Genomic DNA, 72089 nt, shown 5'->3' with positions numbered 1-72089 from the left:
AAGCAACCTTTAATCTGATGTAATAGTGATGGCCCTCTCTACCTGGTTCTTCCTGCAACACCTCAAGTTTACGTTTCCACAACCCGCTCTCTTTGGCACCAACGCCATAACCACACCGGCAATAAAGCTTTGCAATCTTTAATTTCCGATAAATCTATTTCATGTAATAAGACAATTTTTGATGGTATTTGTCATTCATGCTAACATGGTAAATAGGAACTTCCTTTTAATGCATTAGAAAATATAGTTTCTAATATGTTTGATATTGTTCATGTTTGGTTGAACCTCTCCCATTTCTAGCATTAGTGGTTTGCGATATTATGTTATAATTCTTTACCATTACTCCTATTATCTTTGGGTCTTCCCTCTAAAACAAAAATTTAAAGTGTTTGCTAAATTTCTTGTATTTTTAAAACATATCAAAAATCAATTTGGTAAAACCATAAAAGCATTCCAATGTGATAATTGTGATGAATATCATAACAAACAATTTCTTGACCATTTTACTAATCAAGGAATCCAATTTCGATTCTCATGCCCACGCACATCTCAACAAAATGGCTAATTCAAACGTATATTATGCACTATAAATTACTCGATTCGTTCTCTCTTTTTCTATGCTCACATTCCTCCCACCTATTGGGAAGAAGCTCTTCACATGGCCACCCACCTTCTAAACACCCTTCTATCCACCTCAATCCACAATGACACACCACACTTCCTCCTTTTCCAAACTCACCCCACATATAATCCTCGTCATGTTTTTGGTTCCTTATGTTATCTCCATCTCACCACCGCTAAAAAACGTTCTCCTCACACCTCTCCTTGTGTTTTCCTCAATTATCCATCAAATCACCATGCCTACCGATGTCTTGACCCGTCTTCCCGTAAAATCATCATTTTTCATCACGTCACCTTTGACGTAACCACATTTCCATTCAAATTTGTAACACCCAACGAACCACCATCCTATGATTTTCTTGATGAAATCTCTACTCCACCTTCCTTCAACTCTCACTCATAAAGTCACTTTTGACCGATTCCTTCAACCTCCCTAACCTCACTCATTCATCCTCCCTTTCCTCCATGGTTTCCTCTCGCATATCACCTTCCTCATCCTTTTTTGATGAATCATCGGCCCCTTCTTCCTCATCTCCACCCTCCAATAACATGGTTCCTCACAAAACTTGTTCATCCTCCACCCACTCATCACATCAACACTCGTGCCAAAATCGGTATTCACAAAACCATTCAACGTCTTAATCTTCATGCCACCTCTATCTCTCATGTTCCCAAGTCTTACTTGCAAGCTTTATAGGACCCTAACTGCTAAAAAGTTATAAATGATAAATATAATGCTCTTATGACTGGCGATACCTGGTAGCATGTACCACGACCTCAAAGAGTCAATATTATCAGGTCTATGTGGCTTTTCACTACAAATTTCATGTGGATGGTACTCTTTATGAAGCCAAACTTGTAGCAAATGGACGCAATCAACTACCAGGAATGGATTGTGATGAGACTTTCAACCCAACTATTAAATTGGAAATGATTCATACTATTATTAGCCTGGAGACATCTCGATAGTGGCCCATTCACTAGCTTGATGCGAAAAAAAATGCCTTCCTTTATGGCCATCTTCAGTAAATTGTCTACATGCACCAGCCTCCTAGTTTCTGTGTTCCTTCACTGGCTAGTTACGTTTGCCTTATTCAGAAATCAATTTATGGTCTCAAAAAGGCTCCCAGAACATGGTATCATCGCTTTTCTCAACATGCCACCCACATCATTTTTCATCAAAGTCGTAAAGACCCATCTATTTTCATCATGCATTCTGCCTTAGCCACATCATATCTTCTTTTTATTTATGGATGACATCATCCTGACAGCTTTTACCATATCTCTACTTTAGCAGATCATCACGCAGCTCAGTCATGAGTTCTCAAGACCGACCTCGGGCCACTTAAATATTTATTTGGCATATATACAGTCCCATCAGGCACGAGTCTCTTTTGTCTAAATAGAAGTATGCTCTCGACTTATTGGAATGGGAAAAATGTATTGGTCCCCATTCTATTGTTGGGTTTTTATTCAAAAATCCGGTTTCACAACCGGTAAAAATGACAACAGAAGCTTTAAAATTTTTGAATAAAAACCCACCAAGGATCATTTTGCAAGAGTTAGAAAGATTAAAACAACCATAGAAGGGAAAGCATAACAACCTTTGAAAACTTTGATCCTTATGGGAGGATGGAAGTTGATGAAGTGTGGCATGAAACTCTAAAGCAATAGTTCTCTACAAGTATCCACCAAGCAAGAGTAGAACCATCAAAACATGCTAGTATTCACTTGTAATTTGTTGTTCATAAGCCTTTGAAATATATAGCAAATATATGTTCAAAGGTGAAGCAACAAAAGGGATTTATCTAGCTTCAAAATGCGAGACAATGGAGAAGAAGAAGAGCCTTCAAATTCCGAAATTTGGCAATCCTCTAGAGAGCATGGAACTCTCAGATTTGGCTCTAAGAAAAGGAAGAAAAAGACTTTCAAGAAGTGTTTTTCAAAACCCTTCCATGCCCTTCCTTATATAATGCCCAAAAAGCAAAGGGAGACCATAAAGTAAAAGGAGAGACAACTTTATCTCAAGCATGGCAAAAGAATAGACAAGGCATGCATACCTTGTCTCCTCCCATTTTTCGAGAAAGGCATGTCCAAAAGAAGACAAAAATTGTCTCATGGCTTGTTTTTATACACATACATGTTATCTTTATAAAAATCAATCATTTTTATAAAGAATTCCCAATATATATATATATATATATATATATATATATATATATATATATATATATATAATTAGTCATATATAAATATCTTATTTTATATAAAACTATCTTTTATATAAATTGTAATTAGCTTATTAAGATATAAATATGAATATATAAATATCTTATTTTATATAAAACTACATTTTATATAAATTGAACTAGTTTATTAAAATATATAAATATAACTTATAAATAATCATACTTTATGATATATTTCATAATTTGTTATTTCTCTAATAAATATTATTTCGACAAAATAATAAATTCTCAATTAGTAAAATATTATTTCCATGAAATAATAATTTTCCAATTAAATACAAGTGTTGATATATTTATTAATAGTCAAATTATACTAATAAATAATCAATTAACGGTAACTTGCAATATGGTGTGACTCTATAGGATCATATATTATTAGCAACATCATTCTATAATGACTCTTGGGCATACTAGATCTTTCATCTATATCGCTGACTTGCAGGTGCTCTTCGGTACTTGACATTCAGCAGACCTGACATTGCCTTTCTTGTTCAACAGATATGTATATATACACATGACCCTCAAGTGCAAAACCTTCATTCTCTCAGGTGTATCCTTCGGTATATTCGTGGAATCATTGATCATTGTCTCCAAATTCATAAATCCCCCACGATCGACCTTGTTGCCTATTCTAATGCAGATTCGGGGATTCCCATCTGCACGTCACTCCACCTCTGGGTAGTGTGTATTTCTTGGCGAAAACCTTATCTCTTGTTCCTCCAAACACCAATAAGTTATTTTGTTGGTTTAGGTATCTAAGCTCATAATTATAATTGGTATATACTTGAATTGATAGTAGCATAGTCCTTTTGGGTTGCCCTCAAATCTAGCAATTGGATAGGATGACTTTTAGAGAGAGAGGTTGAATTTATTATTCAATTAATAAATTGAAATAAATGATTTATTAATATATTGTAAGAATAATATATCAATTAGAAATAGCAATATTGAATTAATATTTAATCAGAAATTAATTTGAATTAATTTTGGTATTAAAAGAATTAATTAAACGTGCAGGGGCTAAAGTACAATTGTTCAATAGTTGAGCAAGAGGTTTCCAAACCTTCCTTGGGAAGGAGGTGGATGGTTTTCATATGGATAATCTACGATTTCTTGATTATCCCATGTGGATGAATAAGGAGTTGGATAATTACCAATTTGAAATATTAATATTATATTCAGATTAGGGTTATCTAGGGCATCCTTGTTGCACTATAAATAGGCCTCTAACCCTTATGATTTTCGGCCATTCTATTCCCTCAAGAGATAGCTGAAATTCTAAGATCCCTTCTCCTCTCTCCTCTCTCATCTTCTTGTTAGTGTTGGGTGTGAACCATTAGCTTCAACAACACAAGTGTTTCATGTTATTCATCAAGAACAACCAAAGGTATGTTTTCTTAACCCTAGTAATGATTTCGAAAATATTCTAGTAAGATTAGGGTTTCCTATTTGATGTTCAAATGGTGTATGTTCAATTAGAGAAAACATAGATCTTCAATTAAGGTTGAATGTACACATAGGTTTTTGTTTGTTATGCTCAAAACCCATCAGTGGTATCAGAGCCTTGGCTTGTTTTTTTATTGAATTGATTACAACTGTTGAATTTGATCAATTAGGTTTTATGGAATTTAAACCCTTTTGGACTTAGGGATTTTCGAAATTAGGGTTTCTTTAAGCCCTAAGTTTCGAAAATTAGGAATGGGTTTTAACCCTTTCCCTTGCCCTACAAATTTCGAAATTAGGGTTTCCTTAACCCTCAAGAGTTTCAAAAATGTAAAGGAATGAAATCCTTGCCTTCCTTCCCAAGATAAGCCATTTTTGAAAATTAAAGTTTTTGTAGGGTTTTCTTATTTTTGGTAATTATCTGTTTATTTGATTAATTGGACAATTATAAGATTCGTTTTATCCCTCCCATGATTTTCGAAAATTAGGGGGAGAAGATTAGGATTAAATTATCATTATTAATTTAATTGGATAATCCTCGGTTGATTTAATAAACTAATTAAATGTTTAATTAAAAGATAATTATTAAATCATTTTTTTTTAATTTTAAATGTAAATTAAAATGTTGATTTAGAAATTTAAGAATTAAAAACACAAGTATTTTGAAAAGTATAAAATACATCCTTATGGATCTTAGTATTATTTAATTAAGTGATTAATTAAAAGATAATCAATAAATCCATAAAATGGTTTAAATTTAATAAAATTAAAAGTTTAATTTATTAAAGGATTAAACCCTTGGAATTTTAAAATGTTTTAAAATACACCTTATATACTATGTATATAATTAAAGGTTTAATATATATTATATGTATAAGAATAGTCAATCGAAACACTAGTACATCTCATTCACAAAGTCATACTATAAGGGGAGTTTAAGGAAGCGGCCTGTAAAATGACCGTCATTGGGTATCCATTCTTAGCCACCGCTCTCTTGTATGGTGGAGGGTCGTTAGCCGAATGGGTTTGATAGGACATAACCTCATTAAAAGTATAATGATAAAAAGTAACTAAACTATTTCTAAAATCCCACTCGTAGTTACTTTAGGAAAATTGTGAATTTGATGCTAATCCATGAAATTGCACATTACACTTTATAAGTCATTAGTGGAGCATGTGTGGCTAACCAGCACACTAATGTGGGACTAATAAAGAGTGGTGATGGGTGTCTTGAAAATCATCGTTGATTAATGGAGCGGAGTGCGTGTGGTTAATCGACACATTAAAAGGGGATGATAAATGACATCAAGAGTACCAAGCTAATTTGCATGGTTATTCACATCTTGTTTGTGGTTCTCGACATCCCAGTCACGAAAGTGAGAGCATAATCGAATTAAACATGTCATTGATTCGATTAAAAGAATCTCAAAAGATCTAGGAGTTTCATGGGATTGAAATTGGTAAAAGCTTTACCTACCTAAAATAGATTCGAATTTGATTACGACATCTCTCTTCAAAGTTCGAATCGAAAATATGGATCCTAGACTTAATTTAAATTTATTGGTTAATAATTAAGGATTAAAATCAACTAACTTGAATTCTCTTTTCTCATATTATAGATGTCAAGTTTAGACAATAATGGTCTTCCTCGTTCTTTGGAAAGTTGTTTTCATCTTCCTTCTGAAGATGATCTTCCACACTTTGATCAAGGTGAAATTATGTTCCCTTCTTCGAGAAATGGTGGAAATGGATATCATGTTTCTCCAACTCTTCCTCCTCCTCTTCAAGTAACTCTCCCCATGTCTCAAGTTGAAAGATACGAAAAAACTCAATCTCTATTGGCGTGTAAACATAGAGATGGAAAATTTGTGTGTACGCATGTTCTGGAAATGAAATCACACATTGACAAATTAGATAGAATGGGTGTCGGTTTCCCAAGGGAGCAGGCCATTGATTTGGTTCTACTTTCGCTTCCTAAGTCATACAATCACTTTTCTGAGAACTTTTATATGAGCGACCACAACATGACCCTAGTTGATCTGACACATATGTTGATTGTTGCTGAAGCAGAAATGCTTAAGAGCATAAGTGAAGCATATGTGCTTGAAGGATCGGTCTCCAAAATTTCCATGGAGTGAGAACGACAATAATGGTAGTCCAAAAAAGGTTTATCTTCCCAATAGAAAGGGATCAGCCAAGGTCAAACCATTTGACCATATGATAAAGAGATATGTTGGTTCTGAGATAGTTCTGTTGGATTAGGTTTCTAAGCCCATAACTATTTTTGGTATGTGCTTGATTTGATTATGAGCATGGTCCTTTTGGGTTACCTTCACTTATGCAACTTGATAGGATGACAAGAGGAGAAAGAGTAGAATTTATTATATGGATAATAAATTAGTACTCAAAATGGTTTTACTAATATATTACAAGATTAATATATTATTTGGAAATAATATTATTTAATTAGTATTGATCAGAAATTAATTTGGAATTAATTTCATGATCAAAAGAGACAGATTAAATTAAGGGGACCGATATTGGAATTAACTGTTAGTTGCTAGTTGGGTTATGGAATCCTAATAGAAGATATTGGACGAAATATGTGGGAAGCCCATAAGGATTTCTTCCAAGGGGCCTCCTAGAAGGTTTCCATGGATTTCTTAAGGCCTAAGCAATGAAATTAGGGTTTCCACCTTAAAACCCTAATAGCCTCAATTATAAATTAACCCCTTGGCATGAGAATTCGACACTAAGTCTTCTTGGAGTTGCCATAGTCAAATGCTTCCCTCTCCTAAGTCATTCTTGTTGCATTGGGTGTTTGTAACTCCATTAGAGGTGCAACACTTGGGGCACTAGGCTTTCAGAATTCAAGATCAAGAAGGGTTACACTTGTTATTGCTACATAACAAGAGAGATAAAGATTCTAACCCTAATAATATGTGATTTTCGATATATGTATGCTAGTCATAGGGTTATTGCTTTGTTATTCATAGTTGTATGTTCAAATTAGAAAAACCTAAATCCAAAGCAATTAGGATTGCATGTACACCATAGGAAAGATGTTATGCTCAAAACCCAACAAGTTCCATGTGCTAATCCCAAAAAGTCCATATGTTTCTATTGCAAGTGAAGGGACATTGGTTGAGAAGCTGCCCAGACTACCTGAAAGATCTCAAAGATGGTAAAGTCAAGTCGTATGAATCCACTTCAGGTACATCCATTATCTAACTCCATTATTTTATTTTAATAAGTTCCTATTCGTAGATTATTAATACATGATGTGATGATCACATTTTGATGTTTTACAGGATCTAAGAGAAAGAAGGAAGCTTAAGAAGAGTAAGTTGAATCTGATCGTGAGAAATAGATATCGATCGTATGGTTCGATGATTAGATTTTTGAGCTACTACTTACGAGTTATGATAGATTGCTTGGGAAATGTCTAGAAACATTGTTTTTCATTTCTACATTGTAAGGACAAGTTCCAAATTTTTCGTTTATTATTAATAAAAGTGAAATTTTGGTTGGTTTACTTTATATTTCCTTGCAATGACATTTATGAAAGTCTTGGTTACATTTCTATTAGTAGCAATATTAATTGTGGATTTGATTCTTGTTATATCGTTTGTGGTATTGTCATAATTAACCAAGTAAGAAAGAAATTTTCATTGCCGAAGTTTCAATTGGATAGAAACTTGGAGTCATGCAATTTGAATTGCATGATTTATGAGAATCTTGATCGTTGGAAGATAATGATTGGTTTATTGATCACATGTTTACGTGAGTCAAAGTGACGGACTAATGGATCTTGTATATATTAATATGGACTATTCAGATCTACCACAAAGGATGAAAAACTTTGTTCGTCGTGATTTATTGATGTTTCAGTAAACATGGTTGTGTTTATAAGATTAAGCATGATTCTAATACTTTGAAAAGTTCAAAGAGTAGCAAAACGAATATGAAGAATCAATTAGGCAGAAAAGATAAAAGTTTATCCAGTCTGAAAGGAAATGAGAGTACTTTAGTATCATGTTTTATGATCATCTTAAATGATTGTGGAACTATATCTCAATTGATCCTCGAAGAACATCTTAGGAAAATCATATGACTAAGAAGAGGAATTAGATATTGTTGAAATAGTTCAATCAAGAGATGAGTCATACTTCGTATCCAATGAAGTTTTAGAGTCGTACTCTAGTAACTAGAAATCGTATCTTGAAACTTATTTCGTACTAACTATGTTTATAACACCTCATGAAATGTGGAGTAATAATTTTTTCATACTCTAGCACATTTGGAATTGTAAGTTGTGACATTTTAGTAAAAACAAAGGATGAACTAAGGCCAATTCCATGAAGTGTTTCTTGTCAAGAATCTACACTAACTTTTGAATATTGGTTTTTGCTCGTCAAGGAATGTTCCTTGAGAGAGAAACTTATATGTCAAGAAGTCGGTGGGAGTCTTAATGATATTGAATAGTTTCAGGAGTCAATTAAGAATAAACCTTTTAGTTATCACTAGCACATGACATGAGGTTGATGACCTATTGTGTTAAGTTGACGCATTCTTGTTTCTATGCATCTTCCAGTTGAGTTGGCAATGCTTATGAGTTTTATGGTTCTCATTTGACTACAAAAGGCAGAGTACATTGGTCGGTGATAATACATTGGTCAATGGAGGTGAACTGCTTAAACAACATGGAAGCGCCGGTAGGCCCTTGTGCTACCAAATGGCAAGAAATTAAGAATAAACAAAGTTCATCCCATGAGAGGAAAACTAAATTTTAATTTGGTTTTGTCATAAACCTTATCTTGTGATTGTAGGTTGGAATTAATAAACTCACGTTGATTGGAACAAGTACACCACAAAAATCTAGGTGGCAAAAGTTTTTGTCTAATTCATGAGAATGATTATAAAGAAATACTTTCGATAATAGATTTTAAAGATCTGATAAATATCATTATGGTTAGTAGTTGTGATAACTGCATTCTCAAATTCGCTATATGATTACGATATCCCTTTTCATAGTTCGAATTGTGAAAAATGGCAAGGAACTGTTTGAACGTTCAAGACTTATAGCTATAAGTTTTGAAAGGTTTTAAACACACAAATGTGTGCTATCTAATGAAGGTATATAGGCTTGAGAAGTCTAGATGAAGACTTATCGAAGCATCACGTATCAGAAATTTGCACTTTAGTTGTAACATCCTGATTCCCAGGTATGATAATTTTTATTAAAAAGGCAGTTTTTCCTTGGAACTTGTCGAATTGATGGCTTCCACTTGACGTTTTGAAAGTCTTTGGGTCGCGCATCTTTTTGGACCAACTCGACGAGTTGGAGAGGAAAACTCGAAGAGTTGGGGGCTGATTAAGAAACCCTAATTTTTAGGGTGTTGCACCTTATTTAAAGGTATTATACCCTTTAGGTGGCCTCCTTACCCGTCTCCCCTATCCAAAAACCCTAGTCTCGTGCTTGCTCTCCCATATTTGTGTGTGTATGTGTGTGAGCTTGAAGAGTGTTTTCTTGGTGTTCATTTGAAGAGCTTGAAGTTGGTGGTGCATAACTTGAAAGGGGAAGCTTTAGATCCAAAATCTTCTTGAGTTTAGCTACTCTTTTGAGGTAAAAAGTCGAAAACTTGCTCATCTATTATTTAGTTATCTTCCTTGGAAGTTTATTATCATTTTTGGATAATTTTGGGATCATTCTTGGGATTGGGCATTTCATGAAGTTATTACTTCAGATCTAGATGTTTTGTGGCCTCTTTGGGCTTAAAGTTTCAATCTTTATCAAGTTCTAAGCCCCCTTCATGCTTTAGGTCCCTTATGAAGCCTTCTTTGAGCTTTGAAGCCCCTTGGTGACATGCATGGACATAAAGTTAGCAACTTTACATCGTTTTCCAGCTCTTGGGTATCATATCTACATTCTTAAGCGTTAGAGTGGATGAAAAAGGAAGTTGGGAAAACTCAACGAGTTGGCTCAGGTTTTCCCTCTTTTCTGGATACTATAGGAACCCAATGAGTTGTCCTGACAACTCGGCGAGTTGGCTCAGGTTTTCCCCATTCCTGTGAGTACTGTAGTAACTCGACAAGTTGGTATGTGTACTCGACGAGTTGGGTCAACAAGGACTGTTGAGAATGACTATTGAGTTTGACTTTGGCCATGGTTGATCAAGTTTGACTTTGAGGGCATTTTGGTAATTTTGTTTTGATAGAATGGTCATATGGTGGTTGTAGGCTTTTGAGTCAGGAGTTGAGTTTTGTAGTGGGATTTTACTGGTTCAGCGCTACTTGAGAGGTGAGTTTTCCTCACTGTACTTCTGTTGGGTTTTGAGCATTCTAACACTCCTATGGTGTACATGCAACCCTATAAACCTTGGATCTATTTTTTCTCTATTATACATGCAAATAAGAACTTTCCAAGGCTTTAATCCTAACTAGCATATTATGAAGTTCTTATACTACAAAGTACTAGTTAGATGACATACCTTTTGATGTAGCTTGATATCTTCAAGCTTTAAGAGCTTAGCCCCAATAGTGTGGAAGCCTCAAGTGGAATCACAAATCACCATAACACCTTGGAAGACTTTAGAGAATACGGATACTTGGTTCTCTCTAGTGAAATCAGCTAGCCCTTCTTAGTGTACCACACTCGTGCCTATTTCACCAACCAAGGACATCTTTATATAGTGTGGAGGATTAAGGTTAAACCCTAATACCCATGACCTTTCATTTCCTAGGATCCATGGGTTAAAGCTCCATGGACTATCCATGAAGACTTAGCCCAACCTAAATGAACTTGGCCCACTACACATATATATCTAAGAGTCCATATTTAATTAGTTCATTTTGATCACTTAATTAATTATAAATTAATTCTTGATCAATACTAATTAAATAATATGATTATATTAATATATTAGAACTTATAATATATTAATATAAATCATAAATATACTATTCTCAAAATACTATCCATATAAATTGTGTCGGTGAAGTGCAACCCAAATGGACCATGTCGGGTCGCGTCAAGTACATACTAAATATAGTTATGGACTTAGACATTAATCCAACAACTTCTGGGTCGAAGGCACCAATGTCGGCCCTTTTTGGATGGTTATCCTGGTAGATAAGATGTTGCTATGTTGTTATGATCTGTTAGATTTGTATTCTGGTAGATAGGATGACGCTAAGCTTATTAATCTATATGATATGTGCTTGCCTGTTAATTGATTATGTAGTTATGAGTTATGTATATGTTGATATGTGTGTGTGGTTGGGTTGAGGCGGTCCTGCTATGTGAAGTAGGCCAACAGACCCAGGGCGGTATGGATAGACTGAAGGCCTGTGAGGCGGTCCAGTCAGGCCGAAGGTTCGGTAAGCGGTTCGGATAGGCTGTACGCCCTGCGAGGCGGTCCAGTCATGTTGAAGGCTCAATCATGCTTGATGTTGTTTGTCATGTTATGTGGTGGTATTTTAGGGAAGACTCACTAAGCTTTGGGCTTACAGTTTTTGGTTATGTTTCAGGTACCTCAGATGATCGCGGAAAGGCGAATGCTTGATCGTGCACCTCCTCGTATTTTATGTTATGATTTCTGGGAAAAACTCTGATGTGAAACCTTTTTTGAAAACAAGATGTAATAAATGATGGTTTTTGGACTTATGTAAAAGTTTTAAATTTTTCAAAATTTTATGGATGTTACATTAGTAAGAAAATCAAAAAGTATTGATTTCTAGAAGTCCAGCTTATTTCTGGATACATGTCAAAGCTAGTGGGAGCATAAGTGTTATGCTACTGGGAGTATAATTGTTATGCTAAGTGTTGCAAGTTGGAAATACTATTTGTAAGAAACAAAGTCTACAAATTTGCATGTTGCAAAATTTGGAAATTGTTTCGCTATAGTAAAGGCTCAAGGGAGAGGGCACTCATACTTCGTTTCGAATCTAAAAAATTTAGATTGCATAGTTTAAAATAACTTAGTCTTTGACATATACGAATATCATGTTGAAATGGTTCAACATAGGAAATTCGATATATGGAAATATTATAGCACGAGACCGATCAGATATCAGGTCTTTATGTAAGACATTATGAATCAAGTACCATATGCTTTGGATAGGATTGATTACATATGCTATAATATTCACTTGTTATGATTTTTCTAAATGCCTTAATCATTGAGAGGGAAAACGACTAGAACTTTGTGTGACTAAAGTTGTTAAACAACTATCAAGAACATTCTGAAGATTTACCAAAGGATTGGTTGCTTGTGGATAGTTGAAAGTATAATATTGGTTGGAAGGACCATAGTGACATGTTTTTGATTGGGATGATTCTTGATCAAAATTGATGGTCATATGGGAATATGAAAATGTTTCCATAATGAGAGTTGATTATTAAAATCTACATGTGAGTTAGAAACTTTAATGCAGAGAAAATGTTCAAGGAGTGTATCTTGAATTTGAAACTTCGTTACCATGGAATTGTTTTTACTAACAAAGTTCGAATGGAACATTTTGTAATATCATTGGCAAAGTCTCTGTGACTTTAAGGCCTTGACATCACAAAATGGCATTGCATAGAAAGTTGGAATTCTAACACATTCAAGTAGTGACAAGAATTTGGATTTGTGAAATAAGCATCATTGGAATGGTGTCCAATTGATCTGTTCGCATAGGAAGGGCCATAAAGAGACTTAGTATGCATGTTTATAACATGGCATAATTGATGTTTAATTCAAGTGTTTAGTTGATTACTTGAAACATTATACAATGAATAAAGTCTAATTAATATGGTGATTAAATAATAAGAGTTTTATTTATACTTAATTGTTTGAGACCATAGTTAGTTAGGTTATTATTGTGTTTCACTTTGCATGTTTTACTTCCCAAATAATTGGATTATTCAAAAACTCCACAGTCGATCGTACTTTTAGAAGTAAGTAGCGAATTAAGACTGTCATGAATTGAATTATAGATTGTTTATGGAGATTAGACATAGCAATGGTTTTGTTACAATATCCATGAGTACTTGGAAAATAAGGATTTTGAGTATTGGATAAACCTACGCTTAGAGAATTACTTCATGGATTTTATCACAAGTAATTCTGAGACGATAATATCTTATATTCTTGAAACGGAGATATATGAGTTGTTGCTTACAAGTCAGTTGTGCATTGATAATACGTAAGCGTATTAGTAACTTGATGTTATAAAACATATTGGTGTGCATGATTTGATGAGTGAATAGTGCAAGCATATACGTCGAAGTTTATCCGTTCCTTTTGCACTAACGGCAAAAGCGATATTTATGGGCCCCTCGATGATTTGATGTCGACATCTAAAGTGTTTGGTCAAGCCTGGACTGAATTGATGTGTTCAATTGGTAGTCTGATTTCACTCGCCATAAATCAGAAATCAAGAAACAAAACTTGGACATTGAGATTAATTATAATCCATGTCTCATGTCCGTACGATATCTTATAGAATGGAGGAATATTTGATCACTTATCTTAGGACACATAACTGACTCGGTCAGAGTTCGACAATGGCTTTTGAGAGCTATAATTTGCTAATCAGTTTAGAAGTTATACTGGCAACTATAGTTATTAGACATATACAAGTGGGAGACTGTTGGATTAGGTGTCTAAGCTCATAACTCTAACCAGTATATACTTGAATTGATAGTGACACAACCCTTTTGGGTTGCCCTCAAATCTAGCAACTGGACAGGATAACTTTTCGAGAGAGAGGTTGAATTTATTATTTGATTAATAAATTGAAATAAATGATTTATTAATATATTATGAGAATAATATATTAATTAGAAATATCAATATTGAATTAATATTTAATCAGAAATTAATTGGAATTTATTTTGGGATTAAAAGAATTAATTAAAAGTGTAGGGGCTAAAATACAATTGTTCAATAGTTGAGCAAGAGGTTCCAGAACCTTCCTAGGGAAGGAGGTGGATGCTTAGTTACGACATGTCATGGTGATTGGGGATCTCATGATTGTTGTGTTTTGTGTCTGCCACATCAAGGCAGATGCTTAGTTACGACATGGTGGCCACTTGAGTTAGTTTTGACCATTGGCTTTTGACCAAGTTGAATTTAGGTCAACCTGAGGGTTTTTAGACCGCATATTGGGGATATACCTCTGATTATTCTATAGGAAGCTTGTAGCACCCATCTTTTCTTCATGAGAGTTGTATTGTTTTCTACTAGCCTGCAAGGTGAGTTTTCTCACTATACTTTGTATTGCAATATGTATCCTTATGTGTAGGATGTTGGTATGTTGTAGTGATCTGTTAGATTGATATATCTATTATGATTACTTGTGTTTGTCGGTTATTGTTCGCTTGCATATGTCGACATATTGTGGTTGGGTTGAGACGCTCATGTTTTATGTTGTAGGCCAAGATACCTAGGCGGTCCAGGTATACAGTAGGCAAATTATAGGCCAAAAGGAAGCGGTACAACAATACTATAGTCCCCGAGGGGCGATCCAATTAGATTGTAGGCTCATGAGAGGCGGTCTAGTCAGACTGAAGACTCATGTGTGTATGCATTGTATTTGTATTATTTTGTGGAGTATTTTTCGGGAACTCACTATACTTTGGCTTATAGTTGTGGATTTAAATGTTTCGGGTACTTATCAGATTGCAAAGGCAAGACTGTACACACACATCAACAGTTTTATGATTCGAGATTCCGTATTTTTTCCTTATAACTCTGATTTTGAATTATGGCTTATGAACAAATGGTTTGACTTGAATGTAACTTTAAAAAAATGGATGTTTATTCTATTTTAAAAATTAAAAATTTATTATGGAATTTGGGATGTTACTATAAAATCAACTAGCAAAAAGCTAGCAAATTACAAAAATAACATATAATTTTGAAACCAGTTTAACCGTTAAAACTTTCCTATTCCTATTAACGAACCAATCAAACGAGATATCAACAATCAGCTCCTTAATAGTTTTATTCCTAAAGTCTCCATTATTAAACACCATATCATTCCTGAATTTCCATATAGCCCAACAATTAATCATACAAATGGAATCCAATCCGACTCTCTGTTTCCGAGAAACACTAACTGAGGCCACCTATAAAAATATGTCCAACACGGAATGCCACATCTGGAGTTGCAAATCAAGTCAACCAGAAATAAAATTTCAAGTTCTAGCCACAACTTCACATCTAATAAGCAAATGTTCCAAATTTTCAACATAACCATCGCAAATCGAACACATAATGGTAGGAATATCCATGCCTTTCTTCAAAATGTTCAACTTTGTAAGGAGACGATCCAAAAGAAGCCTCAAAATAAAAATATTAATTTTTCGTGAAACAAATCGATTCCATCTAGTAACCAAACCCAAATAAGGAAGATTTATCTCATTAATATGTTGTCTAATATCCTTGACTGTGAATTCCAAAGATCTGTTCAAGCACCACCACCACTTATCTGGCTCTTCCGTTAAAGTAATGTTTTGTAACACATCAACTAAACTTGAAAGTTGTGATTCCAAAGCACCTCCCATAAAGTTTCTAAGCCAATCCCATTTTTCCATGTTTCTATAGCGATGCAGTGAGGATTAAGATCAAGAAGAAATAGGCAATCAAATCTATCTTTAAAAGCGATATTAGCTACCCATGTGTCAAGACCAGAACCGAGTGTGATCTCCTCTACCCACCACCTTAAAAACAATCCAATGAAGAATCAAATGTTTGTCATGCATCATGTTTATGGAAGCAATGATCTGAGCCCAAATTCCTTGACCATTTCTACACGATCCTCCAAATCGATCACCAATATGAGGACCATAAATAGCATCAATGAATTTAACCTATAATGAGCTATCTTCATTGACATACCACTATCTCTAGGGGTGAGCAAAAACCGAACCGCAAATCAAAAAAACCGAAAAAACCGCATAAACCGAAACCGAAAAACCGAAACCGAAATGAAAACCGATGGTGCGGTTTTTAGTTTTGCAAAAACCAAAAATATTCGGTACGGTGCGGTTTCTAGTCTCGCAAAAACCGCAAAAAAAAAATCGCACCGCATATACATATATATATATATATATATATATATATATATATATATATATATATATATATATATATATATATAAAGTGTTGATATTTATAAAAATCCAAAGCTTATGACAATTAAAATTTCTATAAATGTAAATATCTATCTTATCTATCGGAGGATGACTGTATATATTTTTAAGCATACATTCAGTGGTATTTACAATAACAAATAATGTTTATGACATTTTTTTAACATTTAAATATAAATAGTACTAGTGATATAGTATCATTTTTAAGAATATATTAATTGATATTATCCTATGTACTTGTGAAACAAATCTTATATGAAATTCGTATTATATTGAAGCATTAGAAACATGTTTGATGAGTCGTTATGTAATTTGATTTCGAACCATGAGGTGGTGGTATCGGTTTATATTCAATAAAAGATTAGCACTCCTCATTTGAGTCAAAGTAACTCGCTGAGTTACTTGAGTTTTAGTAAAAAGGCAAAACGAAAAAAAAAACTAATAAAAACCGCAAAAAAACCGAACCGCAATAAAAACCGCAAAACCGAACCGCATAAAACCGAACGTTGTGGTTTCTAAATTTCAAAAAACCGAAGTTGCGGTTTTTGGTTCGGTTTTGACCAAAAACCGCACCGAACCGCACCATGCTCACCCCTAACTATCTCCACTTCTGTAAAAGGACATGATTTAAAGCTTCCAACGAACCAATACCCAAGCTACAGTTTTGTTTAAAAGCCAAAGAAATATTCCAGCTAGCCCAAGGGATTTTCTACTTGAGCTCACACCACCCTAAATGAATTGAGCCCTCAAAGATTTCAACCACTTCTTAATTTGAACATGCAACAAGAAAACTGAAAAATACTAAGTGTTAACAAAGCTAAGCACCGAAGTAAAAAAGAGTAGACCGTCCGCCAATCGACAACGCCCTAACTTTCCAATGACAAAATTTTACGAAATTTATCAATAATGGGGCTCCAACTTTGGATCCTATCCATATTACTGTCCACTGGAAGACCAAGGTAATAAACAGGAGCTTATCATTTTTACATCATGTTGACTCTGCCAGCTCCATAACTTCATTACAATAAACACCAATACCATACTGATTGGATTTCAGAAGATATATAACTTGAAACACAAAAAAGCCAATCAAGGATTCGAACTAGGCTATTGATGTTATACATGACAAAAGTTTTTTTTCTGATAAGATCCATTATCACTTTTTTACATTTCCTTGAAAAGAGGTGTAAATTCTTCCAATTGGTGTCGTACTATACGATCTTATATAAATAGGTAAATTTTTATTTTCATTATGTATAGAAATAGTATGGCCCACCATTACAGGTATAATGATTAATACTTAGGACCAAATTAGTATTATTTTCTTTTTTATTTTGTGTTAAGTTTATATAGCTTTTTAAAATGGAATGTCGCGTTGCAAATTTTAGATAAAAAACAATGTATAAAGTAGAGCTGTCAAAAATCGATCCAACCCACCAACCCAACCCAAAATTAGCGGGTTGAGTTAAGATTTTCAATCCATTTAACTTAAATGGGTTAACTCGTCTAACTCATTTAATTAAATAGGTTAGGTTGGGTAAAAATTATCAACATGTTTTCAACCCTTCAACTTTTAACTTTTATATATATATATATATATATATATATATATATATATATATATATATATATATATATATATATATATATATATATATAATTTAATATTATTTGAACATTAACATGCATTAATCAGAGTATTAATCTTTAAATTATGATGTTGCATTATTAATATCTATGTTTAATAAAATTCAATCCTAATTTCCATCCTTTTTTAGCGCCGATAAACTGGTTGCTCTCCAAGATCACTGTAAAACTAAACATTTTTAATGTTATTTGAACAATTTATTTGTATTTATGAATTAAGATTGTGCTTTTGTCATAATTATGAAGTTTTATTTATGTTTTATGATTTAAGTGGTATAATATCTAATTATATAATTCATTTAATTGATTTTAAATAGGTTAACCTAAGTTTAAACCATTTATTTAATAGGTTGGGTCGGAACTACATAAACAAGTCAACCCGGCAACAACTTATTTATCTAAAAGGTTGGGTTGGGTTGGAAATATCAACCCATTTAAATAAACATGTTTGGTTGAGTTGAAATTGTCAACCCAATTATTAAATGGGTTGAACCCGAACCCAATCCACGACCCATTGTCACCTCTAGTATAATTATAAAGTATAAACACATAATATTTGCTGAAAACAAAAAAAGATTTACGAAAATAACAGATTACTATACTCACACTATCGGGAATATAATTTTCTAACGATAAAAAAAAATGGAATATAAGTTTTTTTAGTAATTTCAAATTGACCAAAAGCTGAACAAAATTCAAACTTAAGGACACTATTGTAACAACACTAAAACTTCGACTTCGACCCCAATCTTTAACAACAACAAAGACCATTTCTTTAATCAGGATTTGCATGAGTTGCTTTGGGATCAAAACGGAACCATAATCGAAACAATCACTTAATGTAATTTCCTAACCATTGTGTTCGCTTATCAGTTTTAATCGAATGATGATGTTCTGTTATTGGCCGGTGAAACTAGTGTGAGTAAACTATATAAATACACAGAATGTACATTTTTTTAGTATCATTAGGAAAAAAAACCTACTTTAAAATATAAATCGTTTTTTTTTAAATAAATAATGTTGTTAGTAATATTGTTGAGCCCAATTAACTGGGCTTCCAAAAATTGACGGGTAAGCCCACAAAAAGTAGAGTGGACTCACTCGCCTTTTAAATGTGTGTTCGTTGTCTTAGGCGTCGGCACGACCTACCGTCTCAATACGATCATTGATAGGTCGCCTCTCACCCTGACAGGACGGGTTAACCTCTTACCAACACCCACCCTCCGTTTTATTCTTCACAATATGCATCCTACTTTACCCACTCCTCCGATGTGGGACACCGACTTCACTTCCTTTCACATATTATTTCCTTTCTTTAATTATGCAACACATATATACAAGTAAATCAAATACTATTATGACTTATAATTCTAATTAAATCGAATTAATAAAATTTTGACAGTTGCATTAATAATGAAATGGTTCAAACTTGGTTGTTGTTATTTTTGGGTTAATGAGTGTTTTTAATCTAACTTCTTTATATTTGTAAATAGTGGAATCAAGTGTAGAAAATAGACAAATGGATCAACATCAAACACCTCAAACACGCCACACACCCCAAAAAAACTAGACCTGACAATGGAGAGGGTTTGGAGCGGACCGACCTTGATCCAAACCCTTTAAGCAATTTTCAAATGTTGATCCAAACCCGACTCGTAAGCCGCAGTGTTTTGAATAATTAAACTCGTACCCTTATACACCGGATCAACAAATTTTCAACCATTTTACCCGACTAATTTACAATATTAAGATTATGCTATAATTATGCATTACAACACATATAACATGAATCGCTAAAACCAAAAAACATTCATTCCAAAACAAACTTCAATTATAGCTTAATAAATAACGTTTTCAAAACAAAAGAAATGTTTGTTATTACAGACATGCAAGAGAAAATGACATACAATTGAAGTAGATTTCAATAACACATGATTTCAATAAGACACGATTTTAATAAGTCCCCTGATTTTAAGTCATGATTTTGGCACAATAACACAAGATTTCAGTAACTAGTAAGGTAGCAACAAACGATTTCAACATGTCACAATTTCAATAAGTCGATTTCAACAACACAATTGGAATAGAGAATATGATATTAATCAATTATATTAGAATTTTAGAAAACAAACTTGATTGTGGAATGTCAATTGTAGATAACCTTTCTACGAAACGAGATAGTTTGAATCGTTTTCTTCGTGTTCTTGGTTGTCAACTCTAACTGTAATACTAATTTCACATATTTATTTGTATTGAAAGTTGACTGGAATTCGGCCATTATGAAATGGGAAGTGAAAGTGGAATGATTGAACTCCTCAAGTTCTCTATAGAACATTGTTTCGGTGATAAATGTATAACTTATAAATAAAAAATTTATATTTTAAAATTTTAGACAGGGCGGGTTATAAACGGAGCGGATCGATAGTGATCTATAGCCAACCATTTTAATAAAGAGGGTTAACTGTTACGGGTCGTTAACAGGTAAACAAATCATAAAATATGATCTAAACTCATTAACTTTGCACGGGTTTGGAGTGGATCAAGGTCAAAACCCGCTCAATTGTCATGTCTACCCAAAACACACTCAATTTTGATTCACCCACCAGCACATACGACCTTAACACAACACCTCACCAATAACCCACACTACGTATCACCAACCGGAAGGTTTATGAACATGCTACAATCCTTACATATTCAAGAATCACCTCTTTTCGAACAACCATTTCAACAAAATTATTTCCAATAAACAAAACTTTTTCAAACATCAAACTAATTCTAACAATTTCAACATTTCCAACCATAATCTCCCCGATCTCAACATTCCCAAGCACAACCAACCCAAGATATTGACACAGAAACGATACAATAAACTCAACCATAACCATCTAGAAGAAAAAACAAACAAAAGGCGAAAATATATGGTATAAATTAGACCGACGATGAGGAAGCGACGTTAACACCCACTTGAATTTCTATATTTCCAGATGAGAAGATGGGCAACATCCAATCCGAGACAATATTTTGGAATGATGTTCTAGCAAACTTTTACATACAGACAGAAAATAGGTAAATAATTGACCTACAACGGTGTAAATGGCAAATGATGTGTGCTAAGAACAAGTTGCGCCAATTTTAATGATACCTAAAGTGGATCCTTAAACCGGAATCATTTACTCGATTGCAATCCACGATCCAAGAAACGAATGAGAACTTTAGAGTCGAACATGAGTTTTGGAATTGCCCGCAATGATGACATGGAGAAGGAGCCACCGGAAGTCACCCTTCACCAAATGGGACATGAAAAAACAAAAGGGCGGCATCACGGAAAAAAAAATGTTGATACAGATGTCGTGCAAATACTTTTGCAAAAGCTTAACGACGATCTTATTCTTCTTCAAGAAAAAATTTGTTTCAAAAGTTCACAACAACACCAACAAATACTTAACGATCCACAAATTTTGAAAACATCATTCCATCCGGATCGTCCACCACAACAACTAGAAGTGTTTTAAAAATCCAACAGAAAATTCAAGCAAAATGCGACCATTTTTAATTTTAGTTTGCAACGCAACTTTTACTTTTTTAGGTAAGCTACTTTTTAATTTTACATTTTTTTTTTTTACTTTTGTTAATGTACTTTTTATTTGCTTTATTACTTAATTCTTTAATTTGTTTTAAAAATACTGTTTTTTTAAGTATTCTATGAAAATAAATAAAAAATAAAAAGATATATATGATGTGGAATGGTATGTTTGTTCTAAGATTAGTGGAAATATAATGATGCCGAAGCTTACTTTTTGAATAACAATCAAATCAGGTACACCATCATGGCCTAAAAAACTACATGAAAGGACATCCAAACGGTTTTAGAGGGGGATTAATATATCTAAGAAGTGTGAAATGGAATATATCATAAACTTACTTCAAGTTCGTTGATAACTTTCTAGATGAAATTTTGAAATACAAAAACGGTGTTCTATAAATTATAGACATGCGAGTTTAAGCTGTTTATAAAACTGGAAACATGCATAGATATTAATCTAATACACGATTTATACTTGTAGCAAATACAAGATAACCATGAACAAAAAACATCCTCATGTTGGTTAAAACTAAAAGCATCTTCAATAATAGAGAACATGGTTCCTCATGAAAAAACAATGCATAGATTACAAACTAACTTGAAAAAAGTTGACATGATTCTTCTTCTTCTTCTTCACAGTCAACACAAAGCATTCAATCAAGGCTCAAAAGTCATAGTCTCTGCCTCACGTCGTACCGAGTCAAACAGAATTGATGACAAATACCGCTCCCCAAAACTTGGAAAGATGGCCTGTGTATTTAGTTGTACCGTATGTTAAATCTCAACAGGTTGTACTGTGTTTGTTGGACTGAGACCGATGTCAATGAGATAAAAGTTATGACTGTTTCTTTTTTACTTAATGGAGACAAGACTTAATAGTAAGCTATATAAGCATAAGCATGTTTCTTATTGACTTAATAGAGTAAGTCAAGGAAAGAAGGCTTTCCCCACTAAGTCCGAATTTTTTACAAATTTGCCCTTGTTTATTTTCCCATGTCATCATTTTCGACAAATATTTAAATAAATAAAGTGAAGAAACTTACAACAATCAGCTTTCCAGCACTTTCTGGTCTCTTGGCAATCTTGATTGCAGCTGCAGCTGCAGCACCAGATGATATTCCCACCTGCAACACATGTGAAATCTCAACTACCAGCAAGAATGGGCAGCTTGCTGATGCCACTGACGAAAAATTACAAAAATACCCTTTAAAATAATCATCTATTCTGTTATTTATAGATAAGATTTGTACTATTTATCTCTTGTAAAACTTCCTTTTTAAAACTACTTTGTTTTTTGGAGATGCATAGGATGAGTAACTCTAACTTACAAGTAGTCCTTCTTTAAGAGCAAGAAGCTTTGCAGTTTCAATGGCTTCATCACTTGAGACCTAAATAAAGATCCATGTAAACATCACTTTAATTCAATACAACTAACATGAAGCAACCTTTACAAAAGAGATTGTGAAAGAGAAGGGAGATGGGTCTTACTTGAACAACTTCATCAATAAGATCAACTTCTAAAACACCAGGAATAAAACCAGCACCAATCCCTTGGATCTTATGTGGACCTTACCCATGATAAAAGGAGATCAGTAATCAAAGGAAAAAACTAAATGAATGTAAATTTGTAAAAAGCCACTTTTTCTTGACTTTCTGTAGATGTTTCAATTTTAGAACAAAAGAAATAAAGCATCAAAGTAGCTTACCAGGCTTTCCTCCAGACAAAATAGGACTTTCGGTGGGCTCAACTCCATAAAGCTGATGGTAAAAATGGAATTAATCAACTACAGAAGTGTTAATGTTGAAGTAATCAAATTAGTTCTAAAGAAGTAAAAAAAACAAACCTTTATGTTAGGGTTTTGCTCTTTAAGATATTTCCCTGCACCTGTTATGGTACCCCCAGTGCCAATACCAGAAACAAAAGCATCAATTTTACCATCTGAACCTTTCCAAATTTCGGGTCCAGTTGTTTCATAATGGATCTACAACATACAATAAGCAATTAGAGTTTTGAAATAGATAGAGAAAACAAAACTAGTTAAAGAAATCTACCTTTGGATTTGCAGGATTCTCAAACTGTTGAAGAATGTAAGCATTTGGTGTTTTGGCCAATATCTCCTCAGCCTTCTGCATAGCACCTTTCATTCCTTTAGCAGGATCTGTAAGAACCAACTCAGCACCAAAAGCACGGAGGATAATTCGTCTTTCCATACTCATGGATGCAGGCATGGTGATGATCAGCTTGTAACCCTTTGCTGCAGCCATGAAAGCTAGCCCAATGCCAGTGTTACCACTTGTTGGTTCAATAAGAACACTCTTTACAAGCAATACAAAAACTACATGTCAGATATATCATAAAATTTGAAAAAACACAATCCTCTTCAAGAATATATCAAGTATGTTAGCAAACCTGTCCAGGAGTTATGAGCCCCTTTGCCTCAGCATCTGAGATCATGCTGTAACCAATCCTGCACTCCACAAGTAAACACAACCAGAACAAAATCAGATCCATACACAAGTAATCATAATACAATTCTAAAACATATCATATCACCCCTCAGATTCAATAGGTTGTTCATTAATTTGAACCTCATAAGTCATACTATGTATAACCAATCGACAAAAGTAATCAACTACTAGAAACCTGTAGGTTTGAAAATGGAAGTTTTCTACGCTAATGAAATAAGTACCTGTCTTTAACACTAGAGCAGGGTTCCATCATTTCCAATTTGGCTGCAATACGTCCAACACAACCTTCCACAACATTGTTGAGATAAACCAAAGGTGTGTTTCCGATCAACTGCAGGTATAAACAAAGATCCGTTCGTTAATTAATACCTTGGGAAAAATAGCTGACATACGATCCACAAACTTACTTCGGTAATATCCTTAGCAATCGCAGTCTTCCCTTCCGCCATAGTTTCTGATAAATGAAAGGAAATCAAAGATAATCAGATACTTTGAAGTTATTGAGCTATAAACTCAAAAAGCAAAACGTAATCGAGATTTTTCAGTCTATGTGCTGGCCTGCATATAATAAACAAGATGCGACATTAAAAAAATTAAATTATTAACAATTGCAGATATTGGGACAACAGATATCATACAAAATTGGCCACGGGCTTCTCGAAGTTCGCATTATTTTATCATTTTTCAGCGATAACGATCTTCAATTATTATAATCTATTAGGGAATGGAATATCGATTAGCGAAAGTGCCGATGAAAAGATACCTGAGTCCAGAATTAAACAAGAACAAGCTTCGTCGATGAGCCCCTTGTAAAGTTGTATATATAAACAAATATAAGGAAATCGTATCGGTGATGTTGAGGGGATAAACGCTGGATAAAGTCAATCGCGTTACAACCAGATGACTTGAGAGAACAGTCTCGAAGTCTAGATGGAGGAGTAAATTACAGGAACAGTCCCGCAACAATTGAACATAGTAAGTTCAATCCTTTTGTCAAAAATAAATTTCAAGAAACGATCTATTTGTGCATCTGGACTTGAATCCAAGAAACATACATTGTACACACGTAAGCAAAAGACGAAAGCCAAATACAAATCAACTACATGAAAGACCAAGTATACAAGGATAAGATAAAGATAGCGTATTATATGATTTGGATGGAGGCGTGAATGATATAAAAGCTTAGAAAAATATTTGATATTTTATAAATGATTGTAATGACTATTGACTAAAAGCCATTAAAATTGAAAGTTTCTTTAAAACGTTCGACCTAGGTTCACAGCAAAACAAAGAACAGTCTTCAATAATAGATAAGGTAGAAAGTTGTGACAGCAGACCCTCAATTTATTGAAATAAATTTAATCTCCTTATCAAAATAGAACTCATAAGGACTCTAGATGGTAAGAAAGTTATTATAGTTATGATTTTGAACGTGTTAATTTTTTTTTCTTTTTTATAAAGCCATTAAAATTGAAACTTTCTTTTTATAAAAGCAACTACATTTTAGAAATTAAAAAAAAAAAAAAAAATAGTTGGTTTATCAGTTAGTCGCAATGAGTTACATGGTTTTTTTTTCTTAATAGCTATGTTTCCAATTCCTTTTTAACGAGAGAAGTGAAAGGAGGAAAAAAAAAAAAAAGTGTCCCATAGTTTTTTAATGGATGAAAATAGAGAGAAGAGAAAAAATGTTATTGATAATCTTACCTCTTAAAATTGAGTCATTTGGAAAGAAAGTAATCCAATCCCTTTGTACTTTTTTCCCCACATGGCTATTTCAAAAAAATTCAGCCAAAAGTGATTTTATCATCTTATCCTTAGCTATATATCAGCCCAAAGAAAATTTGAACTTTAATAATCATAAATACCAACCACAATTGTTTCCAGAAATCTGATTACATGACCATAGTGTTTAAAAGATCATAGTATCAAAACTAAATATGAAAACGCTGGAGAATGTATGATGCACCATCAAGCCGAGTCATTGCCCTTAGAACTAAAAGTACCTGAAACATCCAATAAAACTGTAAGCACACGCTTAGTGAGTTTCCCAAACACACAAACATAAAATCACATAACACCATGCATACATACATATAAGTTTGTCATGGACTCCCTCCATGGTCTTCAATGGAATGTCATGGGCTACCCCTATGGTCTTATATCCCCAGGCTATGGGCTCCTCTCATGGTCTTGCCAAATGTCATGGGTTCCTCCCATGGTCTACACATAAGTCCACATATAGATCAAATAGCAAATAATTTCATATCCAATACAAATCATCACATAACAATTAATGGGTCGGCCTTGGTGCCTTCGACCCATGAGTGTAGTGAGAAGACTCACCTTGAATACTGAACGATAGTTGACTAGGTCCCGGCTCCAAATATCAGCTCTACTCCACCCCTAAACAGAAACAATTCCTTAAATACAACTCAAAATGCCCTAAAACCCCTTATAAGTCAAACTTGGTCAAAGACTAAAGTCAAAGGTCAAAGTTCTCGATGAGTTGTCCTTCAACTCGTCGAGTTTCTCCATTAACTGCACAGATCGGGAAAACTCTCATCAACTCACCGAGTTCACTAATGAACTCGACGAGTTAGCCAGAAATCCAACAACTTAATGCATTAAGCTGTTTGCCTCGAATCTAGGAACTCCAAATCTCATATCTCCTCCGAAATGATGTCTAGAAAGGTAAAGTTTCCAACTTTACCCTTAGGAACCATCCAAAACGAGTCAAACCCAAACCTTAGACTAATTAGAGTGATGCTTGACCCATTAAGCCCTTAAACTCTCAAAACATAGTCCCAAAATACACATCTAGCATCCAAAGGCTGGAAAATCACGTAAAGTTTCCAACTTTATGTCCATGCATGCTAAAAAGAAATCCTAGTGCTCAAGATGGGCTGAAAAAGAACTTATTGCATGAATGGGACCTAAAACTTATTAAAGATTGCAACTTTAAGTCAAAAGGGGCCATAAAATGGTTAGATCTCACATAACAGCCCTTGGAACACTCAACTTCTTGGACAATCCACCCATGAACCCAAAATTTAGATAAAACCTTAAAATAAAGAGATCTAAATGATAACAAAGCAAGGTATAAACTTGATACCTCCAACAGACTGCAACGAGTAGGGAGATTTTGGATCTAAGTCTTCCCTCCAAGCTTTACACCTCTAACTTCAAAGCTTCTTCAAAAGTGCACAAAAGATCATGTAACGTCCGCAGATCCGGTCTAGTCAATTTAGAGACAATAAACATCAAAAATGAGTTTTTGATGGAAGATCATTTAGAAGGATTAATCTTAACTAAGTTGTATAATATGTCTCAAGGGTTTCGTACATATAAAGAACGCTGAAATCCAAGTTATAATGAAGAAGTTATGACCCGTCGAAGTTTCGCGACGGAACCAACACGGCACCAAGAGACGTAAATAGTGAATTTATGATAGATTGATTTTTAGACTTAGTGATCTAAACGAAAGTTGTAGAATATGTTAAACCGAGAACGTCTACAAAAAGAACGCCCAAATCTGACTCCGTATGAGGAAGTTATGATTTTTCGAAGTTTCGGCTTAGCAGTGTACAACCCGAAATTCGAATATTGGATCGAGCGGTTTTTTAGCCGACAAATCCTAAATGAAAATCGAAGATCTCGTTAATAGTAGTGTAACGATAAAAAGACAGACGAAAACGGACGTCGGATAAAGAAGTTATGAATTTTTAACAGACTAATCGTGTCCCGGCCCGTTAAAAATATAGCTTTTATAATAGATTCAAAATTAGCCGACGAAGTCTAAACGAAAGTTGTAGAGTACATTCCCGCCTACACGTGGATATAAAGAATGTCAAAAACGGAGCTCGTATGCGAAAGTTATGATTTTTAGAAGTTAAGTGTGCAATTTACGAAGCTGGTGCATGGAATGATGACATGGCCAAACTACAGCCGTTTGATGAGCTCCCCTCGGATCTGCGACACATCGCCTCGCATTAGGCCCCACATCCGAGCTCGGTGCGCCCAGCAAGCTCCACGTCGCACCACCCGGAGACCACCACCTCGCACCTTATCCGAAGCTACACCCAGTGTAGCCCTTCCGAACGCGCAACGTAGTCCGAGTTTCAGACCCTATATAAAGGGTGCGAAGTCAGCTGGATTTCTTGCACATTTCCACTTCTCTCTCTAACCCATTCCAACCCCCTAAACCCTAGGGAATCCCCCTAGCACCCGAAGGAAGCCCCGAGGCTCCCGGGGTCCCGAGAAAAAAAAGGTCTTTTGGTTCGGAAACGTTGCTCCTACACTATTTTTAATATAGCTTCTAATTAATTATAGTAACATTATTAGGACCTTAAAATAATTATTTGGGCTATTATTATGAGTTATATAAGAGTGTTGTTTAACACTTATACAATACTAATAATAGCTAGCCTATTAATTAGTCTCGGTGAATATTAAACTAAACCCTAGTGGTAATGATACCAGGGTTTGTCGAGGGAAATTGTTTTGAGAGTAACGAAGTGTTGTTCGAGTGTCGAGTCACTACCTTCTCAAGTGAGTGCATAGTTACTTTCATCTTACACATAGATATGAAATATTTTATATAAACTACGTGTTATGAGTGCATATTATATGTATATCTGCTATCTATGTTGGATGAACGATTTTATACAGGTTTTATATGATTTAAACTGTATATGTATTTATATCTACATAATATATTGGGTAAAACATGGGTAGATGAAATATGAGTTCGATGATGAGTTGAGAGGTGATAGAGACCATGAGGTAAGGGTGAGAGGTGGACGATATGAGAAGCCTTGTTCCCAAATGCTGGCCCCGTCATCTAGCAGGGTATGGATGACAACCACAGACTATTCTAGATAGTCTAGTGGAACACTAGCAGGATTGCAACCTGTAGGTGTTGTGAACGATGTGTTCACTCGGTGTACTCTAAACCTTGGCGATCATGCAGACTTGATGCCTAAACCCTGGTGACTATGCAGACTTAGTGCGTAAACCTTGGCGATCATGCGGACTTGATGCCTAAACCCTGGCGACCATGCAAACTTGGTGCCTAAACCCTGGCGACTAAGCAGACTTAGTATCTGTTGTGTAAACCGTGGCAACGATGGACTTCGTGTCGATTCCTTAGGATGATCCTTAGGAATGAATGAACGAGGAATAGCTGATTCTTAGGGTAGATCCTTAAGAGTAAAGAAGATAATGGTGATGGGTAATTAGGTTGATTGTTTGATTTTTAATCATAATAATTATATTATTGTGGGTTGAAAACCCTATGTACTCACTAGGTTTCCCAACCTGACCCGCTCAGTTTATTTATATCACAGGTGTTTATATGAAGTCACATTACACTGAGAGATTATGGAGATATAAATCACTAGTGATAATGAATGTAAGTTCTGTTTATGCTTATGTTTCTGTATTGACGATGACATCCCAAATGTTTTAAAATGAATAAAAATACATTTCTTCGAAAATGTTTTGATAACGTATTTATCATGTTTTACTGGGAACAAATTCCGCAACATTTTTATTAAAAGAGGTACTCTGATTTTTATAAAGCATAAACAAAATCGGTCTTTTCTGGCTGTGAAAATGGGGATGTCACAGTTGGTATCAGACCATTAGTTTAAGCGAACTAGGAATTTGTAGGATTTCTAGACTTAAACTTAGAATTCTAAGCGATGATTGTGAGATGAGTGTCTACCATATTTTAGACACAAGCACTAGTATATTTTAGGAAAGATGACTAAAATGCTTTTATGTGCTAAATGTTATATGTTTGCCATATACGAAATTGTTTGTTCGGATCTATGGTCTGTTGCCGACCGGATCTGGAAACCTTTTGTTTTTAGGATTCTAAATGTACGACTACGATATTAGAACTAGCATATAAACGTTTCGGAGAGATAAGGATGATTTGAACGTCTATCCTAGATAAAGATCTTAATTCACCTTATTCGGTGTATAGATCAAAATGACAAGAACCCGCAGTGGAGCTGGGAATGCGAATGGGAACAGAAATCAACCCCCAATGATTCTGCAAATCCCTGTTGTAGTAGAAGTTGCACCCGAGCCAATCACCATGGCTGGAGTACAAGCCATGATTCGGGCTATGTTAGCATAACAAAGAGAGAAAATGAGGTAGATGTTGCACGAAAATAAGGACGAAGCTACCATACCAATCGTAGAGCCCGAGCTAATTCCCGAGCAATCTGAGGAAGGGAACTATAGCCACATTGTAAGCCAAGTTGAAACCCAAGGGGCAAGGAGGAATGACCCGGAGAGGGTAAATGACTAGGATGGGTGGATGTATAAGAATTTATTGGGTGCCAAGCCACTAAATCTTACTGGAAGCCCGAAGCCGGTTGATATTATGGATTGGATCTTTGAGATGGAGATGATGTTTGAGAGCTGCAACTGTAGCGAGAAACAGAAGACTGTCTTTGCAGTAAGACAACTGAAAACTGGAGTCTTGCGCTGGTGGAATGGTAGTAGAGACCTATATTACCAAAAGCATAGGACTCACTCTTGGATCAGGGAAAGTCATAAGGTTACCAAGAAGCTAGTAATTGATACTGTTTTATTCAAATATGTTATTACCATTGTTTCGGTAATGACTAAGAAGATGCTTGTTATTCCGACCCTAGTAGTCATATCAAATTGAGTCCGACTACGGTGGGTATGTTACGTGGTTCCGAGAACCAAGTTCGATGTAGCACCTGACTTAAGCCGGAAGAATTAATCAAAGCGATCGGTAGAGGTATCGCGGCGGTTGCTTGTAGCTAGAGATGCTACCTTTTAAGATGAGATTAGAACATGAAGGAAAGTATAGTTTGTTCTGCATGACTCTAAGAGACCTGAGTCTAAGCATTGCGACATAAGATGATAGGTCATTAGAATATGACACATCGCTCCATTGTAGTAATAAAAGAACTTCTCTTAAGTTTGTATCCAGTAAGGATCGAGATTGTAACTTGAAGGTCATAATTTGGAGTCTAACGTGAGATACGGAGCAAGTGCAAGATCGAGCATCACCTGCAGTTAAGGAGCCCAAGAGTTAGATACTCATTCGAATGAACAAGGAAGTTACGGTTATTGCCTAGGATGAAGAGATAATGTATGGATTCATTATACTGCCCTGTTTCGTTGATGATTCTGGGACGTAATCATCCTAAAGGGGAGATAATTGTAACGCCCGTAGATCCGGGCTAGTCAATTTAGAGACGATAAACATCAAAAATGAGTTTTTGATGGAAGATCATTTAGAAGGATTAATCTTAACCAAGTTGTATAATATGTCTCAAGGGTTCCATACATATAAAGAACGCCGAAATCCGAGTTATAATGAAGAAGTTATGACCCGTCGAAGTTTCACGACGGAACCAGCACGGCACCGGGAGACGTAAATAGTGAATTTGCGATAGAGCGATTTTTAGACTTAGTGATCTAAACGAAAGTCGTAGAATATGTTAAACTGAGAGCATCCATAAAAAGAATGCCTAAATCTGACTGCGTATAAGGAAGTTATGATTTTTCGAAGTTTCGGCTTAGCAGTGTACAACCCGAAATTCGAATATTGGATCGATCGGTTTTTTAGCCGACACAAACCTAAATGAGAATCGAAGATCTCGTTAATAGTAGTGTAACGATAAAAAGACAGACGAAAACGGACGTCGGATAAAGAAGTTATGAATTTTTAACGGACCAATCGTGTCCCGACCCGTTAAAAATATAACTTTTAAAATAGAATCAAAATTAGCCGACGAAGTCTAAAAAAAATTGTAGATTACGTTCCCGCCTACGCGTGGATATAAAGAACATTAAAAACAGAGCTCGTATGCGAAAGTTATGATTTTTAGAAGTTAAGTGTGCAATTTGCGAAGCTGATGTATGGAATGATGACATGGCCAAACTATAGCCGTTCGATGAGCTCGCATCGGATCTGCGACACGTCGCCTCGCATTACGCCCAACGTATGCCTCGCACTCCTTGGCCCAACAAGCTCCACGTCGCACCACCCGGAGACCGCCACCTCGCACCTTATCCGAAGCTACGCCCATCGTAGCCCTTCCGAATGCGCAGTGTAGTCCGAGGACCAGACTCTATATAAAGGGTGCGAAGGCAGCTAGATTTCTTGCAAATTTCCACTTCTCTCTCTAACTTCTTTCTCTCTCTAACCCATTCTAACCCCTCTAAACCCTAGGGAATCCCCCTAGCACCCGAAGGAAGCCCCGAGGCTGCTGGAGTCCTGAGAGAAAAGGGTATTTCGGTTAGGAAACGCTACTCCAAGCAAAGCCCGGTTTTTTATAAAACCCGTTGTAAGTGAGCTACGCCTACGCTATTTTTAATATAGCTTCTAATTAATTATAGTAACATTATTAGGACCTTAAAATAATTATTTGGGCTATTATTATGAGTTATATAAGAGTGTTGTTTAACGCTTATACAATCCTAATAATAGCTAGCCTATTAATTAGTCTCGGTGAATATTAAACTAAACCCTAGTGGTAATGATACTAGGTTTTGTCGAGGGAAATTGTTTTGAGAGTAACGAAGTGTTGTTCGAGTGTCGAGTCACCACCTTCTCAAGTGAGTGAATAGTTACTTTCATCTTACACATAGATATGAAATATTTTACATAAACTACGTGTTATGAGTGCATATTATCTGTATATTTGCTATCTATGCTGGATGAACAATTTTATACAGGTTTTATATGATTTAAACTGTATATGTATTTATATCTACATAATATGTTGGGTAAAACATGAGTAGATGAAATATGAGTTCGATGATGAGTTGAGAGGTGATAGAGACCATGAGGTAAGGGTGAGAGGTGGACGATGTGAGAAGCCTTGTTCCCAAATGCTAGCCCCGTCATCTAGCAAGGTATAGATGACAACGACAAACTATTCTAGATAGTCTAGTGGAACACTAGCGGGATCGCAACCTGTAGGTGTTGTGAACGATGTGTTCACTCGGTGTACTCTAAACCTTGGCGATCATGCAGACTTGATGCCTAAACCCTGGTGACTATGCAGACTTAGTGCGTAAACCTTGGCGATCATGCGGACTTGATGCCTAAACCCTGGCGACCATGCAAACTTGGTGCCTAAACCCTGGCGACTAAGCAGACTTAGTATCTGTTGTGTAAACCGTGGAAACGATGGACTTCGTGTCGATTCCTTAGGATGATCCTTAGGAATGAATGAACGAGGAATAGCTGATTCTTAGGGTAGATCCTTAAGAGTAAAGAAGATAATAAGGATGGGTAATTGGTGTGACATCCCCATTTTTACGGCCAGAAAGACCGATTTTGTTTATGCTTTATAAAAATCAGAGTACCTCCTTTAATAAAAATGTTGCAGAAGTTGTTCCCAGTAAAACATGATAAATACGTTATCAAATTATTTCCAAAGAAAAGTATTTTTGTTTATTTTAAAACATTTGGGATGTCATCGTCAATACATAACTTACATTCATTATCATTATCACTAGCGATTTACATCTCCTTACTCTCTCAGTGTAGTGTAGCTTTATATCGACACATGTGATACAATTAAACTGAGTGGGTCATGTTGGGAAACCTGGTGAGTACATATGGTTTTCAACCCACAATAATATAGTTAATTTGTTTCTTCACATAATACATGTCAAACAAATAACCCGATTACCCGTCCCCATTTTCTTCATTTAATATTCCCTAAAGAACTATCTTAAGGGTCATCTCCTATATCGTATTTACCACTCATCTCTTTACATCACATTTCCTTATATGTTCGTTTCTAAGGACTTTTCCTAATGATCATCTCCTACATCCCATAGACATCAATGATTCGGGGATTACTCCCTCCATATGTGCCTAGTAAGGGTTAGGGATCATTGCATGAATACGTAGTTACAAAATCGCCTGAACTCGTAATTCGTAGTAAGTGTTAGAGTATCATCACATGAATACGTAGTTACAACATCGCCTGAACTCGTAATTCATCACCTACAGGTTATGAGCCTCCTGGTGTTTCCACGGGGTTGTAGAATAGTATGTGGTCGCCATCTATACTCTGGTAGATGATTACATTGCCACATTGCCGGTTAAGGTTATGGTATCTCCTTTCATCCTACATCACCTATTCATCATCATCTATTTACCTAATTATCATCACCTATTTCTCATCATTTTATTTCATCACACTATAGTGACAAAGAACATGGTTTGGCATGCGGAATTAAAGCTTGCACAATTAAACATGGTGATTTGGGTGTTTAAGAGATATATTGAATGTATATGGTGTTACAAAAAAGATCTAGATCTAGACTACATAATTAACACACACTTACACACTCACTTCTACATCTCTCAAGCACACCTCTACAAGTGGACAAACCCACCTTATATAGAGGTGTTTACATGTCTCTCTCTCACTCTAACTACCAAATGGGTCTAAAGGCTAAAGTACCACATGCAAGTGGGTTTTACAAAAGTCAAACATTTACAAAGTCATGAATGAAGAACTTTGCACCCCAACATTCTCCCCCTCAAAGTTAGGAATGAATGACCCACTTCAAATCTTTCAAAATCAAGCACTACGCGGTTCGAGCCTCAAATGTGACACATGTCGAAACGAACTTCAATCTTCAATTCTTCCATGACTCTTCAATTTGGGCTCTAGGATGTGAGACCATACAATCCGAGCAGCAACGAATGATTAAGAGTATTCCAAACTCCAAATAATCACCCAAAAGTTACGCATAAAAACACACCCCAAAAATCTTCAATAAACCAAACCCATTTCAAATACATCACTTCCGAACTTCCAATTGCATCATCTCGTAGGCTTCAAAACTTCAAGATCACTTCGGTCTTCAAATCCGCGTAATATGAAAAATTCAAGTTCGAATTTCCATATAAAACTTCTCCCCCTTTTTATAATCGAAATTTGATTATAAAACTCCAAAGGAAAAAGAACGTGCTCTATTTGGAATTTTTCGTGTCAAAACTCCCCCTTAACATGTGGCATAAACTTTGTGCTTCAATCCGGAAAACCCAAAAAAGATTCAATTTTTATTGTCGTTCACAGATCGCCTTTGACAAAATTTCTCAAAAATGGGTAGAAATTGTCAATTTCAAAATTCTACAGTGACCCGGTGCGCCCAAAACAACAAAATATGCAAAACTCTCCCCTTTTTTCAAATCTGGGTAAAAAGCGTCAATTTGCACAAACTGCAGGGGCCTGAAATGCACTTTCTTCAATTTTCAGCAAAAAAATTAGTCATTTTTCGAATTTGGGTGCAAACTGCCAAAAATTCGAAGTTTCAGGGACCATCTTCATAAATTCTGCCCTTTTTGCTCAAACATACGAAGAGTTGTTCCAAAAATGCGAAGCCTCAAATAATTTTCGAAGTTGGGTGAAAAGTGTCAAAAATTTGAAACTTGCTTTAATTTTCGAACTGACAAAAATTCGAAGGTTTACGGGCCGTTTTCGAAACATTCTCATTTGCTCAATTCATTCGAACCACGAAGCATACGAAGACTCATTAATGAACAGTAATGAACAGGAAAAGTCTTCGTATAAATTTCCAAAATACCCCCTTCGAAAATTCAGAATATACCCTTCGAATATTCAACATTAAACCCCTTCGAATCTAAATCACAAACACCCCTTCGTATTCATTCACAATCAACCTCCAAATCAAAATCCCAAACTACAGAAACCCAGTCTTCGTTTTTTATTTTTTTAATCATCTATTACCCTTCGATTTTTACAATAGATCCTTCGTTTCTTACTGATCTTCCCAAGCATGTACCCTTCGAATCGATCAACTAACCAAGGCTTCGTTTTTATCGACCAGCAGGGCTTCGTTTTTAAGCAACCAAAATCGACCCCAACAACAAACTCGATTTAGACCCCAAAATCCATTCTTTCCATTCGAAATTAACACACTAAGACCCTTCGATTCAATAACCCAAATTTTTTCCATATGTTCGTCGATTGGCTCAAGGCTTCCATCGATTCTTCCAAATCGCGACTAACTATTTCCGTTACTGAATCATACGAACCCATCGAATATCAAAGATTTCTTCCCAAAATCAAAATTATCAAACACATTAATAGCCTTCGTTCAAAACAAAATCAAGTACTGCCATTCGAAAGCAATTATTGACCACGGATTAACCCAGTAACACCTTCGTTCAAATCCAAAACACCAAACCGATTTCTTCAATCAAGCCTTCGTCATCATTCACAAATTCGTTATCAACCCAAGAAATCCTTCGTGCGTGAGACCCTGTTCGTCATCAATCATCTGATCAAAATAGAAACTCGACTCCAAACGCTTGGATTTTAAAATCATTGACTATTCGATTCCATTCCTTCATTGACTTTTTACAACTTAATTGATCATCGCATAATCAACTCCGGCATAATCAACTCCGGTTTCGACTATCAACACTCCAAATATAGTCAGCTAACGAAATCAAATAAATGACCCAATTTTCAACCAAAATTACAAGTGTTCTTGAATGTTCTTCATCGATGTATCAAGTAAATTTCATAACATCTTCAAATAATCAATTTCCAAAAACAATAATATTCAAGAACACACAAAATCAACAAATCGATTCGATGAAAAGAAAATCGATTCTATTCAACAGATAACATATTTGATACATAAATCGAATCGCAATAACAAACCAAATAATATGATGAAAATCGATCAGGACTCAACATCAATAAATCTATTACGATTTTCAGTTAATGAACCAATTCACAAGAATTAAGATAACGAGGTTGAAGAATCGAGAGCCATCATACAACAGATAAGTTGAATGTACAAGTGATATATGCGTATGTATAGTTAGACCGACGAACAATATTTTTTTAAGCGACTAGTATTTCTTTCAGATACACTCACACATATTGGATTACTTAAATGAATAATTGGGCTCAAACAAATGAACACTAACAGATTAGGAGTATTGGGCTCAAAATATTCATGAATCAATTGGGCCTTCGAATTTGATCTATTACTAAGTACCAATTAACGAAGCCATATTAGAAAACTTGATTTGGGCACAAAACTGATATGAACAGTAACACACAAGATTCTAATTTGATTTTGGATCAAATTTTGATTTAGAAGAATGATTGAAATTTAAAAATAAAATCGAACGAACGGATATTAGATTGGATTGAACCTTGATCAACAAAAAAATATTGGATCACAACAAATGGGTTTTTCAAAGAAAATTTGATCCAACGAGTCAAACGATCATGAATCAAGAACGCAATGCACGATTCAAATACTACGAGAGATCATAGAGAGAGACTCACCAAAATTGATCAAATTGCAACAAAAATTGCCAAACCGAGAATCGTTCTTCAAATATCACCTTGATCTTGAAGACCCGCTCTGATACCAATTGTAGTGACAAAGAACATGGCTTGGCATGCAGAATTAAAGCTTGCACAATTGAACATGGTGATTTGGGTGTTTAAGAGATATATTGAATGTATATGGTGTTACAAAAAAGATCTAGATCTAGACTACATAATTAACACAAACTTACACACTCACTTCTACATCTCTCAAGCACACCTCTACAAGTGGACAAACCCACCTTATATAGAGGTGTTTACATGTCTCTCTCTCACTCTAACTACCAAATGGGTCTAAAGGCTAAAGCACCACATGCAAGTGGGTTTTACAAAAGTCAAACATTTACAAAGTCATGAATGAAGAACTTTGCACCCCAACACACACACCAACTATTTCATCTACCCATGCTTTATCCCAACATATTTGTAGATATAAAATAAATATACATTTTAAATCATTTAAAACATGTATGAAATCGTTTCATCCAGCATAGACAACAAGTATTCAGACAGTACACACACATAACACGTAATTTATATAAAATACTTCATATCTATGTGTAAGATGAAAGTAACTATGCACTCACCTGATATGGTGGTGACTTGGTACTCAGACAGCACTTCGTTACTCTCAACACAATTTTCCTCGGACAAAACCTAGTATCATTACCACTAAAGTTTAGTCTAATATTCACCAAGACTAATTAATAATCTGGCTATTATTAGTATTATATAAGTGTTAAACAATACTTATATAACCCATAATAATAGCCAAAATACTTATTATAAGTTCCTAATAACATTACTATATTGAAACATAAGCTATACTAAAGATAGGATAGACGTAGTTAACTTACAGCGGGTTTTCTTGAAAATCGGGCTTCGCTGGAGCAACGTTTCTGAGTTGAAAGACTCTTTTCTTGGGGCTTCAGGAGCCTCGGGGCTTCCTTCGGGTGCTAGGGAGAGGTTCTAGAGAGAGAGTAAAGAGAAGAAAGAATGAAAAAGGTGTGAAAAAATGAGGGTGGGAGAGGTTCTATTTATAGGGTGAAATATGGCTGAACTTGGTGCCACATGTCACCATCTAGTGGCAAGACTCGGGGAGAAAGCAATGGCCAACACCCTGCCGACTTCTAAACCCCGTAAATTTCGCACACGAGCTCCGTTTTCGATGTTCTTTATATCCACGCGTAGTTAAAAACAAGATCTACAACTTTCGTTTAGACTCTGTCGGCTAGTTTTCGACCGATCTTAAATTTAATAGCAGGAGGAGTTTAGGCTGTTAAATGACCGCGAAGAATTCGTAACTCCTTCACACGGACTCCGTTTTTGTTTGTCTTTTTACCGTTGAGTTCCTATTATTGAGATCTTCAACTCTCATTTAGGTTGCGTAGGCCAAAAACCGTTCGAACTAAAATTCGAGTTTCAGGTCGTACACTGCTAAACTGAAACTTCGAAAAATCATAACTTCCTCATACGAAGTCAGATTTGGGCGTTCTTTTTATGGATGTTCTCAGTTTAATGTATACTACAGTTTTGGTTTAGATTACTAAAGCCAAAAAGTCTTCTATCTTAAATTCACTATTTACGCTTCCCGGTGCCGTACCGGTTTTGCCGTAAAACTTCGAAGGGTCATAACTTCTTCGGTATAACTCGGATTTCGGCATTCTTTATATGTACGAAACCCTTGAGACATATTCTACAACTTGGTTAAGATTATTTATTCTAAATAATGTTTTGTCAAAAAGTCATTTTCGACCCTTATTGTCTAAATTGACTAGCCTGCATCTACGGGCATTACAATTGGGTTGATTGTTTGATGTTTAAACATAATAACTATATTATTGTGGGTTGAAAGCCCTATGTATTCACTAGGTTTCCCAACCTAACCCACTCAGTTTATTTATATTACAGGTGTTAATATGAAATCACATTACATTGAGAGATTATTGAGATATAAATCACTAGTGATAATGAATGTAAGTTCTGTTTATGCTTATGTTTCTATATTAACGATGACATTCAAAATGTTTTAAAATGAATAAAAATACTTTTCTTCGAAAATGTTTTGATAACGTATTTATCATGTTTTATTGGGAACAAATTCTACAACATTTTTATTAAAATATGTACTCTGATTTTTATAAAGCATAAACAAATTCTCAAACATCAGACCATAATTTTAGTTGTGGTTTTCTTTCCCCGAGATTAAAATCTCAAACATGAGACCATATTATATTGTTCTTCAATTATAGGAAGATATATATATGAATGGAATTTATAAACGTCCAAAGCCATGGTGTAATTTGAAATGTTGGTTTTGTTTTTCTTTCCTCATAATTAAATTCTCAAACATCATACCATAATATATTAAATTTTAAATAAAGCCATCAAGGTACTAACCAATAAAATCATTTTTACTGTCTTATTTTTAAACAAATATTGATGGGAATAACATATCTCCATACTTAATAAAAACCTCTCCTACATGCCACGTGTCATCTTATTAACACTGTCTCCTGTCAGGTGTCTTTCCACCATCAATCTTCTATTTGCTTTTCCCGCCCATACAATCACTGCATCCATTGAAATCGAATCCCTACATCTCAGCATTTCGGTTGACTTAATATGCAGAAATCATATCTTATATCCTAAAATTAGGCCTTAAATTAGGTAAATCCCATAAAATCACGCCGTACATGAAGTTAATTTGCTTTCAATGGAGGTTAAAATTAGAAAAATTGCATCTCACCGGAATGCTCGTCACTAGAATTCGTTTCTTCGTTGGATCCAAAACACTAATAATCCAGGTTCTTTTTCTGTATTTTATTGTATTTAAACCTAAACATCATCATTTGAGTTTTGAAATCGCTTATTTTATTTACAAATCACAAGTTTTAAATTGGATCTGGTTGTTTTTGGGAGAAAACTTTGTGATTTATGGAGTTTTGATGTTTGATGCAGATGATGGTTTTTGGGGATTAAGAATTAAGCGACAAGATTTAAATTTTCTTGATTCTTCTCCGTTTAGTTCACTATCATCTGCATTCGTTGTCTTGGAGCCAAGTGAAAACCACGCTTCAACCATACATTAGTCCTCTCCTATCCATGATCGGTAATATCTTCAATGGAAAGCTCCCATAAATTCTTCTCTTGTGTGTGGAACATACATCAATTTCTTAACCACACCTCTACCACACAGGACCAGACACCCGTACGCCTCCACCAAAATACCACTCCCTAATCTTTCTTCCTCTATCGATCTATAGAAGCAAGGGTGAAACCTGGGTTTATTTTTCCGTTTTTCTTCCATAATGAAAACATATCCAGTTTGGGTCTTTATGATTTTTCTGACTTTATGTAGAATTTATCTGATTGATTTTTTTTATTTTATTACCTTGTAACACACTTATAAATTCAAATTGTTTACAACTCATTTCTACCCACCTCCTGTTTCCGGTCTTTCTCCAGAGTTCACAACCCTAACTCCAATTTCAAGGTAGATTGAGAAATATGTGTGTATGTGTAGATATCTGTATATGTATTAAATATATATATATATATATATATATATATATATACACACACACACACACACACGATTTTGTTATGTTTGGTTAACCTATATATCCTTAAATTTTTAGGCATATTTATGGAAGCTTGGTGTACTAATCTCTCAGTTACATCACTTCAGGTCATGTCCAATATGCATAGAAGCTTGGTGTACTAATCTATTGTTGATGTGTTTTTTCATTGGTAATATAAATCCCAATAAACAACTACTTTTTGTGTGATTTTATTCATGAATATTGAAAATTAAAAATAATTGTTAATGATTGAGGAAGCCATTTTAAGCTGATCACAATCGTACATGACCTGTTTGATGTTATGCCTGAGTGGATTGATTCTACATATAAACTTCATGTGTAGTCACTGCTCTGGTAGCCACATATCAAATTTTATAATCTCCTAGACAATTAAATAAATGTAGTTCTAACGGTGGCGATCCATATGGAGAAAAAAGGAACGGTATAAGTTGCTCAGGGTCAATAGTCTGTAAACTATTGTTGTGTTAAATTGTCTATTGTGAAAGACTTTTGAAAAAATTAAATACTTTATGTATCTCATGTTATTTTTGGCACTTCAACATGCTTCGATGGAAGCTGAAAGTTGTTGTTGAAGAACACTTTGGTGAAAATTTTAATGAAGGTGGTTCAAAAGTAAGACTTCCATTGATATGTATTGTTTTTCGCATCAGACATTGTTTCTTGCCATCAAGCAATCTTGTATGTTTCGAGCAATTTGAACTCATCAGTTTTTTTGTATTACCGTACATAATATAATGCAAGTCTTTAGATATGCCCTCCATGTGTTTGATATTTTATCACCTTTATTTTTTTTTTCTTTGTAGACCTGGTGGTTTCATCTTAATTTTGTCAGTAGCAAGGGTATTCAAGATTTGCAATCTGGTATCTTGGTTTGATTTGTATTTTTTTTCAAATGATTTTTATAAATTGAAAAACTGCACTTATTTAATTTTCTAAAATAAAGTAAAAACTAATTTAATTCTAAATTGATTGTTTATAAAAATAGGTTTTGGAGTGTCGGTTATTGTTGGATATGAAGATATCAGATGAGTTTATTATGTTATGAGGGACAATGGGTAGGGTTGTAAAGTCGAGGGTGGTATGTGACAATGATGGTTGTATGGCTTTGTCAAGAGTGGTTGTAGGTAACTGGAGGATGAATGCAAGTGCCACCGGTGGAGTCAAAGTGTCAAATTAGTGAAAGAATAGGAAGCAGACATTTCGTCTTTAGCAACTTACCAAACAAAAAGGATATATGATAGAATTTCAACCGACCCATGTTGTGTGTAAAGACTTTCCTAGACGGAAATTTAGACGACTTCCAAAAACTAAATTTTTATTTATATGATAAATAACATTGTCATTGTCCTTATTCAATCGTAATTCAATAGGGCTGAAGATGCAATTGGTGTAACTAATAAATATGAATTCTGAAACCATGTATTTACATATGGTAGTTTGACATCCAATGTAAAGGAAGCATGATTCACTGAAGGTATTCAGTAGAAATCATAGCAGATGACTCCAAGTTTTCTTCTTTACCTTTTATATTCTTTTTTAAAAACTATTTTGTTTGTTTCATCAACATATTTGTTTTGCTGATTTTTGATTTTTGTTTTTTTTTTTTTAAGATTAGGAATTGGATTTTTTTTAATAGTTATGATTTATAAATATGATGTGATTTAGAAGATCAAGATTATGTGATGAAGATAAAATGAAGGTAGGTGTGAGCGTATGATGGATAAAATAAATATTTTAAATTTGTGTAGAAGAGATGGAAGTGTTTTTTTTTTTTTAAATTGTGCTGGTGTGTATCTAAAGTTTTTTTCATCAGTGATGGTTTCTTTTATCGAGTGGCAACATTAATTGTTTTTATATATATGAAATTTATTTCATAAAAGTGTTTTCCATTCCTAAACATTGGAGCTTTCACATGAGTGGTTGTATATTTAAAATTTTGGAACCGCAATTTTTAATAGTCATAATTTATGTTTTAACGCTAATGTTTTTTTATATATAAAATATAATTTAATTCTCTCCCTAAATGGGATTAAAGAGTTAATTTTAGGGATTCTACTTTAAAATGATATTTTTGTGCCTAAGAAATGATAAAATGCAAGAAAGTATTGATGCAAGGTTCTATTTTTTAAATGCAAGAAAGTATTGATATGAATTTTTATTTTTTGAATAAATGAAGTATGAACGAAGTACTGATGCAAGTAAGTATTTTTCATGTGTTATTGAAATTTATTAGAGTGATTTAATAACAAAACATAAAAATAGGATGTTTAAATTTGCAAGTTAATAAAAGTATATTATTATTTTGCAAATATAGTATTAATTATAACGTCCAATAATTAATTAAAGTTGTTTTACATATTCAGCCGTGTAGTACACGGTTACAACCTAGTTATGTAATGGGATAATGACTTGAAAGGGTAACGAACTTTCGACATTTGTCACATTTAGTCACTAAACTTTTTTTCGTTATCTATTTGCCACTAAACTATTGAAACTGTTCACATTTTACCCTTATGACCGGCTGTTACCGGTCATAAGAGTAAAATGTGAACAGTTTCAATAGTTTAGTGGCAAACAGATAATGAAAAAAAGTTTAGTGACTAAATGTAAACAAAATCGAAAGTTCGTTTCCCTCTAAAAAGTTCAATGACTAAATGTGAACAAACTTCTTATTGTATTATGTTTTAGCAAAATTATTTATTTTTGTTTAATTGTAGCAACATTTGTTGATGAAGAAATCTATGAAATAAAAAAACAAAATGTAACATCCGGATTTCCAGATATCATCATTTAAGTATTTTTCTTTTGAGTTAAGAAGAGAGACTCGACGAGTTGACGCCTCAACTCGTCGAGTAAGGTCGCGATTGATGACTCGGATTAATGAATGGACTCGACGAGTCCGCGCTGTTGGCAGAAACCCTAAATCTTTGGGCCCGAGCCATATTTAAAGGCACTTATGGCCTTCAATTGCGACTACCATTCCCATAAGTGAGAACCCTAGCGAGCTTGAGTGTGTAGAGTGAGAGGAAGAGCTATCTTGAGCTTTTTGGTGTGATAGATCTGGACCTTTCTAGGTTCAGAGAGCCGAGAATATGAATCTTTAGTAGAGTAAACCTTGGGGTTCGAAGTTAGGAAGCATTTATGGGATTTTTATGGTATATATAGTTACTTTCATCTTACACGTAGATATGAAGTATTTTATATAAATTACGTGCTATGTGTGCATATTATTTGAATACTTGTTGTCTATGTTGGATGAACGATTTTATACATGTTTTAAAATATTTAAACGATATACTTATTTTATATCTACAAATATATTGCGGATGAAACATGGATAGATGAAATAGTTGGTGTGTGATGAAATAAAATGATGAGAGATAGGTGATGATAGAAAGGTGGTTTTAATTAGGTAAATAGACGACGATGAATATGTGATGTAGGATGAAAGGAGATACCATAACCTTAACCAGCAATGTGGCGATGTAGTCATCTAGCAGAGTATAGATGGCGACCACGGACTATTCTAGACAACCCAGTGGAAACACCAGCAGGCCCATAACCTGTAGGTGATGAATTACGAGTTCAGACGATGTTGTAACTACGTATTCATGCGATGATACTCTAACCCCTTACTATGAACTACGAGTTCAAACGATGTTGTAACTATATATTCATGGGATGTCACAAATTTCGCATGTCAAACCAATGGTCATAATTCACATCAGTGAGAATGGTTCATTTTTTTGTAAAACCAAAATCATATTGGAAATTTTGATTTTTTATTTTGGAAAATATAAAACCATTGGTTTTTTGTTTTTTTTTAAATATATTTTCAGGGTTTTGTTTTGTTTTTTTTATTTCATAGATTTCTTCATCAACAAATGTTGTTACAATTTAACAAAAATAAATAATTTGCTAAAACATAATACAAGAGGAGGTTTGTTCACATTTAGTCATTGAACCTTTTAGAGGGAAACGAACTTTCGATTTTGTTTATATTTAGTCACTAAACTTTTTTTCGTTATCTATTTGTCATTGAACTATTGAAACTGTTCACATTTTACCCTGGTAAAATGTGAACAGTTTCAATAGTTCAATGACAAATAGATAACGAAAAAAAGTTTAGTGACTAAATGTGACAAAAATCAACCCTTTCAAGTCATTATCCCTTATGTAATATATTCAAATTAATACATTCCTCTTCAAAATCCTTTATGATACGTGTCCCTCTCCAATTCTTTTTTCTTTTCAAAGTATCAAGAATGCCCCTGCTCTCTTTAAAACTCCCATATGATTAATTACGTTCTTTGAGCTCCTTTAAATCCGGCCAATTTATCTCCTCTTCACCTTACTCTTAAATTTTGAATCCGTTTTTAATTCTTCTCTCCTTGTTTTCCATACGAAACCCTAGCTCCAAAGATCATCAATCTCCTCCTACATCAAAAAGCAAGAAGTGATAGCTTACAAATAGGAAAAAACACAGCTTTTGCTTCGAACAGGCACCACCGACACGATTTAGCCTATTGCCATGATGACTTTCCTCTCTGTAATCTGCCATCGTCCCACCGTTTTGAGGTTTGATTTCACATTTTACATTAAAAAGTTTGATTCTTTTCCCCTTGATTTTTTGGTTCGGTCTAAACTCCCTCTCTACCGTTTGGTTATTTTCCCCTTGATTTTTTACCTGCTAAGGTAGTAGTTTAATAACTTTTCTATAGTTTTCTTGTCAATTTGATAAAATATGGGTGCAAGACAGTTGTTTGATGAAATGTCTGTCGGGTCAAGGTATTTTTTTTGTTTGCACTTGATTTCTCATGTATTTTCTTTTGTTCACAACTTGGAACTTTTGGGTTTCTCGAGGTCAAATATTATCTCAAAGTTTCAAACTTTTGGCTTGCAGGTGGAGGCAAAGAAGCATTAGGAAGAAGCAAGATACATAACACAAATTATCCACCCATAAAAATAAAACTTACTCAAACATTTTTGTACCTAACATCAATTTCGTTTTTTTTGATATCTACATTTACGGTATCAGATAACAATATATTGTATGTTGGGAATGTATTTGTTTTTAACTGAATGAGAAAATTAATCACGTTTTTGTTATTTAACTACTGTAGTTTTTGTTATTTAACTACTGTAGTTTTTCTGCTTACATAATGTAGGAAGAATTATAATTTTTATTTTTATTTTTATTGAAATTCTTAAATGACATGCATTTTATAGGAACTCATTAGATGTAAACATCAATTGATTTGGCGTCAAAATGGGGACGAAGTGGCTTGTGAGTTCATAATTAGTCCAATATAGATGGTTAGTCGAGTTGGTGTAAATTAACCAAGCTTTACATGTAAATTTTTTGATATTTTTTTCCAATTTTAACTGTTTGGTGAGTGGAATGAGAACAACACTTCATCAGCGGAAAACTATGTGAGATGTATCTTTTGCGAATTTAATACTTATTGTTATATATCAGGTTTATATAGCACCACCTATCAATTCAACTTTTGTGTAAATGATACTTGATCATGCTCATATAGAGTGTTAGTTTTGCAGTATTTTGGCACTCTAAGGAAGCGGTTGGAGCAACTCACTCCAAAAATAACTTTTGAAGGATTATCAACGTCAGAATCTGATTTCCATATATTTCTCTCAGTAGGCATTTTATATCAACATTTTGTAATTTTTGTATGAAACTTTGAAATCTCAAAAAGAAGATTGTTAGTTTTTTATGGCAGGAGGAGGGATATAATTGTAAAAAAAGATAAAATTATAAAATTATAAAATTATGCTAAATTGACACGAGACATGAAGTGGAACATTACACTTAACTTGCTAAGCGTGTGTATGTGGTGGAGGAAGGATACTTAGGTGCTGTGTGTTTTTCTATAAAAACCTCTTCAAACCACTTATTGTTGCGCGGCGCAGCACACGTGCAACACTTTCCTTCTCGCAGCAGTTTGTTTTTTGGAACACTTCAGACTACAAAACCTCTGCGCGTGTGCTGCGTGGCGTAACACTTGACTTGCCTCTTCTAACCTCTTCACCTTTCATTTTTTCTAAGTGTTTTTTTAAGAATTTTTGTATAACTTTTTAAAATTTTTTTTTTTTAACTTTGATTTTCTTAAATTTTTATTTACGGATGTGACACAATTTATATTTATAATTTCCACGATTTTTTTTAACTTGATTTTTTTAATTTTTTTTACCGTTTTATTAATAATATTTTCAATTTCAGTTGCATCTTTTTTAACGTGTGTAATTTTTTACGAACTTTGTAGACAACGTTTGCAATACTTTCTTAATTTTTTTATTATTTTATTTTTTAATGTTTTTTAAAATTAGTTTTTTTTTTCTAGAATAAAACTGTTAGCTTCTTTTATATTTGTTTTAAGTTTTCTTTTTAAAAAAAGTTTTATATTTTTGTTTTTTTACATGTTCTTTTTATTATTATTTCAATGTTTTACAACTAGAATTATTAAATTTCGGTGTTGAGAACTATTTTCAGTTTATAAAATTAGTTTATTTAAATTTCAGTTTACTGCAGTAATTTGCAGATGTTAAAAAATAAACATGCTTCTTATTATAGGCTGCAGCCGTTTGTTCCACCTCTTCTGCTACAGAGGATTGTAGAGGTGGTCCGTAGACTTCATGAATTTTCGCTTCGAAAAAACAAACAACACCTTAGTTTCACATACTAAAATGAATTTAATAAAGAATTATATATTAATTAAGAATGATAGATTAAAAAAGCTAAAACTATACAGACGAAAAGAAAAAAGTTATTATAAGGAATTAAGGATCAAAATTCATGAATTTCAATGTCTTACTACATTAAAAAAGGCATTCCTTAATCAAAAGTCATATGTTAAGCAAATGTTTTTACATTTTCATATTTTCTATTATATCTAGTTTTTTGAATATCAATGTCATTTCAATGATTGATTGTATTTATTTACGTTATATTCTAACTTATATTATGTTTTATAAACTATTTACACGTGGTTTCTACGGGTTGTAACCTAGTACAATATAAATCTATGTCATTTACCTATTTTACCCTTCAACTTAATATAAAAAAATTAATTATAACATCTGTAATCATTACTTTCTTTGATGCATCTCACATACATTGTGTTCTCTACCATCAACATTCTCAGTTAACATAAATACATTGTTAGCATCTTTCTAATTTAGTGATTGTAACCATGTTTTTGGTTTGGGTGTCTGGTTTGGACAAGCTAGATGAAGAAGTAGCATGTGCTTCTTCCTGAAATGAAAGGTGGTTCTTCTTGAGTTGGGAGGGTGGCAATTTCACCTTTAAGCATCAAATTAAAGAAGATGTTTAATAAAGCGGTTTATTTTATTTTTTGATGCGGTTATTCAACCGCTTCAAAAAATATAGCATTATAAAACCGTCTTGTTTATTGAGGCGGTTCTTAAACCGCCTTAGAAAATGTACAAAACCGCCATATAAAAAGAGCTTCATGAATTATGCTTGTTTTTTGAGGCGGTTCTTAAACAACATTAGAAAAACACAATTATTTTTTGATGCTGTTACTAAATAACCTTAGAAAATAGAGTTATCTTTTGATGCTAAATAGAGTTATTTGTTACTAAATAGCCTTAGAAAATAGAGTTATTTTTTTATGCTAAATAGAGTTATTTTTTGATGCTGTTAGCCTTAGAAAATAGAGTTATTTTTTGATGCTAAATAGAATTATTTTTTGATGCTGTTAGTTTTTTGATGCAGTTATTTTTTGAGGCTGCAATACGAATAATGGCAACATAAAATATCATAAATCAGTTGTTGATGCTTACAGTCAACATCATTAGAAAATGGAACCACCTTAGGCCAAAAAAAAAGGCTCTATTAAATAGCACAATTTGGTTGCCATCAATGGCAGCAAAAAAAAATAATACCAATAAACAAAAAGGTATTACAAAATACTACACCATTACACAAAAAACAATTAATTTATAGTTTAAATTTTAGTTATAATAAAACACAAAACATCCTAATGAATTCTTACTGAGTTCTTTTCCGACTATCATTCACCATTTTAATCAAATGCGGTATCAATTCTAAGACCATATCTTCAAGTTTATGAGGCGAAGCAAACATCTTCTTTTTCCAAAACTGCAACAAACAAACAAATTATATAAATATATATACAACTAGATAGAAAAATTGATATTTCAAATATATACTAGACACTTACTTTATTTTGAAAATCATGTTGAATGGTCTCAACAAACTCTCGCATGTGTTTAATCACTATATATCCACATTCCCAACTACCTTTTTGTTTATAGCACTACATTTAATTCACAATTAAATATTTCAAACCACTTGAAATAAATTGATAAAAAAAACAACAAAAAACATACCTTTACCGTTTCCCACTTATGAAATTGTCCCGGGAAAATTCTATTTATCAAAGAAGTAAAAATGTATTCGTCTGATTTCTTTTCATCATTTTTTGAAGAATCCAGAATATAAGCAGATTTGCTATTCGGACATAGGATAAAAAGAACCCAATGGTCACTACAAAAATAAAATATATAGAACAAGTAAGCATATACGTGTAGTGTGTATATGTATGCGTATGTATTATGGAAAGAAAAAAAATACCCTTGTAAATATGGAGCAATAAAATATTTTTTGCTTTCATGATACGAAAATACTTCTTCGATATGTTCGGCGACAGCCGTAAACCTTATTTGCGTATCTAATCTTGCAATGCGTAACGGATCAAAAAAAGCGCATTCGGAATTGGGAGACCTAGAAAAACACCTATATATACTACACAATGTTAGTAAAATTAATTATATCTAAATGTTATTATACCATATTAAAAGTATAATAACTTACATCGCAAACCAATGTATAATGCTATAATCAAGCCAACCCCTTAAAAATAACTGTAACACCTCGCTATATAGGATGGGAAGTCGAACTTTGTTGCGATACATCCCTCTGGGTGAAAAAATATAAGTGCCATGTGCATTCTTAAAAAAGTCTGCTACTTGAAAAGCAATAGCTTGAATTTTAGGACTTTTTGTTGTACTTTGCTCAAGGATATATAAAGAGCATCATCTACACATGTAAATGGTTCGATTTCGGGTTCGGGTTCGGAATCGGGTTCGGAATCGGGTTCAGGATCGGGATCGAGATCGGGATTGCGTTCACGTTTTAGCCTGGGCCCAGGCCCAGATCCGAGTGCATTTAAATCAATTTGTTGTGGATTCATAGATAATATCTAAAAACAAACATAAAACATTAGTACTACATATGATTGTATACAAACATTAAACATCTAAAAACAAACATAAAACAAGTTTTCTTAAGACTAACCATATCAACCAAACCACCTTGAAAAGGTTCATTAGCATCCATTTGATGATGATAAGGAAATTGGTTTTCCTCAAACTAAAATAACAAACAAATTGTTATAATATTAACAAATAAAACTAAATTAACAACATTTTATAGAAGTGAACCGGTCGACTATGACTACCTGTGGACGATAAAATGAGGTTGTGGTGTCATCAACGTGTATCTGTGGAGAGGAGTGATTCGAGCCCATTCTTGTACCACTATTTGACTTGCTCAGTGTTTTGTTCGCAAGCTAAATAGATTGCAATATTTAAATAAAACTATATTAAAATATATTTTTGTATTTAAATAGAAATATACATTTAATGCATATCTCGGCCACTGAACGATGCTATGAAGCAGATGTTTAACAAATTCAACTTCATCTGTTTGTGTTACGGCATGCACAGGCAAGTTCTCATATATTTCTACGATCTCATCAACTTGAACTTTAACACAACCTTCATTTACTGGTTTTGAATGTATAACCATTTCTGAGGTTGGCCATGCCATACCAGAAGCTACTTTCAACTCAGTATCAGCAACTTTTAATAGCAAATCACATGCTGTCATAACCTACAAATCATACAAAAAAAACTATAAATCTAATATAAGTTTATATAAAAACTATAAATATATTACCTCAATAGGTGGATATTCTACCAATCGTCCATCGGACACACCATTAGATTCACGGAATGTTTGGTTCGTGTCGACCCGCGGTATCGATTTTCGACTTTTTTTTTTTCACATTCTTAAACAATCCACCCGAAACCTTGGTAGGCCCAATAATATTGGATACTGTTCGTGATCGCCCCCCGTGCTCGGGCCCCAAAAGCCTAACTAACGGGTCTTCCTCATTTTGATAATAGCTCCCATCGGCTATCATATTTTTCTCTTCTCGTTCCTATATAAAAAAAGTACTTGGTAACATTTATTTACTAAAAATAATCAAAGTCTCATTATTTAAAAAACATAATTGTTACCAAAAATTTGAAATTTTCAATTGCCGTTTGTGGAAGATCATACATATTGGTTTCTTTGTCTTTTTTTGCGAAAGACATTAAATACAACTTAGACCTTTCATTTTGTATGCTTTCTAGAAACTCATATTTTGCTACAAGTTAAGGCCATATAATAGGTGCTTTTTTTTTCAAGACCCGGCCATCCACCTCGTCCTACGTGGTTTTGGGATTTCTTTTTAGCACTATTTTTTTTTAGCTTTTGCACTTTTTGCCTACACACATATCAACAAAATTTTATTAATTATTTGTAAACATACTAATAATATTATCAATAATAATAATAAATAAACAATTAAAACATACCAAAAACTCAGGGTAGTTTTTTGTGCAACGAATCTATCCCAAACATCGCGAGGTATAAAGGTATATACAACACATGCATCTAATTCATTATTTACAAATTTTGAAACTAGCCTTGATTTAAAATTTGATGCAAGTTTAACAGCTCTCCTCTTCATATAATCTTTCATGTCATCAGACTCGATATTCCATTGCTTCTACAATTTCAAGACAAAAAATGTTAAACATAATAACTAACTAACAAATTATTCATATTTGTAATAAATTAAAATATAATACCTTAGCTTCCAACCATAAATCTTCAAAATATTTATCTTTAACTTTACCCGGATCTTCATCTATCGGAAACCTATGTTGAACATTCATGCCAAACCAAGACATAAATTGGGTTGACATGCCACCATTTGGGATATTATTCTCATTGAATTTAACATTATACTCTTCAGGTCCATAATTTTTCTTGAATGCAGCAATACCATGTTGACCTCTTTTTCTTGTTATTGGTCTTACCTCATCCATTTTTATAACCTAACAACATTATACAAATTAAAAATAATTTTATCCATGATAAACACTAGAACATGATAAACACTAGAGTATAACATATTCCAATACAATAGTATATTACAAGAAAAACAAAAACATAATCCACATAAAAGTTACAGATCCAATGAAATTGGTAGACCCCATATATGTAGGTCAAATATTACATTTATTAAACAAAATAAAACATCTTCTCATATTCTAAAGATTCCCGACATCATATAGTTTGTTCTCATATTCTAAAGATTCCTAAATATAACCTAAAGTAATAGCGCTTTTTGACAAAAAGAAAATCAATACTATAGTCACGTGTTCATCTTATCATATATTCTAAAGATTCATCATCATCTTTTCATATTCTTCTCATATTCTTACAGATTCCTAAGGTATAAAAAGAAAACAAATCGATATATATATACATACCTTATTGGACAAAGAAACTCGAAAATGCCAACGTATTGAAACCGAGGAGACTTGTGGAGCGATTTAGGCGTCGGGGACGGCCGGAATAGAGGTCGGAATGGCGTCGACTATGGATGTTTTACAGAAAGAATGGTTTACGAATTCAGCTATGGAACACAGAAGAGGTGGCGCGCAATGAAAATTTTAGAAAGCTAAAACTAAAATTTTAGAGGGAAAGAGATGATTTGGGGCGGTTTTAGGTTTTATGATGCGATTTGTGTGGAATTTGGGGAGGCTATGGAGGGTTTTTTGAAGCGGTATCCTGGACTATTAATTTATCTTTTGATGCTATTAAGGGTTTTCGATGCAGTAACCCACGATCAAAAGTTTAAAAAAACGGCACTAGCTCCTAAATTTTAATGTGAGGTAGTAATTAATATTTGATAAAATAAGTTGATTTATTTAATGAATTGAAAGAACATTTTATTCTTTTTAATGGTAATTTAGACGTTCATTATTCCTTATTCATCCTGGCGTTCCTCTCGTTCGAATGGTTGGTAATTTATTGAACTATTTTTGATGCTTTTTTCTATTTTTTAATGCCATCAATTATAATCCCATAATTTTTTGATGCGTTACTATATTTTTTGATGCTATTTCTATTTTTTTGGTGTTTTTTGAGGCGGTTATAGGATTTTTTTTAATGTTTTTTGTTTTTCTAATGTTGTTTATCTTTTGATGCTGTTATAAATATTTTTTAAAGCTATTTTGTATATATTTTAGGGCGGTTTATTTGTTGAGGCGGTTTTTGAAATTATAACTAGGTTGCCTTTTTCTGAAAGTGAATTTGTCCATTTTGTTAACAGAGCAAGTAAAAGTCTTAGTTGTCAAGTAAAAGTTTTACATTCTTTTATTTTATTAACAGAACAAGTAAAAGTTTTACACTCATATTGATACATTTTAATGGATAGTAATATAGAAACATTGTAATTATCAAAAGATAAGGACCGTATTGTAATTACTCTTATCAATAAATAGTATTTCATACAAAAATCATGTAATCGCAATAATAAAAAATGCATAAGAAAAACCCTAATCATGTCCTTAATCAACATATGTCCCTTTAATGTTAGATCGTACGAATGTTGTGCGTTCGACATTATCGTAATTATCAGGTTCAATACCGACTGAAAATGGTGGTAGATCATCAAAGTGGTCGTATTCTTCCTCATCAACGACATTATCAACACCAACAATTCGTCGTTTACCTTGTAATGTGCTCTTTTTGTTTGCTCGGATCTTTGACATAGAAAACTTGTGTGACATGTTTTGCGAGAACGAATGGTTCAGATGCATAGCCATTAGTTGTAAGGTCGACAAGTGTAAAGCCATCTTTGTCGACTTGAACACCTGTACGGTTATTCACCCACTTGCATTTGAACACGGGAATAACGAAGTCAAAATAGTTCAACTCCCAAATATTTTGTATAACACCGTAATAAGAATCTTTGGCTATTCTTATCAAAGTATCATGATCCCGTCTGTCGAATTCGGTCGTTGATGCTATCATTGTAACTCCACTATTTTGCATTGTACTTTTTTGATCTTGATCTTTCGTGTAAAAGGTATACCCGTTAATGTCATACCCTTCATAAGATTTAACTCTACAATCTGGCCCATGTCCCAATCTTTTCACAGTTTCATCAACATTAGTTTCTGCTACCTTATTTTTCAGCCACCTTGAAAACTCTTTATTATGATTGTTTATGTACCACATTTGTTCCTTGCCCGGGTATTTCGACTTCAACATGTCCATGTGTTCATCAATGTATGGAGTAAGACATTTCATGTGTTTTAGGACCACTAAATGTGCAACTTGTAACTCTTCATAAGTTGGCATGGTTATTTTTAAACCGACTCCTCCCTTACCTTCAAGTCGACCTGAATGACGAGTTTTAGGAACACCAACACTTTCGACATCTTTCATATAGCCTATAAAAAAATAAATTATTATATTATATGTAATATATTATAAATGTTTATAACTGTAATATATTATTAATAGGATTACCTTGGCAGAACTCAATCACCTCTTCAGAAGTATACCCTTCAACAATACTGCCCTCAGGTCGATTACGGTTCCTTACGTAACCTTTTAGGATACCCATGTATCTTTCAAAAGGGTACATGTACCGTAAGAATACGGGACCACAAGCCTTAATCTCTTGTACGATGTGAGATATCAAGTGAACCATTATATCAAAAAATGAGGGTGGAAAGTGCATCTCTAATTCACAAAGTGTAACATAAACATCTTTCTCCCATTTATCCAAATCTTCTATGTCAATAACCTTTGAGTGAATGTTGTTAAAAAAAAGCAAAGCTTAGTGATAGAATGTCGTACATCATCTTGTAAAATTCCACGAATTGCGATAGGAATCATATGTGTCATCAAAACATGACAATCATGAGACTTCTTTCCAAACAATTTACAGTCTTTCATCGACACAAATCTTTTAATGTTTGCAGAATAAGTTGATGGAACCTTAATATCATGTAAACATTGACAAAACTTTGTTTTTTCTTCTTTGGATGTAGTATAACAAGCAGCTGGGAGATAAACACGGTTAGCACTCTGTTCGGGAGCAAGATCTTCACGTATCCCCATCTCGACCATGTCCTTTCGGATATTAAACTCTCTAGTTTTATGCATCATACCTAATAATAAGCATATCAAGCTCTCACATACGTTTTTTTCAATATGCATAACATCTAGACAATGTCTAACACCCAAATGTCTCCAGTAAGGCAATTCAAAAAAAATTGACTTTTTTTTCCAAAGGACATCTTTATCAACACGAAATCTTTTTCCCAACACTACATTTATACTTGCAACTCGTGAAAATGCATCAAATCGTTTCCTCATCGTTCTGATCTCGATACTTCCATCAAACTCAATAGTTTTCTTCCTAAAACGGTGACTCTTCGGAAGGAATCTTCGATGTCCCATGTATACAGTTTTTTTTGCAATTTTTTAACCATATCGAGCTTGTTTGATCTTCACAAACTGGACAAGCTTTCTTACCCTTTGTTTTGTATCCTGACAAGTTACCGTACGCTGGAAAATCACTTATAGTACAAAAAATCATGGCCCGCAATTGAAAGTGTTGTTTCTTATAAGCATCATATACGTCTACACCCGAACTCCAAAGAGTTTTTAAGTCATCAATCAAAGGAGACAAATACACATCAATATCGTTACCAGGTTGTCTCGGCCCCTGAATCAACAACGACATCATAATGTATTTCCGTTTCATGCATAACCACGGTGGAAGATTGTAAATGCACAAAAGAACTGGCCACGTACTATGACGACTGCTTATGTTCCCAAAAGGATTGATCCCGTCTGAACTAAGCCTAAACCGTATGTTTCTCATCTCTTTTCCAAATTTAGGATACTTCTTATCAATGTTTCTCCACTGAGGTGAATCTGCAACATGTCTTAGTTTTCTGTCAGTTTCACGTTCTTCCGAATGCCAACAAAGTAACTTTGCTTCTTTTTCGTTTGAAAATAACCTTTTCAGTCTCGGTATAATAGGGAGATACCACAACATTTTAGCCGGTGGTCCATTTTTTGTCACATCATCGTCAACTTCATCCAAATCTTTTTTCCGTTTATACCTCGATGCACCGCAAAAAACACAATTATGTTTATTCTCGAACTCCTTTCTATACAACATACAGTTATTTGGACATGCATGTATTGTTTCAACTTCCAATCCCATCGGACACATTAGCTTTTTTGCTTGGTATGTAGAAATGGGTAATGCATTGTCTTCCGGAAGAATGTCATGCAAACACACTAATAGACTTGTGAAACTTTTATCACTCCATCCGTTTTTCGACTTTAAGTTCATCAACCTCAATACAACATCAAGTTTCATAAATTTGCAACCGCTATATAACGGTGTTTCTGCTTCTTCAAATAGGCCATGTAATTTTTCTTGTTCAACATCACCTATATTAGCCTCCATGTCATCGAACATTTCATTGAAGTTGTCATTGGGATCATTTGACTGGTGATCATCATCAACAACATATGAATCTTTGTTGCATGTACTATTATTAATATGTAAATTGGTCGAGGATGTACTACAATCAAGTAGTGTTTCTCCATGTCTTGACCAACAAGTGTAATTACGCACAAAACCATTTTGCAACAAATGATACTCTATTTCTTCGGTACAATTAAACGTTTTAAAGTTTTTACAAACGTTACAAGGACAACAAATCGATCCACTTCCTTTTTCTAAGCGATTTTCTTCGGCAACCCTAATAAAAGTTTGAACACCCTCTATATAAAATTGAGAAAAACATGAAGTGTTGTACATCCAATAATCACGATTCATCTGAAAATTAAAATAAACATTCAAAGAAGGTAAATATATTGATTCTAAACAAACAAGTTATGAAAATTTTCACATGTTCACAGTCTACACTAATCAATTTAAAAAATATCAATAAACAATCATTTAATAAATAAATACTTAGAATAAAAGCAAAAGTACAATAAAATTAAAATTACCTTTAGTGAAGATAGCAAAACAATTAATAAGGGTATTTTGAGTTATTACGCATTTATGTTTATGTTTCATAAATGCAGAGAATCTTCATGTTCTAAAAGTTCGAAGTATGTTAGAGTTTACAGAAACCCTAAAAGACAGATATAGCTGGTTTTCATTTGATGTTTTTTTTTTCAAAATATAGCATCAAAAGATAAAGATTTAATAATGCTTTTACAATGAAGTAGCACTAAAAAATCAAAGTGTTTTCATTTGATGCGTTTTTTAAAATATAGCATTAAAAGATAAAGATTTAATGATGCTCTTTTATAAAAAGAGCATCAAAAAATCCTTATTTAATGATGTTGTTACATGAAGCAGCACTAAAAAATCTTTTTTTGATGCTATTTATTTTTAACCGCCTTAACAAAAACTTTTCAGAATTTATCCGGTGCTTTTTTTTAAAGCGGTTATTGGATTATTTAATGCTTTATACATTTGATGAGGCGGTTTTTACTATCAACCGCCTCAAAAATAAAAAATGGGTCGCATTATTAAATCACTTGTGTAGTAGTGTTAAAAACATGTTTTCCATGTAGGATGTTAATAAGGTTGTCCTTGTACACATATGGGTCCCACATTTATACACTTCAACATATCACTTGGAGTGCATGAGTCCATCAGTGTTGGATCCATCAACTCATGTGGCTTATCTTCCATCCATAAACCCCATGCCTGAAATATATAAATAATTATACGACAAATAGAAAACAGTGTAGGTAACAACATCATAAGTCTTATAGAACTCACTTGTCCTAAAAGACTAATATAATAATCCTTTGTTACTTTTTTCCACTTATAATCTCATTTAGTAACACTCCAAAGCTAAAAAACTGAATTAAAAGACTAACCAAATAGAATTGAATCCAGGCTTCTATTTGGCATGTATTCGTAGAGTAGAATCTTTTCATCTCCTCTGACACAATACCCCAAAAGTCTAACAAGATTCCGATGTTGCAGTTTAGCAATCACCATAACCTCGTTTCTGAACTCTTGCAACCTCTTCATGGCAGTTTCTTGTCCTCCAAGAAGGTTACCCTGCTAAGATTATTAAAGTTACTACGTCTTATAAGTTATAGCTAGAGATATATACCAACAGAAAGTAATATCTATATATATCATACCTTATAAACAGGACCAAAACCACCTTATCCAAGCTTATTCTTAGGTGAAAATGTGAAAGTTAAGCTAGACTCTTCTTGAATTTGATGTTTTCTCATGTGGAAAGAAACCCATTTGAAGCTTTCTAAATGATCAAGACCATCATTGATGAAATAAATAATCCCAGTTGTTATGTTGTCTATTTCTGAACAACAATAGTAGCAATTCATAAACGCAGGAAGAAGAATATATAAATATTCTTTTCTGAATATAGTTTCGAACTTTGTAATAAAGATGGAACAGTGAGAGATTGCATGGTGCATAATTGCATATATGAATGATATGGAAGATCTTCTATTTATACTACATTAATGAGGTGTCACCTTTACTTCAGCTCTTTTACTTAGTTTTCATTATTATTCGACTTTTGAGTTTTGATTTAACCAGCTTAATAAATTCGATACTTCCCATTCTGATTCTACAAAATTTACAAGAGTCAATATATAATACTCTATTCAGAAGCCATTCTATCATTCCAACATTATTAACATTTATCTACACAGATAAACGAAATCAGGTTGCAATTTTTGCATTTTCCCCTAACAAAAATATTAAATGATGCAATGCTTAAAATGAAGAGTAAATATGCCTGCTACCAATAAAGTGAATGTGTAAAAACTAATGAAACTTTAGAAAGTACACAGTATGGCGAGAATTGATTGTATAACAGGACATGTTGGGTGTAATCGGGTAAACATTTATTTGTTGCACAAATGTAACAAACCAAACCATATGTTGTTTTTCTTCATTTCTTTGAAACAAAAACCACCCATATTCACCTTTGTATGGGTAACATTAATTGACGCCACCATCCATTTCCATGACTCGTTGTTGGATAGTTTTTCCAACTTCTCTTTAATTTTGCATGTTGCAGTAAACACCATTAATTAGAAAACCCACCAACAACATCGAAATTACCAATGACTTGCAAGTCATTACATTATCAATTTAGCAATGACTGGAAACGAATTATTACAAAAAATATAGATTTTAATTTAGTTTTTAGGATTGGATGATAGACTATGAATTTATGATGTTGAGGCTTCTATCGTATTCAAGATGAAACATGATTAAATATTGATTATACGACCATGAAAAGGAGAATTAAAGGGAAAGAAAATTAACGCATACATAATCTCAGAAAAAATAAAATGACAAAGTAACGCCCTACACAAAGAAAAAAAATGGTACACTAAGCACAATTTGACAATTAAGCATCCTTTTAAATATAACTTAAGTTGGGGAGAAATAAACGAGCAAAAACACAAATCTAAGCAAAAATATTATTTTTTTCTAATAAAAAAAATCTTTTTTTTTTTTCTCAAAATAATCACCAATTTGACGGAGAAGGGCAGAAGGCGTGTGAAATGGGCATGATGGGATATGATAACGGTCAATGGGCCCTTAGCTAAAAATGCCATTTTTCGACTTTCAGTTTTGCAACAAAATGAGAAGCGTTTTACCCATATATAAAGTGTGTAAGTGTAAATATGTTTCTAGCATTTTTATTTTTATTTTATTCAAAAAGGGGTTTTGGACATTTTTGTAGGTAGTTTATATTATTTTTGTTGGCCATACCTGCGATAATACTAAATTTGACATCAAAATGGGTAATTTCACAGATAAGTTTTGTTATGTTTGCATGTATAACCTACAAAAATGTTATTTTTGCAAATCATGCCTTCAAAATTACTCATTTGTGGTATTTTTGTAGGCCAATTTTGGTAATTTCGAGCATCGTGTACTTGAAAATACCAATAGTTATCTGTAAAATACCATAAAAGGGTATTTTTCACAAGCCACTTTTGGTGTTTCACAGGTCTGGCCTGCGAAAAATACCATAAGCCATTTTTCCTTGTCGGTGTTACTTTTCGTTATTTTGTTTTACAGTACCAAGCTAACAAGAGTTTTGGTAAACAAGGGAACCATGTGAGAACTATGCGCTATGTCCATAGAGTCGTAGATCATTTATAATAACAACGTTAAACATATTTGAGACTATATGTTTTTTATAATTGCTCAATGCATCAGCAACGTTAAGGTATGGATTACGTATTCGTGGGTTAATGTTACATGAGGTTCTCCCCGATGAAGATTTAATCATGGGGGTATGTGTTACTTATTCATGGATTACTTAATCATTGGTGAAATGGAAGCAGTCTTATGAACCAAACCTTACTTAGGAGACCAAAGAATATGTGATGATACATTACCCTATTTTTGTAGACTATAAAGTGCTATGTCCTCTTAAGGGGTATGCATTTTTAACATCCTTAATTTGAGTAATTAAGATGTTAGATACATAAATATAATGCGTTTGAACCCAATAAGGTGGTAATAAGTTAGTTGCGAAAGGTTATATTGCAATAATGGGGACAACCTTGTCGAATAAAAAAAAAGCTAAATGGGTTCTAATGGTCAAAATTCAATGGAATCAATGTTTGATCATGGTGTATATATATATATATATATATATATATATATATATATATATATATATATATATATATATATATATATATATATATATATATATATATATATATGTGGTTATTAACAAAAGAATATGAGCCTAGAGTGCACACATAGTGGAAATCTTGAAATATATGTACAGAAAAAATGAAAGTAGAAGTTTCACAATATGTTAAGTGTCTTAGTTTGGAGTCGTGGGAATTAGACTTACAAGTATAACAACTACGACTTAATGTGTAGCTAGAACAACAAAATAGTGTAATTAAAGAAAATAAGATTAAATGGATCTAAAATAATAATAAAAAAAAAGTAACACCACTTTGAAAATGGCATGTTACTTGTTTGTAATATTCGACATGTGCAACACCCAATGTTTGTGGCTATAGAATTTGGGCTTTAGAGAATTAAATTAGTAGCTCTTGATTCTAAGATGTAGGCAAGAAAACACAACAAAAAGAATAAACAAAATCGTAGTTTACCTGAGATAGTTATACCTGTTCAAAGTTTAGAAAAAAAAAACCCTTACGTGGCCGAGTGAAAATAAAAAGGAAAGTTAACTCGGGTCACATCTAAGCTCCATACTTAACAAAACTGGAGGCACACAGATGTGCGCATATGTAACATCCCAAAACTCATAACCAAAAATTTTGGTTTTATAATAAATAAACCACCAACCAAACATGTTTGTCAAACCATAAAATATTCAGAGTAAACCAAATAACATCCCAAAAGTACATAAGTGTCAATAAGCGGAAAAATCATAGTGTGTGCAATGCGATCAACCCGAGCTTTTCCACTTCGATCCGGAAGTACCTGAAACATAAACTGAAAATCATAAGCACAAAGCTTAGTGAGTTACCAAAAATACCGCATACCACACATACAATGGGCCTTGCCCTACAATCATCGGGCCCTGCCCGACACCGAGCCCTGCCCGGAACAGATTTGTCAATAACATGCGATGGGTCCCGCTTAACACACTCATCAGACCTCGACTGGCATCGGGCCCCGCCCGATATACATTCAAACACATACAATCCACGCAAGAGTCTCAAAGACAACTAGCATACTATAACATAATCGAATGGGACAACATTGGTGCCTTCGACCTGCCAAGCACTACAACGAGACTCACCTCAATCTGCTATTAGTCAAACAGATGATCGGGCTGCTATATCGGAGAATCCCTACGCTAACTAATCAAATAAAACCCCAATTAATAATTGGGCCATAAACCATAACCGAGAATCTAGTTTATTTATCTAACACCCAGGGTAAAAGACCATTTTACCCTTCCCTCAATTGGCCCAATAACCGAGGCCCAAACTCAATAGCATTAAAAACCCAATAGTTGCACAATCGAGATTGAAACATGTCATTGAAAAGTTCAAAGAATCTCAAAAGATCTAGGAGTTTCAAATCCAATTAAAACCTCATAAATTATTTCGTTTTTTCATGGTGGAAATTGGTGAATCGTCATTCGCTTACCTTCAAATATTCTATAGCTTGGATTACGGCATCCCTCTTCCAAGTTATAAAATATTGTGTTGGGTACTAGCCTTAATATTTCATATTGGGTGTTATATTAAGGACTTTAAATCAACTATCCTGAATATCTCCCAAAAGATGTCTAGTTCAGACATCTATGATCTTCCCAAAAACTTTTGGAACAAGCTTTCCAAATGAAGATGATGTCCCGGAAATCATTCTTCACTCCCTCCACCTCCTCAAATTATTCTCCCTAACCCACAAGTTCAAGGTTACTCAAGCCCTAATGGCAAGCAAGGTCTATGTGTGATCACATCTTGGAGATGAAGTCACATATTGACAAGCCGGGAGAGTTGGGTGTCAAAGTCTTGAGAAAGTTGGTTGTTCAATCACCTTCTAAGTCTCATAGTGAGTGTCCTTTGGGTCTACTATGTAAAAGACTATGACATGACCCTTAATGATCTTATCTATTTGCTTGGTGCTGCTGAATCATCAATGATTTGGAGCACTGGTAGAGCAAATTTGATTAAGAATATCAACTTCCCATACTTCCATGGACATTGACAATGGTAACATTGAATATCCAGAAAATCTTTCTCTTCCTAATGGAAAGGGATTGGCCATAGTCAACTCGGTTGACCAAATGGTAAAGAGAATGGCTAAGTCTGAGATAATCCCATGTACCATTCCCAAAGGGTCCATATGTGTCTACTGCCACAGGAAGGGGCATTCGTTGCGAAGCTGCCATAACTACCTGAAAGATCTGAGAGAAAGTCTAGTCAAAAAGCTTGACTCTACTTCAGGTAAGTTCACTATCTAACTCACTTAAGTTCCTATTTGAAGATTCTTAATACATTTTTAATGTATGGCAGGATCAATCAAAGGGAAGGGAACTTAGAAAAAGAGTATGTTGAATCTGATCGCGAAGATGGATATCAGATTCTTGAGCTACTACTTAGAGAGTTATGATAGATTGCTAGGAAATATGTAATAGCATAGTTTCCATTTAAAGTTGCATTGTAAGGAAAGTTTTTCCGCGTTTGATAAATAAATAAAATTCTATTTTATTTTAGATGTCCTTGCAATGGCACTTATGGAAAATTGGTGTTAGTATGTTTCTAGCAATAATGAAAATATGAATTTGATTCTTTCATTTGTGGTAGTGTCTAAATTTACCAAATAACGAAAGATTCTCATCACCCAAGGTTTCAGTTGGATAGAAACTTGGAAATCATGCAAGTTGTATAGTATGATGAATGAGAATTTTCATCTTTGGAAAATTAAGATTACTTCCTTGTTCACATGAATATGTGAGTCAAGTGAAGGACTAAGGGATCGAGTACACATTCTGGTGCACTGATCAAGTCCACCACAAAAGATCGATAAGACTATTCGTCATGATTTACTAAAGCCTAGTAAATATGGTTATACTTACAAGTTTAAGTATAATTCTGAAACATTGGAAAAGTTTCGATGTATGGGAGAACGAATGAGAAGAATCAAATTAGGCAGAAGGATAAAAGTTTCTCAAATCTGAAAAGATAGGAGAGTACTTTAGTATCATGTTGTGTGATCATCTTAATGATTTAGAAATCATGTCACAATTAGTCCTCTAAGGACATCTTAGTGCATTCTTATGACTAAGAAGAGGAATCTTGAATTGTTGGAATGGTTAAATCAAGAAGATGAGTCATACTTCTCAAGAAGATGAGTCATACTTCGTTCCAAAACAAGTCTTAGAGTCATACTCCAAGACTCTAAGTTGAGTGACATATCTTAAAGAAAGGTTTATAACACTTGTCAAATGTAAGAGTAAAAGTGTCCTACTCTTGTACATTTGAAATTGGTAAGTTGTGATGTTTTAGATAAAACAAAGACCAATTAAGGCCAATTGTGTGAAGTGTTTGTCTTGATAAAGAATCTGCATTATCTCTTGAATATTTTGCAAGAGAATCTTGTATGTCAAGAGGACAGTGGGAGTCTTAAAGATCTTGAATAGTTTCAAGAACTAATCAAGAGTAAACCTATTGTTAATCACTAGCACACAACTTGAGGTTTGTAACCTATTGTGTTGACATATTCTTGTGATTAAGGTTATGACAAATTCACATGGATAGGAACACTTACACCATAAAAAATCTAAGTGTCATAAGGTTTCTCTCCGATTCATGAAAATGATGGTGAGGAAACGCTTTCACTAAGTAGATTTTAAGTAGATAGCAATTGTGATCTTTGCATTCTCAAAGTCGTTAGTGGAGCGTGTGTGGTTAACCGGCACACTAACATGGACTTATGATAAATGGCAAAGGTCTAAACAATTGAGACTATGATTACGACATCCCTTTTCATAGTTCTGAAATTGTTTAGACACACATGTGAGCTATCTAAGAAAAGGTGTATGATTTTGATAAAGTCTTGTCAAAGCAATCTCATATTAGAAATCTGAACTTTAGTAAGAAAGTCAATAAAGTATTTACTTCTAGAAGTCCACCTGTTTTCTGATACATGTCAAAGCTAGTGGGAGCGTAAGTGTTATGCTAATAATCATCATGTTAGTGGGAGGATGATAATTATGATAAGTATTACAAGTTAGCAATGTTAATTATAGAAAACAAAGTTTCAATTCTTGAAGTTGCAGGGGTTGGAAAAGTTTTTTTTTGCTATAATTAAGGGAGAGGAAATAATACTTCATTTCAATTCTAAAAGCTTAGATTAAGGTTTTAATCATCTTTAGTCAAGGATATATATATATATATATATATATATATATATATATATATACATACATATATGAATTTTTATGTTGGAATGGCTCAACATAAGGAAATTCTATATATGAGTCCATTATTTGTGTTCTAAAATTCGATTATGATTACGACATCCCTTTTCATAATCTGAATTATGAGAACCTGACAAATAGAAATAGAAATATTATAGCAAAAAGACTGGTCTAATACCATGTCTTTATGTGAGACATCATGAATCGTGTCCCATATATTTCGGATATAGGATCGATTGTATGTGCTATAATATTCATCTGTTCTAAATTTTTCCAAATGCCTAGAGCATTAAAAGGGAAAAAGTACTACAACTGGATATGACTAATTTGATTAAGCAATTGTCGAGGACAATCTAAGGTTTACCAAAGATTGGTTGCCCAGGGACATTTGGAAGTATAGTGTTAAATTTTGGAAGGACCATATTGACATATTGTGAAAAGAGGCAGCTCTTCTTCAGGAGTGATTGTCAAAATGAGAATATGGAAATGTTCCCATAGGTGGAAGTTATTCATTAAATTTGTGTAAGATTAGGAAACTTAATGCAAGAAGGACGTTCAAAGCAATGTACTTTGAATATGAGACTTCGTTTCCATGGAGTTGATCTCTATTGAAATACTCTGTAATGTCTGTTGACAAGTCTTGGTGACTTTGTGCATAATCGTAACAAGAGGATCAACGCATATAAGTTTAGAATCAAAAAGATTTAGGCATAAACAAACTTAGTGTGCATACTTGGTGTATCGCATAACTAATGTTTGGAAAAACATAGTGTGCATACTGTTGGATTAATGTCTAAGTCCATAACTATAATTGGTAAGACTTGACCCGACCCGGCATGGTCCATTTGGGTTGCATACCATCATGCACTTGAATAGACTATAATGAGAGAAATAAGACACTTATGGTTATTAATATATTATAAGTTCTAGTATATTAATAATAAGAATAATAAGATTATTTAATTAGTATTGATCAAGAATTAATCTAGGATTAATTAAGTGATCAAAAGAAGACTAATTAAATATATGGGTTGATTGTGTAAATCATCCATACTTGTATAGTGGGCTAATGCTCCATGGATAATCAAGTTGGGCTAAAACCCATAGGATGGTCCATGGATGCTCCATGGTGTATTTGTACCCATGGATCATGGAAATGAAAGGCCATGTCAATTAGGGTTTACATGGTGTAACCCTAACTATATAAGCATCTTATTCTTGACCAAAATCGGCCACTAGAGTATGAAGTGAAAGGGCTAGCCGATTTCATGAGTTGTAGAATTCTCTCAAGCTATTCTAAGTGTTTTGGTGATTGTGATTCCATTTGAGGCTTCCATACTATTGGGGCTAGGCACTCAAGCTTCATGAAGACTTTCTACATCAAGAGGTATGTATTCTATCTTGTTACACTCATTGTTTTGTATGCTAGATTAGGATAATACCTTGGAAGTTCTTATTTGCATGTATAATAGAGAAAACATAGATCCAAGGTATTTAGGGTTGCATGTACACTTAGGAGTGTTAGAATGCTCAAAACCCAACAGTGGTATCAGAGCCATTGCTTGCTTTCTCTTATACTTGATGCAAATTGCTGAAAAATGCTGAAAAACTCGATTTTCTGGCTTTCTGGGCACTGGACTCGCCGAGTCCACTGATGAACTCGCCGAGTCCATGAGTAAAATCATCCTACTCGCCGAGTAGGTTCATGCACTCGCCGAGTAGGAGCCCCAGACATCATATTTTCGAGGTTTTTGGCTAGAAATGGACTAGGAACATTACCCTAAGTTGTTTTTGAACTTATAAACTTGTTTTTGATGTGGTAATGTTCATGCTAATCCATTCTCAAAGATAATTGTCAATAGATTCATGTTTTGTATTAGTTTAAGGTTTAGACTAATTACATGAAAAAGTTTGATTTGAATTATCTTGTTCTTATGAGTTGCTTAGATTAATAGAAAAGTTAATTGAAATAGTTGTTTTCAATCCATTTTAATCTAAGAGTTGAGTATAAAATGTGTTTGTGTAACTTGTCCTCAAGTTACATGAAGAGTCACATTAAAGACTCATAAAATTCATAAAAGTTGGCTATGGTTACAAAATGAAGAGTCTTGTGTCATTGAATAATTTTTTTATGACTCCATAACTTGTCCTCAAGTTATGGAAGTTCAAGAGTCACTTCATTAAAGAAAAATATGTAACCATAAATAAATCCATAAGTTATAAAATAAAGAAAAGTTAATTCTTTTATTAGTTTAAAGTCTTCCATAACTTGTCCTCAAGTTATGGAACTTGAAGAGTTTTTGGATTAAAACTACTTTAAACACATAAGTTATGGAATTAATTAGTTTTGAATAGTTTCAAAACTTGCCCTCAAGTTTTGGAATTTGAAAAAGTTTTCACTTATGAATACTTTAATTCCAAGTTAGCCCTTAGAATTTTAAAAGTTAAAATTCAACCCTTATACTTTATAATATTATAAGTTAATAATATATATATGTATAAGAGTAAAGTCAGTCTTACCGCTAGTACACCTCATTCACGAAGCCGGTCTATAAGGTGGGTATAAGGTTGTTGCCTATAAAATGGCAACTTAATGGGTGTCCACTCTCACCCACCGCTTGCTTGACTGGTGGAGGGTCGTTAGCCGAACGGGTTTGACAGGACTAGAATTCTCCCTTCATTAAAAGTATTAATGATAAATACTAAATAACTAAACTCTTAATAATACCCAATCTTAGTTACTTAGGAAAAATGTGAATAAGGTGCTAATCCATGAAATTACACTTTGCACTTTGTTTAAGTCGGTTAGTGGAGCGTGTGTGGTTAACCGGCACACTAACGCGTATTTAACAAGGTAGGCAAAGGGTAACTTAATATTTATCATAGTATCGATGGAGCGTGTGTGGTTTACCGGCACATCGATTGAGGGGTAAACACTTAAGGGTACCAAGTATTTTGCATGGTTACTTCACACCTTGTTTTGTGATCCTCGGCATCCCAGTCACAAAACCTGAAGGGCACACTCGAGATTGAAACATGCCTTTGAACAGTTCAATGAATCTCAAAGATCTAGGAGTTTTAAATCCAATTAAAACCTAATAATACATTTCGTTTATCTTAGTGGAAATTGGTGAATCGTCATTCACCTACCTTCAAATATTTTATAGCTTGGATTACGGCATACCTCTTCCTAGTTATAAAATAGTTTGTTGGGTCCTAGCCTTAATATTTCATATTGGGTGTCATATTAAGGACTTTATAATCAACTATCTTGAATGTCTCCCAAAAGATGTCCGGTTTAGACATTTATGATCTTCCCAAATCTCTTGAAACAAGCTTTCCTAAATGAAGATGATGTCCCATGGAAATCATACTTCATTCATCTCCTCCAATTATTCTCCCTAACCCACAAGTTCTTGGGAAAGTTTAAGGTCACTCAAGCCCTATTGGCAAGGCAAGGTCTAGGTGTGGTCACATCTTGGAGGTGTAGTCACATATTGACAAGCCGGGAGAGTTGGGTGTCAAAAGTCTTGAGAAAGTTGGTGGTTCAATCACTTTCTAAGTCACATAGTGAGTTCCTTTGGAACACCTATGAAACAGACTATGACAAGACCCTTAATGATCTTATCTATTTGTTAAGATCAACTTCCTAAAACTTTATGGACATTGACAATGATGACAATGATATCTAGTAAAGCTCTCTCTTCCCAGTGGAAAGGGATCGGCCATAGTCAACTCGGTTGACCAAATGGTAAAGAGAAAAGCTAAGTCTATGATAGTCTCGTGTACCATTATCAAAGGGTCCATATGTTTATATTGCCAAAGGAAGGGGCATTGGTTGCGAAGCTGCCAAATTTACCTAAGGATGTTAAAGTCAATAAGTTTGACTCTACTTCAGGTAAATTCCACTATCTAACTCTGTTAAGTTTCTATTCTGAGATTCTTGATACATGATGTGACTGGGTCACATGGTGATGTTTTAAGAATCAAAGAAAAAGGTGAAGAAACTTAAAGAAAGAATATGCTGAATCTGATCGCGTAGATGGATTTCTATCGCATAGTTTGAAGATCGGATTCCTGAGCTACTTCTTAGGAGTTATGAGATATTGCCTAGGAATAGATAACAACAAGTTTTCATTTGGATTGTAAGGATAAGTTTTTCCGCAAAGTTTTAAAATAAAAGAAAATTTTTGATTTTATTTATTTTAAAATATCCTTACAATGGCATTTGAGGAAAAATTGTTGCTTACATGATTCCATTAAGAGCAAGAGTGGAAATATGAAATTGATTCTTTCATTTGTGGTAATGTCTAGATTTACCAAATAAGGAAAGATTCTCATCACCCAAGTTTCAATTGGACCGAAACTTGGAATCATGCAAGTTGTATAGCATGATGAATGAGAACTTTCAAGTTTTGGAAAAATTAAGACTAATTATTTGTTCAAATGGATGTGTGAGTCAAGTAAATGACTAAAGGATCGAGTACACATTCTTGTGCACTGATTAAGTCCACCACAAAAGTTTGATAAGACTATTCGTCATGATTTACTTAAGTTCAGTAAATATGATTATACTTACAAGCTTAAGTGTAACTCTGAGACATTGGAAAAGGTTTCAATGTATGGCAGAGCGAATAAGAAGAATCAAATTAGGCAGAAGGATAAAAGTTTCTCAAATCTGAAAAGATGGGAGAGTACTTTAGTATCAGTTTTGTGATCATCTTAATGATTAAGAAACCATAGCACAATTAGTTCTCTAAGGAAGTCTTAGTGCATTCTTATGACTAAGAAGAGGGATCTTGAATTGTTGAAATGGTTAAATCAAGAAGATGAGTCATACTTCGTTCCAATACAAGTCTTAGAGTCATACTCCAAGATTGTCATTTGAGTGACATGTCTTAAAGAAGGTTTAAAACACTTGTCAAATGTAACAGTAAAAGTTTTCTACTCTTGTACATTTGAAATTGGTAAGTTGTGATGTTTTGGATAAAACAAAGACCAACTTAGGCCAATTGTGTGAAGTGTTTGTCTTGATTAGAATTCTCACTATCTCTTGGATGTTTGACAAGGGAGTCTTATAGATCAAGAGGATAGTGGGAGTCTTAAAGGTCTTGAAAGTCTCAAGAACTATTCAAGAATAGAACCTGAAGTTCTTCACTAGCACACGACTTGAGGTTTATAACCTATTGTGTTGACATATTCTGTGCCCATTCCAGTTAAAGTTGGCTTTGCATATGAGTTCTTAGAGTTCTCAATGTGTTGCACAACAACTTGGAAGCAATGGCAGGCCCTTGAGCTGCCAGGTGGCAAGAAATTAAGATTGAGTTCAATCCATATGAGTGCGGATTTGTCATTATCCTTGTCTTGTGTCTATGGTTTTGACAATTCACATGGATAAGAACACATACACCATTAAATCTAAGTGTCATAAGGTTTCTCTCCGATTCATGAAAATGATGGTGAGGAAACACTTTCACTAAGTAGATTTTAGCTAGATAGCAATTGTGATATTTGCATTCTCAAAGTCGTTAGTGGAGCGTGTGTGGTTAACCGGCACACTAACTTGGACTTGTGAGAAGTGGCAAAAAGGTCTAACCATTATGATTACGACATCCCTCTTCATAATTGTTTAGACACACAAGTGTGCTATCTAAGGAAGGTGTATGATTTTGATAAAGTCTTATCAAAACAATCTAGTATTAGAAATCTGAACTTTGGTAAGAAAGTCAATGAAGTGTTGATTTCTAGAAGTCCAGCTGATTTCTGGGTACATGTCAAAGCTAGTGGGAGCATAAGTGTTATGCTAATAATCATCATGTTAGTGGGAGCATGATAATTATAATAAGTATTGCAAATTAGCAATGTTAATTATAGAAAACAAAAGTTTCAATTGGGAAAAAGTTGTTTTGCTATAATTAAAGGAGAGGAAATTATGCTTCATCTCAAATCTATAAGCTTAGATCGTGAGGTTTTAATCATTTAGTCAAGGATATATATGAATTTCATGTTGGAATGGCTCAACATAAGGAAATTCTGTATACGGGTCCATTATTTGCGTTCTAAAATTCGATTATGATTACGGCATCCCTTTTCATAATCTGAATTATGAGAACTTGGCAAATTGAAATGGACATATTATAGCAAAAGACTGGTTTAGTCTTTATGTGAGACATCATGAATCGTGTCCCATATGCTTCGGATATAGGATCGATTACATGTGCTATAATCGTCCGTTCTAAAATTTTCCAAATGCCTGGGGCATTAAGAAGGGAAAAGGTTTAGAACTGGATATGACTAAAAGGATTAAACAATTGTCGGGGACAATCTAATGTTTACCAAAGATTGGTTGCTCAAGGACAGTTGGAAGTATAGTGATAATTCTGGAAGGACCATATTGACATAATCTGTAAGGAGGCAACTCTTTTTCAGAAGTGATAGTCAAAATGGAATCTGGAAATGTTTCAAAGTTAAAATTTTCAATCTGTTTAAGATTAGGAAACTTAATGCAAGAAGGATGTTTCCAAGGAGCTGATCTCCTTTGGAATACTCTGTAATGATTGTTGTCAAGTCTTTCTGACTCTGTGCATAATGATTACAAGAGGATCAATGCATATAAGTTTAGAATATAACAGATTTCAGTAAATGGCATGAATTTGGAATTCTTGCATTTGCAGTAAGGATTTGGGAGTGTGAAAAGAGAATCATTGAAGTTATGTTCAATTGATCTAGTTCACAAAGTAAAGATCATAGACAAAC

General features: G+C 33.9%; 1 protein-coding gene and 2 long non-coding RNA genes across 5 annotated transcripts; 1 reads left to right on the top strand and 2 right to left on the bottom strand.

Moving 5' to 3' along the window:
* Positions 1 to 22110: 22110 nt before the first annotated feature.
* Positions 22111 to 25166, bottom strand: LOC111890748 (cysteine synthase). 3 transcript variants are annotated; one of them, XM_023886834.3, is made up of 11 exons: positions 24921 to 25166; positions 24565 to 24715; positions 24379 to 24488; positions 24099 to 24156; positions 23741 to 24004; positions 23533 to 23670; positions 23395 to 23446; positions 23177 to 23256; positions 23017 to 23076; positions 22732 to 22812; positions 22111 to 22438 (listed from the first exon to the last, which is right to left on the bottom strand). In XM_023886834.3, the coding sequence occupies exons 2-11, from the start codon at positions 24604 to 24606 to the stop codon at positions 22346 to 22348; spliced, it is 978 nt and encodes a 325-aa protein (XP_023742602.1). In that variant the 5' UTR covers positions 24607 to 24715; positions 24921 to 25166; the 3' UTR covers positions 22111 to 22345. The 3 variants fall into 3 exon arrangements, with proteins under 3 accessions (XP_023742602.1, XP_023742600.1, XP_023742603.1); XM_023886832.3 differs by having other exon boundaries at positions 24565 to 24611; XM_023886835.3 differs by lacking the exon at positions 24921 to 25166 and adding an exon at positions 24796 to 24819 and having other exon boundaries at positions 24565 to 24611.
* A 20221-nt stretch (positions 25167 to 45387) lies between these two features.
* LOC111890764 (uncharacterized) lies at positions 45388 to 46268 on the top strand. Its single transcript, XR_002849971.2, has 2 exons — positions 45388 to 45737; positions 46063 to 46268. It is a non-coding gene; the product is annotated as an uncharacterized LOC111890764 (long non-coding RNA).
* Positions 46269 to 56621: 10353 nt separating this feature from the next.
* On the bottom strand, positions 56622 to 58828 carry LOC111890801 (uncharacterized). Its single transcript, XR_008224116.1, has 3 exons — positions 58558 to 58828; positions 58285 to 58471; positions 56622 to 58108 (listed from the first exon to the last, which is right to left on the bottom strand). It is a non-coding gene; the product is annotated as an uncharacterized LOC111890801 (long non-coding RNA).
* Positions 58829 to 72089: the final 13261 nt, after the last annotated feature.

Source organism: Lactuca sativa, chromosome 5 (genome assembly GCF_002870075.4).
Source record: "Lactuca sativa cultivar Salinas chromosome 5, Lsat_Salinas_v11, whole genome shotgun sequence".
In the NCBI taxonomy this organism is placed as follows: domain Eukaryota; kingdom Viridiplantae; phylum Streptophyta; class Magnoliopsida; order Asterales; family Asteraceae; genus Lactuca; species Lactuca sativa.
The sequence above is the reverse complement of the archived record's forward strand: the minus strand, read 5'-3'. Positions and strand labels throughout refer to the sequence as shown.

What these genes read in the sequence shown, in the direction of transcription:
- LOC111890748 (XM_023886834.3), bottom strand. Translation starts at nt 24,606, where the DNA reads ATGGCGGAAGGGAAGACTGCGATTGCTAAGGATATTACCGAA. An exon ending in TTGCTAAGGATATTACCGAA is followed by an intron (nt 24,489 to 24,564) that starts GTAAGTTTGTGG and finishes TTATACCTGCAG; the next exon opens with TTGATCGGAAACACACCTTT. An exon ending in TTATTGATGAAGTTGTTCAA is followed by an intron (nt 23,077 to 23,176) that starts GTAAGACCCATC and finishes ATCTTTATTTAG; the next exon opens with GTCTCAAGTGATGAAGCCAT.